The sequence below is a fragment of the Setaria viridis genome, chromosome 2 (assembly GCF_005286985.2).
Source record: "Setaria viridis chromosome 2, Setaria_viridis_v4.0, whole genome shotgun sequence".
NCBI classification, from domain to species: domain Eukaryota; kingdom Viridiplantae; phylum Streptophyta; class Magnoliopsida; order Poales; family Poaceae; genus Setaria; species Setaria viridis.
The window spans coordinates 35,141,138-35,200,071 of NC_048264.2; the positions used below are offsets into that span (position 1 = coordinate 35,141,138).

A 58,934-nucleotide genomic window follows, 5' to 3' on the forward strand; every position below is an offset into this window, starting at 1 on the left:
CCAAGCACGGGACACTAGGCTGGAGTCCGTGATGGTGTCCAAGGCGCCGCCCGATCACTGGCACCACAGCGTCAAGCACTGCAATCATCATCCACCTCGAGGAGATTCAAGACTACACCCTCTCGTTGGTCAACCTCGATGACAGGACGTCGTGCACGCCCGCAATCCGCCGGCATCCTCCCTGGCACCTTGGCTGCGTCGACGGGGAGATGCCGCCACGCAAAGCGGCGGAACGCAAAGCAAGGCCGCGCTCGCCCACGCGCCCGGACCAATCACGGCTTGGCCGGAGCAGTGCAGCGGGGGATGAGGAACGGTACGAAGACAGAGAGGAGCGTGACCGCCACCGGAGAAGCTACAACAATGACCACAACGCCAAGTGGAACGTCTGGCGCTAGAAGAAAGATGACGATGATGACCGCGATCACCACGGGCGCGGTGACCGCGCTCACTGCGGCCATGGCACGTGCAAGCACACGGGCGCGGAGTCCTACCATGAGTGGGAGCACTCACCCAGTAGCAGGACATGGGTGGTGGAAGCAGACACGGGGGGCGCCAGCACTAGGAGTTCGTCAACACGGATGGCGCCGCCACGGCCATCAACACCACGCCTCCGTAGCCCTTGTGCTTTGGCCCCCTACGCGACAAGAGAGCCATTGAGCTACAGTTTCTGTTCTCTAACCGCGCCTCCATGATGAAGGAGGCTGCCAGAAACTTTTTGTGTAGGCAGGAGGGGGTGGAGGATAGGAACCACCTCAGCTGAGCACCCTCTTCTACAACTACAGCAGCAAAGCGGTGGCCCTAGCAAACAAGATCATCCTACCCCATAAGGGAGTTGAAGCCTGGTCCGAGGAGCGTGGACAAGGAAGCCAACAATGACATGCCGATGATCAAGGTGGCTGATGTGTTCGCACGCATTTTGGAGGACATACAGGATGCTGGCAACAAGCAGGCCAATGACGCATACTGTTCAAGAGGTGGACGCCGCCTTGCAGAACCTTCAGGTGCAAGCAGAATTGCATGCCCAGGAACAAGATTCCTTGCCGGACTCACCATTTTTGGCCAATGGCCGTAACTTACCGCTTCACCACACTTGCTCTGACTGTCTTGATGCTGCACAGATGCTGACCAACCTCACCAATGCCTCCGACACCGACAACATAGAGGGACTTGTCAACGGCATCAACACCCAGCCTACCGCGAGCCAGGGAAGTCTCGAGCACAACAGTCCCAGTGGCAACAACATCATCAAGGCTTTCTTCAATGCTCCAGAGCAAATCCTCAGAGAGGCCCCAATGGAGGAACACAAGGCGGAGCAGAACCAGCAGCTACAAGAGGAGAGGACCAAAAGCCGCCACCCATGACTCATCTTCGACATGTCCATGGTACACCGTAATGCGAGGCTAGCCACCCGCAAACCTATCCCCGTGATTCAACGGGCGCAGCAAAATCTGTGTCGAAAGCTTGGTCTTTTAACTGATGAAATGCAACCCATCGAGGCTACACTGCAGGAGTTTTTGGCCATGTTTCAGGAACCCCTACCCCAAGACGTGATCATGGTGCTGACCGTCGCGTTCAACTTTGATGACCCAGTTGCTGAGGAGTTTGATGAAGCCATGGCCGCGGTGGTTGGCGAAGCCATCACAGACATTCAGACGGAAGCCCTCCAGGAAAGAGGTCCCCATGAGGCAGAAGCTCTCCAAGCAGCAGCTATCCAGGCTGAACCCCTCCAGGAGACCAACTAATTTGTGCTCAACGCTTCATCCAGAGTCCCCCAATCCTTTATGTTATCTGCAATGTCTCAGCTACCTAGCAGTGCAAGAACCCACTGTAATTTCCAGTTGTTTAGTGACTTTTTTCAATTGGGTTGTAATCCTAAAGCTAGAACTCTTCGATGGTCACTCACCTACGTTTGCATCGATGCTTTGTCACTTCTAGACTGCGTTTTTGTTGCTGCTGCGCCTGGGCTGTCTGCGCTACTGTTATTGATTTGTCCATGTGTTTCCCTTTTGCGGCAACATCAACTACAACTCCTGAACCGCCTTGCCTGTTCTGCGTTGCTAGAGACTCACCAAGCCACAAATGAATCTTGAGATTCTATGCTAGAATGTGAGAGGGCTAAACCAGAGAGGAGAGACACGGTCGTGAGACAATTTCCGCCACACTATGCCACATTGCGTGTCTACAAGAAACGAAGCTAAGCAAGATAGATCAATTTACGGCTGCGTATCTAGGAGGGCATAGGCTTGACAGTTACACCTACAAACCAGCAGGGAGCCTCAGTGGCACGAGAGGCGGCATTCTCCTACTGTGGAATAGTAACCATGTCGTAGGAGAGTACCATATAACAGCAAGGGTAATAACGTAAGAAATGACGAACGACTTCACACTCTGAGTCGTTTATGGCCCAACTGGATCCAACAGGAAAGCGGATTTCCTATCAGAACTGCGAACACAAAAGCCTCAAGCCAGTGCTCAATGGCTAGTCCTAGGCGACTTCAATCTCATATAAAAAGTGAGTGACAAAAATAACAAGCTGAACCTGATGTTTGAACTTGTTCAAGAAGGCTTTAGATGACTGTGACCTACGTGAGATCTACCTCCAAAATAAAATATTCACTTGGAGCAATGAAAGACGCAACCCTACCCTTGCTACGCTCGATAAGGTCTTCGCCAATGAGGAATGGGAGCATGCCTTTAGTAATCACATCCTGCACGCACTTTCAACTTCATTATCCGACCATTGCCCTTTCTTGCTCTCTAACCAAGGTGGACCAAGACGCCCAAAATCCTTCAAGTTTGAAAACTTTTGGATAATGCTCCCTGGATTCAAGGACACAGTAACCTGGGCATGGAACATGCAATCACCACACATTGAGCCTTTTCACAAACTATACCACAAGCTCCATCACACAGCTATTGCATTAAGGGAGTGGAGTAGTCGTCTCATACCGGATGCGAAGATGCAAACGCATATGGCCCTAGAAGTTATACTACGGTTGGACATCGTGCAAGAACACCGACCACTCAAAGAGGCCAAGCACCTCCTGCGTAGCCGGCTCAAATTAAGGGCCATGGGACTCACTGTTGTTGAACAGCTGTGTAAGAACTAGGCGAGCAGAATAACAAACCTCAAGCTAGGAGACGCCAATACACGATTTTTTCACCGACGGGTCAACTCTAGGCGCCAAAAAAATCACATCCAGAAGCCAAGAAAAGGGAATGGATGGGCATGCACACATGAGGAAAGATCAACTGAAATCCAGAATTTTTTTAAAGCGACAATGCAGCAACCTCAACATCGTCGTGCGGACTTTAATTGGAATCTCCTAGGGTTGAACCAGCATGATCTATCCTCGCTAGACTCAACTTTCTCTGAAGCGGAAATCAAACAAGCCATCCATAACATGCCTAAAGACTGTCAACTTCCAACCTCTAGTGGACAAGGCTATTGGCAAACTTACCAGTTGGAGTGGAAGGAACATGACAGCAGCTGAAAGACTCACACTTATGAAGTTCGTACTGACCTCACAACCCATTTATATACTGACAGCCCTAAAGGCATCTAAAGAAATCATGAAGCTCATTGACGCTAAGAGGAAATAGTTCCTATGGGTAGGAACCAAACATATCACAAGCAGAAAGTGCAAAGTGAACTGGGTGCGGTCGACAAGGCCTAGGAAAGGGGGCAGACTAGGAGTTCTACACCTCGGCAAGTTCGCCCGAGCATTACGTCTTCGCTGGCTTTGGTAGGAATGGATGAATGAGGGTTCACTTTGGGAGGGAGGTGATATCCCATGCTCACAAGCTGTCCACAAACTATTTGCCGTGGCCACCACGATTACAATTGGAGACGGCAAGAAAACATCTTTCTGGCACAGGTGTCTAGCGACCAAGGATAGCAAGAGCCTATCATCTTCTAGTTGTAGTTCTAGCCAACGAGCAAACACATCATGCATCTCATCCAAAGCAATCTTTAAACTAATACGTCTGGTCAACCTCCCGAAAACCCCCACCCTACATGGAAGCAGACCCCGTCATGATCCCCCCTATCGGCGTAGGCAGTTTACGGGCACGAACATAGGTGAACGTGTTTAGATATCATGAAGGGTCGACATCTAGATCTAATCACCATGATTACATAAAGCATGTTATGAAGTCTAACCATGCATTAGACTAGGGAACAATCATATTCATGATAGAAAGAAAGCATAAAAGGAGGCATTGAGTCGCCTAACAGATCGGATGACAAGAAGAATATTGCTCATATAATAGATGTATTAGATCATCACCTCCGAGTACATACCATCGATGATCACAACTAGCTCTTGAACTCCATCATGGCACAACAACGCAGGGAGGCCATGGCGGCTAGGGTTTGGCCTAAGCTATATCTCCTAGACAACTCCGAAGACTTGCGACGGCCGTCAGCTCTCTCTGATGAATGCCCTAGGTTTCGTCGAGTTCTGATGGATGGATCCACATGTCGATGGAGATTTTACATATTTATAGTCCATGGTGTTGTGGGGGTGAAGCGCACATTGATCGGGGCTAGAAACGGGCCAGGCCGATTGGCCCAGCGGGCCTAGGCCAATCGGCCTAGGCCATTTCACTACCTTGCCATCCTCAAATGCTAAAAATCTCTATATGAAAGTTGTAGATCTTTTCGAGCCTTGCAATTTAGATACCAATTCGCTCTAATCGAAGTCCGGATGAGGGAGATATGACTTGTGCAAGATCTGCTGCTTCTGCGGGGCTTCTGATATTCCAATCTTGAGTTTCCCTTAGCTTGACCACAAAATTGACTTGCTAAATCACCACATACTTCACCTCTAAGTCATCTGGAATGATGGTTCATCGAATGTGGACACATTTGGATGATGAATTGGGCCAAGCCGATCGACCTATGGGTCTTGGGCCGATCAGCCTACCCTGTAAGGCTTCGCTGGTTCTCGTCTTTCTCGTGTAGACTCTTTGCGTTGTCCCAAGTTCAGGTTCAAATCAAGCCCGTACAAAAGTCACATGTTTACGTCGTATTTCCTACCATTTAGAAAAACAAAAGGACTACCCTCACGAAGTTCCTTTCTAGAGTTCCAGTGCTTACATGGCATCAATTTTTTGGCCGAAGTCAGCAAGAAAAGCTCATACCTATTTTTTTATATTTTTTATTCCAGACCCGTTTAATTCGCTCCCATGGGGAGTCAAACTTGGCCCTGCTGGGTGCTACTGAGGTGTTCTAACCACTAAGCTAGAGGCCCTTTCGCTACATGCCATCTTATAGATGGCGCATTTATTGATTTTGTACATACCCTAAGTAATTGCGCAAAGATGTTAGGACAAGTGGACAGTGCATGTCATCCCCGAGCGACTGAAATAGCCTCTCCATCGTAACAAATTAGTAAATAGCAAGTGTCGGGGAGTTTGAACTCTGAGGTCCCCCTCACCGTGCACGGCTCACCGCGGGTCTGCTTGTGGATCGCGCACTCTTCGTAGGTCAACTCGCATGGGTCCCAAACAAACATTATGTATTCATGGAATATATTGATCTTGCATCACCATCCTTGAATGTATAGCATCCAAAAAAAGGGTTGGATTTATCTAGTTTAGCATTTCCAGGTAATAATTCTGCCGTCTGTATTCTCTTCCCAAACAAACGTTAATGATTTTTTAATATTTTGATTGAATTTTCTGAATGTACTTTATGATATATGACAACTTCTATATAATTTTCATGCATATTATACTACTAGTAATTTATGGCCAAGGAATATATTGGTGGCACGCCACGCCCTTTTGTGACTGAAGAGAGTAGATTAATATAGAGTCAAAGCTCTCTGGTTCAAGTCCTTATCGATTTGGGGTACATTATATCAAATAGTTACTTTGAGGAACGAGGATTCACGATTATAGAATTCTTGTTTTACTTGACGACGAGTCGACGACGACACATGTAAAGGTTATTCATGCACTCCAGGTGAGAAGGCCTGCAAAATTGGAATTTTTTAGTCAATGCCACTCCAAGTTCAAACCGCGCCCAACATCACCATATATGCATGCTACAGCATACAAGTATGGGATAAACTTGTGCTTTCGCAACACACGTTGACACTCATAATCAACAAAGCAATTCAAGACGCATTATGTGTATGACCGTACGTTCTCAAGTTACCACTTCCGCGTGCTTATTCTTTTTTCAAAAACATTTCCGCATGCTGCTAACTTACATTTAATCTTTTGGGCCTGCTTTATTTCCCGAGTCGTAAATATAATTAAGTCGTTTCTTGATTTTTGAAAAAAAAATTTCAATTTTAACCATCGAGAAATGAAGAATTAGATAGATTATTGGCCATATCATTCATGACATATAATCCTTTTTATTTAGAGTAGAAGTGCCACTTTATAAATCATGTCAAAATATCCTTAAACGACTTAAAATTGTGATCTAAGATAGCGCTAATAAAAATGAAATGTGCCAAACGATGATGCAACCAAAGAGAAGCAAAATTCTTGCCGTTAAGCCTGTGCATGGACGTATGATTCTCATATATAGTAAACCAACTCGTCAATTATGAACGTTTAGATTACAAAGTCAACTTCCAAAACGGTCATAAAAATCTCCCATTATGCAGCCAAATCATCATACATTGCATTTGCAGCCTCACATTTGGCCATCCCCAACTCGCTATATAAACCCACACCTCTCCTCGCACTCCCCGGTTTCCGAGAACCAAACATCTAGAGCTAAGCCTCCATCACGCGCTCTCCCTGGCCTCACTCACACCGCATGAGAGATGACGCAGCACCGCGGCGCCACCCTCCTCCTGGCCTCCGTCCTCCTCTTGATCTCGTCGCTGGCAACAACAACGCGCGCCGCGATGACGGCCGCCGGCAGCTACACTGACGACAAGCTCCCCGCGAACAGGAGCTACGCCCACTGCGCCGCCCTGGGGAAGCTCGGCACCACGCTGCACTGGACCTACGACGCCAAGACCGCGCTGCTGTCCCTGGCGTTCGTGGCCCCGCCGGCGCCGGGCGCCAACGGCACCGGGTGGGTGTCGTGGGCGCTCAACCCCACGGGCGACGGCATGAAGGGCGCGCAGGCGCTCGTCGCCTTCAGGCGCGGCAAGCCGCCGACGTACGTCGTCAACACACCTACAACCTCACCGGCGCCGCGCTCGGCGGGGACTCCACGCCCATCGCGTACGAGGCCACCGACCTCACCGCCGACGAGAGCGGCGGGAAGGTGCGGCTCTACGGCAAGCTGCGGCTGCACCAGGGAATGGAGGTGGTGAACCACATCTGGAACGTGGGGTCCACCGTGACCGACGGCGCGCCGGCCAAGAACGCGCTGGACCAGGAGAACCTGAACGCCAAGGGCAGGCTCGTGCTCTCCGGCAGCGTGCTCGGGCCGGCGCTGGAGCCGGTGCTCGGCGGCTAAGAACAGCAGCGGAGGGGCTGCCCCGCCGTCTGGTGCAAAGCCGACGGGGGAGGCGGCGAGCACCTACGTGTCTGCTCCTGTGCTTATGCTTCTGGCGTTCGCGGGCTTCTTGGCAATTGCATGAGCCCTCGAAGTTGGTGTGGCAGTTCTTGTGACAGTCGGGACGACGAGTGGCAATGGTGACAACGTGCAAGTGTGTGTGCATTGCTGATGTCTTTTTTTTTTCGAAATAGACATTGCTGATGTCTTCATCAGCGGTCATGGTGTCGTATTGTCGTTCTTGTTTATTTCTGTCGCCGTCCTTGAGCTGGCCGGGTAGGAGTCGCTACATTCTTTGCCATTGTGGGCATGATGGGATTCCTCCTCAATCACCTGCTTGATTTTCGTTGCTGGGTGAGTTTTGTTTCTATGTACTTTAATTTCCTTGTTTATCCCATGTGGATTTTGGCTTTCGCTATATCTACACCATCTATATAACTTTATATCATACTCCCTCCGTTTCATAATGTAAGTCGTTTTAACTTTTCTAGGTACATAGATTTTGTTATGTATCTAGACATAACTCTATATATATAGATGCATAGTAAAAACTATGTATCTAGAAAAACCAAAACGACCTACATTTTGGAACGGAGGGAGTATCGATCTATCTATATCTATATATCTTTATATATCTATCTATATCTATATCTACCTAGATCTGTATATATGGTGGCCTATCTAGCCCCCATATACAGTCATAAATGAGCTGCTAAACGATCGTGGCACGTGCACAATATAATTATAATATAGTTATGACTGTATTGATCATCGAGGCACAATACAATTAGTAAGTTTTTTTAGCACAATTCTACTAGGGGTCCGGTACTATTCATGTCTCCCACGCTTAACTATTCACGAGACCCACTAACAGGTGGACCCCATGAAACCAACTTAGAATCATCAATCATCTCTCTTTTAAAAAAAAACATCATCAATCATGTCGTCTTACTCGTTCAAGGAATGCCGTACCTATTCCACGAACGATCCACTCCATATTTTGGCATCACGGCCTTTTGCAAGAAGCATATCATGCTTCTCCATCCTTTTTATTAGACATCAACCCATCATCGATTCGGATACTTGGTGACTATAGTCTATAGTACAAAACAAGCACGCCAATCAGGCGCTGTATCACCGATCCCTATAATCATATTCATATGCCACTAACGACATCTTATTAAGCCGGCGCAATAAGGGTAAAGGTAACATGACAAGCCCGTAAAGACCACCTTAATTACCCCCAAATAGCCCGTCATAGAAAGTCAACCTTCTGTGACGCTGTGACTAATAACCGTTGCAGGAAGTCAAACAATAATGCGGCGTCTTAATCGTCAAGGAAGCTATTTTGGTGATGATTCGTGTCCAACCGTCACTAATGCTGAATTCCGTCATGGAAAAAAATATTTGATGTTAGTGGCCAAAATTTTGCCCTCAGCAGACTCTACGCACATACTACTATACTTATCAATTACGAAGACATTATATGCGACGTCCAGCCCATTTTTGCATCTCCTGCCCACTTGCAACTGAACAATTCTCTCGGAGATTCCAGCAAACATATTTCTCCACTTCAAGTCTTATATATCTAGTCATATTCTCATCCCAGACTTAAACTTTGAATTGGCATAATTCTGTGTCTTAGTATTACTGATAATTTGTTTGAAGTAAATGGCACGTTAAGCTAATGACTGGGAGGTGATATGACAAATAATGCACCTAGAATTCTCTTTGTTGCGAGAACTTGGCTAAGCAAGTATTTTGTTAAGAAGGAGAGGAGTTCAAAACAAACCCGAGAGCGTTTGCTCTGGTGTGCAACCGGTTGCCGCCAAGGCGCAATAATTAGAACCCGGATCAAGCGTAACGTTGGGCTGGGCCTTGAATCTTCAGTCCAACAACAAAGCCCACAAAAACCCGGATCAAGCACGGCCCACAACACTCGCGCGCTATTTCGTTGCGCGCGTCGCGTCACCTAACCGTCACGCCCTGCGTAAGCCATGAACGACGGTGCAGTGCCTGCCGGCGACCTTGCAGGGCTCGCCGTGGTTTAGGGGTCAACTCCTCCATCGACAGGCCCGAAGCCCTACCGCTCTTCTAACTCCTACGCCTGACGATGCTAGTCGAATCCTGTGCGCGTGGGGTGCACGAACGTGTTTCGGAGAAGCTTGGCTCCCTAATATTTCCGTCAGGTGTCCTGCCATTCTTCCACTCTCCCGGCATGATTGGACCTCACGTTCCACCACGTGACATTTGCTGCATCGGTCGACGACGGGGAGAACCGGAGAAGAGAGATATTCTTGACGCTGCAAGGCGTGTTCTTTGAATGACCTGATAAAAATCTAAAATGAGTAAAATCGCCAGTTCGTTGTGGACGTTGAGACCACATGCGAGCCGATCAACTTGTTAATTTGAAATGGTCGTCCCGATTAAGGAGCCACATACACTGCACTGTGCGCTTGCACCCTCACATGGCCATGGCGCCGCGCGCCCTAACCATCTCGAGCTAGAGTCCTCTCCCCTCGATCGCAGCTATATATAAACCCTAGCGCACACGCTCTTCCTCCACCACCCATCACGGCCGGCTCCAGATAATCTTCTCCTAGACCCTCACCACTCACGCTTTCACGCCGCCGTCCAAGAAGCAGATGGCCTCCGCGACGCAGCATCATCGGCGCGCCATGGCCGTCCTTGCCGTCCTCCTCACAACCATGGCCTCGCCCACGGCAACGCGCGCCGCCGCCGCGGCGGCGGGCGGCTGCGACGGCGACAAGTTCCCGGCGGGCCGGAGCTACGCGCACTGCGCGGCGCTCCCGTACCTGGGCGCCAGGCTGCACTGGACCCACGACGCCAAGACCGGGTCCCTGTCCGTGGCGTTCGTGGCGAAGCCGGCGGGCGCGGGCGGCGCCGGGTGGGTGTCGTGGGCGATCAACCCGACGGGCGAGGGCATGAAGGGCGCGCAGGCGCTGGTGGCGCTCCGGCCCTCCCCGGCGGGGCCCTACGCCGTCAACACCTACAACATCACGGGGTACAAGCCGTTCGGGGCCAACTCGACGGCCATCTCGTTCAAGACCGCGGAACTCGCCGCCGACGAGAGCGCCGGGGAGGTGCGGCTCTACGGGAAGCTGCAGCTGGCACCCGGGACCGAGGTGGTGAACCACATCTGGCAGGTGGGATCCGCGGTCACCGGCGGCGCGCCGACCAAGCACGCCTTCGACAAGGACAACCTCCAGTCCAAGGGCAGGCTCGCGCTCTCCGGCGCCGCGCTCGCGCCAGCGCCAGCGCCGACCGCCGCCGCCGGTGTCTCGTCGCCAGCGAAGGGCGGCAGCGGGGCAGCCTCCCCGTCCGGTGGGAAGCCGTCGGCGGCGACGGCCGCCGCGTCTGCTCCGGTGCTCATGCTTCTGGCGTTGGCGGCGGGTTTCATGGCGATCGTATGACCGATCTCGTGGAGTTAACATAGTATCGTGTTAGAGCGAGCAGTGCGTTGAGGTTTCGATCATCCTTAGCTAGCCGCGCGAGAGTTCAAATTAATTGTTGCTAGGCGATGCCTTTTCTTTTTTTTCCTGTTATCTTTTTTAACACGCTGGCGTTCATGTTCACTGTATTGGATTGTTATCGTTGAATGACTCCAACTCTCTCCAAGAGCTCCTGCCCAGATTAATTAGAAGGATTCTTTTTCTTCATTTATAATCCGAAAGAAAAAAAAAAGAATGCTGTGTTCTTGAATCTTGAGTGTGCCAACTGTGATGCCAGCCGTTACTTTTGCTGCAAAAAGTAAGTGTAGTCAACTGGTCGTCGATTCCATTGATTGATTGATGATCTAATGAGCCAGTGATTTGATTGAGAGGCGGCAGCTAGCTTACTGGATGATGCACTGGTCAACGGTTGACTTTCCATTGATGCTACGCGATCGAGGTGAATCTGGACCATCTCGGTTGATCCGAGACGTCGCAGCTTATAAAAGCAGTAATTTAGCCTTTCCATTACCGATTCCGTCCGGGTGAGGCATTGTGTGGCTACTGGCTACATAGTACACCGTTCGTTCGCTGGTAAAACAAGTATGCAACGCACGTGACCGGTGCCCGGGTGTCAGGTCAGATCCCTATGATTGCGGCGCAGTTCTTGAGTTCGTGGCTAGTACTAAACAGTGGCTTAACTGTAGTGTATACTCCAAGTGGCCGCTTCAAGACCTGTGCCTGGCACGCTGTGGGAGGCAAAACCACCTGCCCACGATCTGATTGGTTCTTCCCTCCCTCTCCTCCTGCGACGCTATTCCGGCCCACGGATATTATCTACAAGCAGATGACGGCCCCTCAACCGAACTGTGGTTATTGTCCTGCGGCCCAACTTACAACAGTCGCGGATCACCGCGAAGCCCACCACACAGCTAGGGTTCTCTCGGCGCCATAAGAGCATCTATCTCTCCTTTCCTCTCACACCCGCCGCCGCCGCCGCCGCTCTCGCTCGCACCGTCGCATCTCCGCAGGGTTCGCAAAGGTACCTCCTCCAACCTCGTCTCGTCGTGGCACCGACCACGGCGCTCTCGAATCCTTCGCTCTCGTGCCGGATTCGTGGCTGCAGTTACCCAGCTGGTGTCTAATTGCCCGTGTGACCTCGTGCTCCTGCAGATGGCGGTGCCGCTGCTGACGCAGAAGATCGTGAAGAAGCGGGTCAAGCAGTTCAAGAGGCCCCACCTCGACCGCTACAAGTGCCTCAAGGTACATGCTGGGCCCATTCTCATCTTGCGCGCGTTCACTGCTGCCTTCTTCGTTGATTCATTTGGCGGCCTGCTAGCTAGCTATCTTGCTTAAAGGTTCGCTAACGGAATAGTGGTCTTGTAGTTGACGTTATTTAGACGTGCATCAACTAGTTTGAATTGCTTGGCGCGATTTTAGTATGGAAGTTGCTAGGAGCAGTTCTTTAGCTCGTGTTAGATTTACAACCTTTCGCTAGCAACCTGAAAAGTAACATTTTTTAAGCAGTGTGTTGTCGTAGAAGCTGTCTTCATTTTAGGAATCCTCCTTTTGTTAATGCAATCATGTAATGTAGAAATTTTTGTTTCGTGAAAGCTGATTGTGGTTACCAGGGAGGAAAATACAAGTTCTCCTCATTTTAGGAAGCCTCCTTTGGTTAATGCAACCATGCAACCTAGAAATCGTTAGAAGAGACCAAATCCCTCTTGTTTGTGAAAGCTGATTACGGTTACTGGGGGAGGAAAATAGACTTTTAAAAGGACAGAAATGCTCTCCACGCTATCTATGTGCTTCATGAAGAGGGCTGCCCTGGTGCCTGCACTGATGTAGTGCCATATTTCTGTAGATTAGGATAACTTAAAAACTATACCGTACCAGTGTAGCAAATGCTGATGACTTCAGGCCACGTTCGCCACTTGGTGATTTAAAAATGTGATATACTGTGGACACCTGCCAAAAAAAGTTTTTGGGCTGTGGATTGAGTCTTGTATATGACCTCTAGCACCAAGCATAAGTAGATATCCAGTAAAAATGATGCGCACAGATTTCTGGTTCATTAGATCTCTATATTTGAGTCATCTAGCATAGCCATTGCTGTTGATGAAAGTGCTAATCTTGCCAATACTGTTTTCTGTAGCCAAGCTGGCGCAGGCCCAAGGGTATCGACTCCCGTGTCAGGCGGAAGTTCAAGGGATGCACCTTGATGCCCAACATTGGATATGGCTCTGACAAGAAGACCAGGCACTACCTGCCCAACAAGTTCAAGAAGTTTGTGGTGCACAATGTCTCTGAGCTAGAGCTGCTTATGATGCACAACAGGTATGCAATTTTTTTCAGTCTTCAGCAAACGTGTCGAGAGTACAGCAGTTTCCCAGTTTCAGTGCACCCTTTTTATCACGATCATCAATTATTTGCTAATATTTGTTTCGCTACACGAACAGGACATACTGTGCTGAAATCGCACACAACGTGTCCACAAAGAAGCGCAAGGAGATTGTGGAGCGGGCTGCTCAGCTTGACATTGTCGTCACCAACAAGCTTGCCCGTCTTCGCAGTCAGGAGGATGAGTAAACTGTTTCGGGTAGTAGTTTTGGAGTGGCTCGGCTGTAGGAGACTTTCTGTGCATCATGAATCAGTTATCCTTTCTGTTTGCTTCGTGTTTTGAGTATCGTGAACCCACTTGCTATCAGTGGCGACTTAACTGTGGCAATGTTATGATTATCACCTACCATATGAATACAGCAGTTTTGATATCAATTATTGTTGGATTGTTCATGTCTATTTATTCTGTTGGCGCCCAGCTGCCAGGGACCGCAGCCTGTTTTTGCGTCTGCTAAATTTTGCTGCCAATGATGCTCAGGTTCCTACTGCATCTTGCATCGTGCAAACTGGAAATCGGTGTCTGAGAAATCTAGTTGATTCTGGACATATGTTTGTGTTTTGGCAAGTAGAATATGAACCTGTATGCTACTTGATCTGAGACTGAGCTTTGCTGCTGAAATATTAGAACCGACGCCTATGTTGCTGTACGTGGACCGGAGAAGCCCACGTCAGAGCAACACAACAAAAGCCGATGGCGAGCCGACGACGGCCTGCAATCCCCTCCTCACTCAACGGAGGATCGCAATATCTTACGGCCCACCTTAGAATCAGTCGCGGATCACGCGAAGGAAGGGCCGCCTAGGGTGGAAGCGGCCCAGAAGGTCCGAGCCCACCACACCTAGGGTTCTCTCGGAGCAATAAGACCCTCTCCTCTCCTCACACCCGCCGCCCGCCGCCGCTCTCGCTCGCACCGTCGCATCTCCGCAGGGTTCGCAAAGGTACCTCCTCCAACCTCGTCTCGTCGTGGCACCGACCACGGCGCTCTCGAATCCTTCGCTCTCGTGCCGGATTCGTGGCTGCAGTTACCCAGCTGGTGTCTAATTGCCCGTGTGACCTCGTGCTCCTGCAGATGGCGGTGCCGCTGCTGACGCAGAAGATCGTGAAGAAGCGGGTCAAGCAATTCAAGAGGCCCCACCTCGACCGCTACAAGTGCCTCAAGGTACACGCTGCGCCCATTCCCTTGTTGCGCGAAGCGCTTGATCACCGAGCATCTGCTGCACCCTTCGTTAATCCACTGGCCGCCTTCGAACTAGCTTGCTTTAGGTTCACCACTGGAAGAGTGGTCATGTTGTTCACGTTGTTTAGAAGTGTATATTCTAATTTGAATTGCTTGGCCAGATTTTTGTATGGAAGTTGCTAGTACCAGACTACCAGTTCGTTAGCTTGCGTTACAGTTACAATCTTTCACTAGCAATCTAAATTGTAAACTTGGTTTTTGAAGCAGTGTATTACCATGGAAGCTTTCCTCATTTTAGGAGCCCTCCTTTGGTTAATGCAATCTAGAAGTTGTTAACAGAGACCAGGTCCCTTTGTTTGTGTAAGTTTATTAGCTTACACTGATGTAATGCCATGTTTCTGTACCTTAGCATAACTTAAAACTATACTGTACCAGTGTAGCAAATGCCCATTACTTCAGACAACGTTTACCACTTGGTGAACCCAAAATATGCTATACTGTGCCTGAAACCTGCTAGTTTTATTTTCATTTTTCTGAGCAGTAACGGCTCTAGCGCCAAGCATGGGTAAGATATCCTGTAAAAAGATGTACAAATTTCCGGTTCATTGAGTCTCTACATTTGCGTCACCTAGCATAGCCATTGCTTTTGGTTTAGTTGAAAGAGCTAATTTTTCCCATACTGTTTTCTGTAGCCAAGCTGGCGCAGGCCCAAGGGTATTGACTCCCGCGTCAGGCGGAAGTTCAAGGGATGCACCTTGATGCCCAACATCGGATACGGCTCGGACAAGAAGACCAGGCACTACCTCCCCAACAAGTTCAAGAAGTTTGTTGTTCACAATGTCTCTGAGCTGGAGCTGCTTATGATGCACAACAGGTAATCTTTTTTCTGTGTACCTATTGAAAGTTCTTTGATGGTGCCACACATCCTGCGATTTTACTTCATAATCATACCAGAAAGCTAAGCTACAACATAGCTTACCTCCGGAACAGAATGGCAGTGTTCCCTCCTAGTAGGGTGGGTAGTCTAGCAGATATGGCACAGTTCCCGTCATAATAGCAATGTGCCAGTGAGAATGCCATTCCAGTTACCCTAATATATATGTCTCCGACTTTATGTGACCCATGAATATTACTCCTCAAATCTTCTGTTCATATGCTTTACTTCTGTTTGATCTTTCAAATGCTCTCTTTGCTTACATCCTTTTCTCCCTGCAAAACAGGACCTACTGCGCTGAGATTGCACACAACGTCTCCACCCGCAAGCGTAAGGAGATTGTTGAGCGCGCCGCGCAGCTGGACATTGTGGTCACCAACAGGCTGGCCAGGATCCGCAGCCAGGAGGATGAGTGAAATGTTCAGTAGCTGCAGTTGCGTTGTTCGTAGAACAGTACTGAGATTGGAGATACTTTTCCACCATTTTTATGCTCGTGTTAGACTTGTTCCGTGGACGTAATATTTGCTATGAGTGAACTTGTGATGGCAAATCACATCTAGTTTTGACTGGACATCCATGAAGTGTGGCAAATGACTTTCTCATTCTTCAGGTTTGTGAGTATAAATTTTGTTCGTGAGCGTCCATGATGAGCCTTTGATCGAGCTGTGCTGCAATCATTTTCTTTATCAAATGCAAATGTTTTTTGATCGGAGATGTTATGCAAATGTTATTTTTTATCGGAGATGTTATGCAAATATTGTCAAAGAATCTGTCGAGCTATTACGTTTCAAAAAAAAAAATCTGTCGAGCTACTTGTGCCAGGCAAATGCCGCGCTGTGAGGAGTCAGTCCAGGTATTCATTTGACGGGCCTAACGGCGGATCTCATCTAAGGCCCAGATACGGCTCAGATCGTAGCGCGGGCAAGGCCCGTTTCCGAGCATCCTACTAACGCGGGCCCGTGCGACGCGCGGTGGTTCGCGTCGCGTCTCGCCGTCCGTGGTGCGCCCTGTGCCGGCCGCCGTACTGCCCGTAGTACGACCGTCCGTCGAATCGTAGTACGCGGTCACCTCGCCGGCCGCCGCCGCGTACGCGCACGGCTCGGCGATGGCGTCGCAGTGAGTATCTGCCGCCCGAGAGTAACCGGCCGCGGGCAGCCGACAGCCACAGGGCCGCGGGACCACGCGAGGAAGCGACGACCGAGCCAGACGTTAGCTTCGCGCGGATAAGATAAGCCCGGGCCGGTCCTGGCGGCGCTGCGCCGCGGTCAATCGCCCGCCCGTCCCCAATCGCCTCCGCCGCGGGCCGCATCCTTGCCGGGGCGGCGAGTTCCTGTCACGGAGACCCGGCGATCGGGCCGATCGGGACGGCCGGCCAATCTGGCGAGCCCGTCGCCAACAATCATTCGATTTGCCATCATTGCGGGGCTCTTATCCTCTTATCATCAGCTCGGTCGGCCTGAGGGAGTCCTCTTCTTCTCCGTCCCCTCGTCCCATCGATCTGTTCGTCCGTTCCGTTCTCTCCTACCGTTGGCGAGGACCATACGATCGACGACGGCGCAACAAATAAAATGGTGATCCCCATCACGCATTCACTCGTGTCGCGGGCGCCATCATGTCATGATGAACCGGGGATTCAACAGGATCGATCGGATCGGGACGAGGGCCACCCGTTGGTCCGGTCCGGTTCGTGGCCTGGCCGCCCATCAACCCGCTACAGTCCGCCGCCTTGCATGGATCATTTCGATCCTATTGGCGTCGCACGCCAGCCGGGAGCCGATCGATCGCTAGCTCCAACTCTCGTCCATGGAACGTGGGGACGGGACGCCACCATCTGCAGCGGCAAGACGCATGGGTGACCAGACGAGATGATCGCGACCGGATCCGGACGAGCGGCGACGACGGAGGGACAGAGAAAAACCGAGAGCTCCGATCACACCGTTGCCGGTTAGTTTGCCGTGACTGGTGGACGATGACGGGCGGCCTCTCCGCCTCACGCACGGCAACATGGCGCCAATTAGCAACGAGCCGCGGGGAACGCGCCGTTGGCATCATGACCGGATCGGCCGCCGACGGCGACGCCCATGGCAGCCTGCCTGCCTCTCGCCCCCCCGCGAGGCCGTGCCGCCGGTTACTGCGGGGACGGCGCTGTCACTACCGTGACCACCCGAATGCGACGGAGGGCGAAGGAGAGCAGCATTACCGGCACGAACAGTTACGCAGCGTGCGCTGCAAACCCTACGACAGCTGGGCAGGTCGAGGTCGCCGAATAGGGCGGGATGCAGACAGGTAGATGGCAAATGGTGTAAGCCTTGCTGTATCCAGGCCTGGGGAACAGGGATGACAACGTCGATTAGAGAAACGACAAGAGCTCCAACAGTGCCCAAGTTTAATTTGGACTAATCATGTGACCACGATAGCTACAATAGTAGTACTACTAATTTCACATTTCTAGATATTTGGAAATGATGTCAAATTACAGAAACGACAAGAACTCGACTTCAGTATATAGTGCGTTGTAGTACTAATTTAGTGAGCTTCATTTTATTGGAGGAACAAAACTGACCCAATTTGAAACAAGATTGCAGTTATGCAAGTATCAGTTTACTCTGTTTGCACAATAATTTTGTTTTCATACGATAGGGTATACTCCACTGTTGGGCTGATTATGTGACCACACGATATCTTCAGCAGTATACATGATTATACATTTTTTTTTAGAAATTTAGATAATGCCAATTACAGAAACAACGAGAACACCACTTCAGTGGTGTATACATTGGACTAAAATTCAGTGTCCTTTGAAGAAGAAATTTGGCCGGATAAACAACAAACCTTTAGTAAACTATGTTTAACGCAACTTTTCTCCTTTTTTTTTTGACGAAATGCTTATGCAAAAATTCAGTTTACTTAACTGCTGCAAGTTGTCGTTGTTTTCCTATTCAATTTACAGGTAGCGTCCAAGTACGATACGTGGCGCGCCGAAGCATCAAGGCAAGTCATTCTTGCAAGAAAGGGGCATCACCTGCTTTTCCAAAGTCTTCGAAACACTGTTCGCCAGTACTAATCCGTTTCACGTATACGATCTTCTCGTGAGCTGTACTCCTTTTCAGCCGTCAGTTCTCTTTCCACAGGCAGAGGCAGTCTGTCGTCGTCCACTGGCTCTCTGGTGGTGTGGGAGAGGAGAGGACAAAGCCTGCGCGATCTCTGTACGCTCGGAGACGGCTATTCGCCAGGGAGCAAGAACCGGGGCCGAGCGCTACACGGAACCTACTTGCGGAGAATACGTCGTGTTTCTTAAGATACCCCGTAGAGAAATCTGGCACGAGAATAGGGAGGCAGCGGCGGCCCCCGGATCCTGATGCCGACAGTACAAGACTTTGGTGTGGCATTTGCATTACTATACTGGAGAAATGCTTCGTGTTTGATCTCGGTATTACTTCAGAGGTCTTCACTAACCAAATGACATGTGTTTTGTTCTCCAAAATCATCTCCGCGGGCTCTTCCATCTGCCACTATCAGCTCAGGCTTTACTTGCGTTCGGTTTCAGAGCTTAGGAGCCATTGTCAGCAATATCCCAGTGGTGGAAGGAAATGATCAGTGGAGTTATATTTCATATTAGGAGCAATGGCTACTACTACTATTCATCAAGCGCCTTGTAATGTTGCTAGTGACTGTTGGAACTTGCTTCACCTCCACAGTCAGATTATTATGGAACCTCTCCAAATTTTAGGGACCTTCGAATTAAACCTGCAGGTTCCTTCTTTATAGATATCATCATCTTGATGAGCTAGAGAAATTGGATTTTTACTTCAGACAACTATATATTCAAGTCAAGGGCACTAACTTTGCAAGTTTGTAAAGAAACCTTCATGCACGGGTTTGCAATGATTATTCATTATTTGTGCCGCAAATGACTGAGTGGGGAGTGGCTAGAGTGCTAGACAGGTTTACTGAGATATGACTTTCTTTCTCTAATTTTAAGCCTTTAAAGTTTTCATTTAACAAATATACAATCATATATGGTCAGTAGTTGTTTGCGCCTCCTGTTTCATTAAAAAAAAACAAGCACATTTATGTTCCTCATTTTGAAGGATTTTTTCCCTCTGGGTAATGACATAGAAATATCTTAGCCTCTGCATCTAGAAACGCACGCGGTGGTTTGTTTCGCAGGCCTGAGTGACTGATTGTGAAGCTTCCTGAATTGCCTCTTCTGGTATGAGCTGTGCAGAGCAGTGAGTGTTGCTAAAATTTCTGCTGTGCGCCTGAACCAAGATGGACGACGGAGCAGCGGCGCTTTGTCAAAAGCGGGCAGGATTCGGTTGCGGCGTGGATGGATGGGACTTGGGAGCACAGCCGAATACCACGAAATGAGATCCAGCAGGAGCCGAGAAAAAAAAAAGCGATGGCTAACCTACCGAAATTGGGGGACAACGACGCCCGCTTGTTCCTTCGTAAACGACGGGTTGGCAACAGGCAGGAGCCACTCGCGATTTTTACCCTAGTAGACGACGAGCTGCGATCGCGAGCTGTTTGAGAGGGAAATGCGTCGGCCAGGTAAAAAACGTCAACTTGGTCTGGTCCTCATTGCCTGCTCATTTCTGATTTCTCCAACAACTTTTGTACTATCGGTTTCTTGTTTTCCTTTTTAACAGCTGCAGGCTTACAGGATATACGCCTCATAAGTTGAACGGATTGGATCAGTCTGATGAGTTAGAAGAGCAGTTTCACAATGAAGAACTCTGGATACACATATAGCAAACTCGGTTGCAAGTTGCAGCAACAAGATGATGGAGGTATGGAGCATAATAAACTTTGTAAAATGCCGAGGAGAAACATCTCATAGGTTGATTTTTCATCTTAAATAAAACGCGACAGTACAAGGTATTCTTCTAATACCAGCCAGAGTTCTTACATATTAGTAGAGGCTTTAGAAGATGGCGCATGTAATATTTGCACCATATCTATTACATAATCTACTTTAATCTTGCGAGATCATATGATCCCTATGAGAAGAATCAAGTTGCCGTACATCCAGCATACCATGGAATGAATCAGTTCACAGGCCTAAACTATAATGACGGTCAGCTTAGGAGAGCTTCATTTGCCACAGGTCTTGATACTCCCTATATACAAAAACATCAGCCTTGGGGATCACCAGGGACTAGAACTCAATCTTTGTCTGATCAGCTTGTAACTGACCTGCATCAGCATATCCAGTTATTAGTCAAAGGATTATCGCCAAAGTATGCAATTCAATTGATCACCAATCATTTATGCACAATTTGCATACCATCAAAATCCGGTGCTGAAACCCCATTCTCCTGGCTTTGCTCACTCACGATAGGCAAAGTGTTCGGTAGGCCATCCTCCCAGAAGTCCCTTTGCTGGAAAATAAAATCAGGGACAACAGTATTATGATAAGATTCATATTAATTGCCAGTAGTCATGTAGATTGCTGATTCCTCAGGCAACAATCACCTGCTTTTGAAAAGCAAACGTTTGGTTCGTTGTGTGGGGTAGAGCCGTGTCTAACAGACTTAGAGAGCACTGATCCTCCATAGCACCCGAGCCAAAGGACTGGAAAAGATCTGCTTGCTCGCAAAATGGAAAAGCTGCACCAGCACTTTCCAATGGAAAGACCGAATTCACGGAAGGGCCACATGATTGGTACATCTGAATTAACCGAGGAAATAACATGTTAGGCCAGATTGTTTCATAGATCCGGAGCATCAGAAATGAGATAATTTAGAGGCTCACGTCTTTGTGCAGGAGTGTAGACAGGTTGCTGAAGTCAAGTTGCGGATTAACAGTAGCGAGTTTCATGGACAGGAACTGAAATTGTAAGCAGCGAAAAAGGATTAGAATTTCGAGCTCCAACTGCGTGCCGCAATCAAATATAACTATGTGAGTGGCATCCTCACCTCAACTTGCTGCTGAAGTGATTGCACATAGTTTATGATCTCATCAAGCATCAGTGCCTTGCCAACCACCTAAAATAGGGAATTCCCTCAGATTAGCCCAATTATGGGTACCAACTGACACTGGTGGGGAACAGTTTACTGTCCTAGAAACCTATGATCATACCTTGTTGCATCCTGGCACGAGGTCCTGAAGAAATTTCATCCTCTGGCTAATCTTCTCTCTTCTAACCTATCAAGACACCAAGAACAGTGAGCTATTGTGAATTCGGCCCAAACACAAGAATTCCCCTTTGCAATCCCACTCAGACGGTAGGAACCAAGTGGAACTGCAGTGTCTTACCCTCTCTGCGAGGCTGTGGCTGTCGGTCGCCTGCCCTCGCCGCGCCCGGACATGGACGTAGTCCTTGGGCGGCTCGACCGGCGGCTTGGAGCTCTTCCCCTTGCCCTTTTTCTGACCTTTGTCTTCGACCGAGCCGTCGCTCGCCGTCGCCTCCTCCACCTTCGGCTTCACCGGGCTCCCGCCGGCGCCCACCCTGCACTTCTTCCCGTCCGGCCCCTTGGCCTCCCCAGCCTGCAAACCAAAATTCAGAATGAGACCAACGCATCCGACAAACTAGAAAGCTAAAACCAAACAAGTCCGTGGCAGAAGAATCCACTCAGCGCTGGTCGTTTCCCGCACCTTGCCCAAGCAGGCCTCCTTCCCGCTGGTGGCACCGGCTGGCGGCGTCTTCCGCTTCCTGGCATTGCCGCCGTCCCTGGCGCGCGCCCACGCCGGGTCCGACACCGAGGACCCCTCCGGGGACCCGCCGCCGCCGGCCCCCGCCGCGACCCCGGGCAGCCCGAACAGGCCAGCGCCGCCGCCGCCGCCGCAGAGCGCGTCGAGGAACCCGCCGTCCAGCGCGGCGGTGAAGTCGAGCCCCGGGGCGGCGGAGTGGCCCATGAGCAGGCTGGCAACGTAGTCGCTGTCCATTGGAAAGAAAGAAAAGGAAGAAAGGCGCGGCACGCCGCCAAGAATTGCGCAGGAAGCAAAGCGGGGGTGGCGCGAGGTAGTCCCGGGTCGTCTCTTCTCCTCGCTCTCGAGTCCGCGGCGGATTTGGGGGAAAGCGAAGCAGAGGCTGAGGGCCTTGGAACCGGTAGGTGCGGGGATGGATTTAATAGAGCGGTGGTTGCTGGCTGGCTGGCTGCTGCCGCTGCGGTTGGGTTGGGCTGGGACGCCACGTCCGTCGCGTCGCGCGGCGCGGTGGGATGCTTGCGGCGGTGGGTTACCGCCGGGTTCTACTGCGGCTGCGGTCGCCGGAGGTACGCCTCCTACCTTTAGCATTTTTAAGACACTTTGACAATCTGACTCATTTACTTAGCACACAAAATAGCAAACAATAGTGACATTGTATGAGAAAATTATGACATAAAACAAAGCTTGCATTTTGAATCACTAAAAGTGACATTTATAGTACAACACCAATACATGGCACTTTGAGTCTCTCAAATTGATATTATAGTACTTACAAGGTCACAAAATGCTATAGTTACTCCATAAAATACTATAGTAAGTCCTATCTAGTCCAAAATACTACCTAACCAACTTGCACATACTAGCATCATCATAAATTGGAGCTGTCACGAGTTGGGTGAAATTGCCAATAACATTGTACTCTTCAATGTCCATGATTGCTCCTTTGTTGCTGCCATCATTCTCCACTTCCTTTGGAGGTTGTACACCATCATCTTGCTTTCGTTTCTGCTAACAAAAGTATCACTAATTAGCTATGAATGGCAACAACACATAGAAGAACATATCTTTGGTTCAGATTTAGTTGGCTTACTACGTTTACCAAGCTGTTCTTGTTTCAGCTTAAAATACTTGGTCACATTATTTGTTTTCCCTTTTCTTCGATGACCCTCATTGAAACAAACAAATCTATATGAAGTTACCTTGCATCATAGCTACTTATATTTGCATACCTTTTCCTCACATCAAAGCCTCTACAACCCCGTATGCAACCTAAAACTTCCAAGCATCATCTGGATTTCTGAATCTTAAATCAACCTGAGGTGTTCCCTTCTCAAATTCTGCTATTGTCTTCCACAACACTGACAGTTCCATAAATATGACCCAAAAATCAACTAGAGCATATGATTTTCCTACCATGAAATTGAGCAAATTAACCTTTCATAGTCACGGGATCTCAGATTGATACAGATGTGAAGTGAATTAGTTGTCTTGTGCACATGCTTAGGTGCACCTGACAATGACGTCCTGTCGGTGACCGCATTCCTCTCCTCCATGACAACCTGACAGGAACCTCCTCTCTAACGGCGACGAGGTGTAGAGAGTGGCACACGCCCTCTCCTTGGAGGCGCAGAGGACGCCGCAGCGCGTGAGTCCGCGGGAGAGCAGCGTGGCGCGTGGAGGGGTGCAACGTGCGGGAGAGCGATGGATATGATTTTAGGCTGCAGTTCATTTTAGCCTTTGAATATGTGATTCCTAATAGATTACGGCGCGCATTCGAGAAGCGACAGCACTGAATCCGCGTAGGGGCGGTCAAAACGGAACGGAACGGGGCAGGCACCCCGAGGAAATAACGGCTTCTGCTCGCCCACCATTGGGGGGCAGCGCTCCGGGATTTCTGGCCGTGGAGAAGACGTTTGTGCCCCTGTGCCCTCCAGCGTGTTGACAGCCTGCACCCGGACCGTGAAAGAATTTTAAAGAATTGCCACTCTCTAGGGTGTAGTTTGTGACCTCAAGCTAGTCAAGCTTAATACGAGTGCATTTGATCTAAAAATATGAAGCAAGTCGCTTAGGATATCTAGTAGACTAGTATGCTATGGTGTCGTTTTGACTAAAGTTTGTATGAAAATCTGATATTCCAAATATAATAAAATGTGTATTGTTATGATAGATTATGATCAAAGTTTAGAAATTTTAGTCGGTGTGCCTGTTCTCTTGCTCGTAATATATTGATTGATGCGCACATGCTGTACGAGTTCTGAAAACATACTGCATTATTTGAAGGCAAATAAAGGGAACCTTATCTTATCTTATGATTGCAATTGTGCTCTTCCCCGTTTATGGAACTCTCTCCCGGCCCGATAATCCGGATCCATGACGCTGACGGAGCTATTAACCTTGCTAGCCCCTCCAATCAGAAATACGAACTTACTCCCTCCATCCCCGTCCTGTAAAGAGTATCCTCTTAGGTTTATTCTAAAATCTTATAAGATTGATCAAGTTTACAATGACACTGATTAAGTATGTTATAAAAATATATTTCATAATAATGAATATCAACACGGTTTTAGACGCCGCGGCCACGTGCTCCTTCCGCGAGCAGGAGCCTTGGAAGCCATCGGCACACGCACGATCGATCGATGGTGCCCGTGGAACTGATGCCCGATCGCCTCACCTCCCGCAGAACAGAGCCAATAAAGGCGCGGGGGGGCAAACAGATTAAAGGGCGCTTGCTATTTGGAGCAGGGAAGTAAAGGCATATTGATTTTAGGCAGCTGGATTCCGTAGCGCTTTTGCACCCGGCCTGCTAAACTGAGCGAAGCAATTAGGCGAGGCGTGGTCAGATCCATCCCTTTTCTGCTTCTGAATTCCGATGCGAGAGCAGCCTACCGCAGCAACCGGGAAACTCCTGCTCAACACCCCATAAAAATCTGTTTCGGATAAGGTTAGCGCACCCTTATAGGTGTCCGCAGCAACCGGTGCATTTTCTTCAGAGAAAGGTTAGAGGATGAAGCGTCCACCGGCCTCTGCGCTTAGCCACAAGTGCGTATAGCCAAGCCCGCGGTGCATTTGTCATTTTGTAAAATTTGGATTTGGAGGCATCATATGCAAGAACTTTAATTGAACTCTAGTGCCCCAAAGTGGGTACCAGTTCTATCCAAATCTGACCGAGAGCAGCAGGGGAATACATGAGTTGAATAACAAGAAGGCGAAGCCGGAGTTGGCGATTGCCACCTTGGGACTTGGGCGGATGCGTGCGGTGTGTGCGTACGCACAAGCCATGAACACAAGAAAAACAAATGAGGCCGCGATCGTCAATAAGCCTTGTTTATTCGGGTTTCGCGTGATTTGTATGGCCTAGGGCCACCGGGTGCATATATATGTTATACTTGTATATGTTTGCAAAGCATGGAATTCTCCGGACCGGAATGGCTCCCCATACTCCTCTGTAGGTGACTCCCTCTCACTCTCACCCTCCGATCCATGCCGTGAAGAGACCTCGGGCGTCCAAGTGAACGGACAGGGGAGAAGAGTGGGCTAACAGAGATGCGGCTAACCTTGTTCTGTTGCAACCTGCAAGGGGAAGAGGGTTTTGTGGCAGCATGTCCGCTTAATTGCATCTCTCTTTCGCATTTCATTATGAGATAAAATTTGCATCCACCTTACTCTACCCAGATACGAACCTCGGTTACGCTGCGATGCAACAACCACATGCACCGTATCTTGACACAACTGCTATAACAAACAATTAGTGACAGGCTGATGCTCTATGATTGCTCGCCGGGGAAATAGTTTATCGTTACTGGATGGCACATCACAGCCGCACAGGTGCTGGCTTTTTGCACCGTGAACCTGCTGCTACCAAAGAACAGGTCGCTCAGCTAGGGAATAGGGAAACAGGAATATAGTACCCTGAGTTAACCTAGCCGGTTAGGTGTCCTTTTGTGGGATCTTTTTCGTACAAGATCAAATCATGTACTTGTTTAATCGAAATCTTTGTAAAAGCTTCACAAATTGCTCTCAGTGTTGCATCAGCTGCACGGTAAACTGGTACTAGGCTATTACCCGACCAGCAATCATTGGTGACTTTTCTTTAATTTGTACGAAGATTGTTTTGAACATCTAGGCCCTGTTTAGTTCCCAAACTTCCAACTTTGACACTATGCAAAAAAGATTCTCCATCACATCAAACTTGCGGTACATGTATGGAGTACTAAATGTAGACAAAATCAAAAACTAATTACACAGTTTTGTTGTACTTTGCGAGATGAATCTTTTGAGCCTAATTAGTCAATATTTGGACAATAATTCACAAATACAAACGAAACGCTACAGTGTGCTACAGTGCTACAACAGTGATTTTGCATCTTCAAATTTTGGGCAACTAAACAAGAAGACTAGGCCGCGTCCTTCTGTTTTTCCTTTCATATCTGGTCAGATTGAGCTTTACCATTGTCGTTGGCTCGGTGGTTGTTGGATCTGAGCTAACAGCACTGAGGTCTGTTCGGTTTGGTGGAGCTCACGCGAGATGACTACCTCACATTTCCAATTGCAAACAGTTCTATGTACTGCATGGAACAGTCACCAGTCATGTCCCTCTCTGAAATCATGCAGCCGTCTCTGACAAGCAAGGAGTTGGCAACTGACGCTAGAAGCTTGCAAATATTGACCTCTTCGGTTATTGCACTCACGCTAGTACGTCAAGGTGTTGGCGAGATCGAGGTTAAGCTAAAGCCTGCAAGCAATTCACGGGTTTGGGCTGCTGCTGAAGCAGAGTGCAACTTCGCCAACACGTGATTCGAGGGGAGGTTACTGTTCTTTGCAGACTACTCCATGGCCTAGTCTAGCGTTTTATACGATACAACACTTTTCTCTGTTGAAAATGATCCGTATTTTCTTGGCCGCAAAGCGTGAAGGCACCACCAGTCCACCACAACTCCCAGCATATTCAGCATCATATCATGGACCTTGTAATACGAGGATCAGACAGCTACATAATTGAAAGACTACTGGGTTCAGCATTTGAGCACCAATTCTAGTTCATCATAGCAAGTAGCATAGGCTCATTCTACATGCTAGTAAACACACAGACATTTGTCCAGGATCGGAGTAGAGGTGACGGCAGTTCAGAAACCACGATCTCCTTGCGCCTCTCTGTGGACACATTGTGTGCGATATCAGCACAGTATGTCCTGTTTGTTCAAAGTATGGTTTTTTAATGATTAACTTCGATTATATTAAGCTCTGCTTTGACCTTGGCATGGATCGCAAAAAATCTCCACTTCTCGAGCAGTGGAAAATGGATTTCTATATCAATTCGTTCAAATTGTAATGAATCGTTCGTAATAGTTCACGTCTGAATCTTTCGATCAAAATGAAGCCTGAAACATAAACCCAGATGATTGTAAAGAAAAAGAGGATCCTTTTCGATTTTCCAAACAGGTCATAACAGATAAGGAGTTTGCTCCAGGACGACTAGATTGTTCTTATGGGATAGCAAGCGAAATTAAGTCACAGGGAACAAATGTTTCGTCTGTCTAAGGGATCTCGGTATGCATTACATTTTGCCGAGCTCTGGGTAAAATGGTTTATGCATTCATCTATTCGATTTGATAATCACTTGTTCTGGAAGCCGATCCTACTCTCCTGGCTATCTAAAGCTCACTGTCATCAGATTTGCTGGCTGGCTCCCCGTTGACAGCAACAAGCTCCGTGTCAAATATGAGAGTTGCTCCACCTGCGTGGAGATAGATAAATAGCTCAGATCACACATCTGCAGTAAACCTGGGCCTGACTACAATGCAAGAAAATTGAAGGTATCCATTCAGATGATTGTGTTGATAATGTAATGGGGATGTTAACAGACACATCCAGTCACCATGCTGAACAATGTGCTAATCACCATTCAGAATTCCTCTTAGAAGTTACTAATATGATTCTAAGGCAGCTGTGGACTCAAAAGACAAGCAGAAAGTAGCATACCAGGAATAGTTGGCGGTGATCCTTGAGGCCCATAGCCAAGCTTTGAAGGGATCTTCAGCTTCCGCTTCTCACCAACGCACATTCCCAGGAGACCCTGATCCCATCCTACAGAGTAGTACAGGAATTCAGACGTAGGACATTAGAACTAGAGCACAAGCCAAACAGACAGTAAACAATTGGTCCAGTGCCAATTTAATTACCTTTGATCACTTGACCAGAGCCCAACTCAAATTCAATTGGGTCACCCCTTTCATAGCTAGAATCAAAAACTGTCCCATCAGTAAGTTTTCCCTGGTAGAACAATGATACAAAACAAGTGAGCATGACTCAAGAGGTAATTAAGATAATTGTTGTACGCAATAAGTGCTGTCCAGTACTGCCTTAAAACTTCTTTAAGCAAAATGGGTCGGTTGAGTAAACAGTTCGGCTTAAAGGTTATAATAAATAAATGGTAATGCCATTCTTAAATAGATTATAATGCTCTATTGTGTACGCCCTATTTTCTCTACCCAAACAAAAAAGCAAATAATTATAAGCTGGAACTGGGAAAAAGAATACTGGTGGCCTGGTGGCAGATGCTAAAGGTTAAGACAGTTTTTTTTTCAAGATGAGGCTCTACCCCGTTTCCATTAACAGATAATGGGAATACATCAAGTTTGCAACAGTGAAAGGCAAAAATTAAGGAAGGCACTGCGAGGCTGAACTAGTCAGGTAGTCACCTAACTTAACCACTGCAACAGTGAGCCAAATCACAAAAATCCGAGAGTTACCAGCACAAAAGGAGCGAGGAAGGTTAACACATGCAGCTTAATGCAGGGTGGGAATATAGGTGCCACAATTATTCAATGAAAGCATTAAGCTAGTGATATGTAGGACAACTGTCATTGATGGTCTATTGTAAGTTGTAACAAAAGCAAACAGATGAGAAGATAGAACACTAGACTTACACGGTAGTGAACTTTAACCCTGTCACCTTTGTGAGCTTGAATGCTGCAGGTCTCTGGCTTGAACTGCAATTTTTAATACAGGCATAACACAAATATAAGAATATGAGGAAATTAACAGGTGCAATGAAGGTAGCCTATGCTATTATTTACACTCCATGGCTATTCTTTACAACATGGTTTATGGTTTTAATAAGAACTGATAAATCCACTTCTGCATGTCCAACAAGATATTCTGTTTCTGAGAGGGAAAGGCAGAAGTGATTTCTCACAGCATAACAATTTGGAGTAATCAGTTGTATGAAAACTTGATACGTTGGCTGCTACAAAATTGAAAAGGAGTTTTTAAAACAGTTCATGTTGATTTGTTGCGAAATCCAGTTGGTTAAGTTCCAACTCAGTTTATGATTTCCATCGAATAGATTACCAAAATGCAAAACAAAAGGAAACTTGAACTATGCATTAGTAAATCGATTTGTTGAATGATGAACCAGAATAGTACCGTAACTTGTTGCTCTGTAAAAACAACAAAATTTCAAGTTCCCTTAGAGAACTCTCTGTGTTTCTCCAAATCACAATGTTTATGCATCCTCAGAAAAACACATGATATTTACACCGACCAAACCATGGTATCTTCTGCTCAATGGCCCAGTCAATCCCACCACAATGACTCAATTCCCCTGCACAGCTTGCTTTTGCCAATAATATCTCAGGACATCCCTCCCATGAGAACTCGTTTCCACAATTGTCAATCTGTTCCAAACACTAAGCCAGGGATCAAACCTATTCCCCCTAAGTTGGATCTCCAATCTGATAAAAACAACATATCCATACTACCTAACTACTCCGACAATCTGACAAGAAGGGCGAGAAACGAAACATCACAATTCATGCACGCAGCGGGCATCCGCAAAATAGTCCTAGTCGGGAAAATAAGAGCGGGTACCTTGACGCCGATCTGGAGCTCCGTCACGTCCCCGGATTTCTTGGCCACGGCTGCGAGACACAAGAGTCAGATCGGATCGGGTCAGAGGTCGCTGCGTGGGGGCGCGTCCCCCGCAAATTCGAGGCCGGGGCGGGGGTCTACTCACCGACGAGTAGCAGCGCGGCGGCGGCGACTAGAAGGCAGAGAAGGAGCTGCGGCTTCGCCATGGCTTGTGCGAGGGGGGAGAGAGGAATTCGCCGATCTCGGGGAGCAGACGGCCAGATGGGTGCTGTGCGTTATATCAGGGGCTCAGTGCGGCAGTACCGCAAGTCGCAGGATCGCAGGAGTGAGTGTCTGTTCGGCCGTTTGGGTTCGCTTGGGTTTATTGGAAGTTTGTTCAGTTTAGACATGACCCATGATAACGCGGCGGCCATAAGCCTCGCTTGGTGGCACAATAAAAAACAGTGTTCTTTGTAGAACTGTAAGCCTGTAATTGCAAAGTTAGGGAACTCAGAAACTAGATTTTACGACCAAGCACAGCGAATCAACCGCAGGCCAGCACTAGAAATGTCGGAAAACATGAATCCATTACTTGCACGATTCATATGTATAGAAATGCATTCATATATTTGATCAAATGTTTCACCACTATATGTTCCACTAGTGTAAGTTTATCCACTAATCTTGTAGACCTTTGGAATATGAACAAAACATCCTATGTTTGGAAAAGAGCGGAAAAAAAACCATCGTCAGCATAATGCACTTGAAGTTTTTACGCGCTTCGCAAAATTTGCACATGAAACGTATCCATTTTTGTTGTTTTGCACCCACATCATACAATAAGGGCGTGTTTGGCAGCCTGCATCACCTTTGGGCCAGGTCCAGATAGTGCAGGTAGCCATGATTGGTAGGCTGGACGGGGTCCGTCACGTGCATGGCGGTGGTGACCTCTCAGCCTGCATCACGTGGAACGCAAAAATTGGTCATTCCACGCGATGAAGGCGCGTGCGGCCCAATCGAAGTGATTACAGTGACTTCTGGTGCTTCCTTTTCCTACTCCACCTGTGCATGGCGGTGGTGACGACAAGCCCTGACGGTGGTGGCGTAGTCTTCAACCTGCGCACAGCCTCCAAACCAGCACCCCAAGCTGAGAGCACGCCGCTCGCCCACCTATACCACGGTCGCCGCCCGGCGGGGAGAGCTTTCACGTGACGCTCCGCTGTTGACGCTCGTTATTGACACACTTTTAGTGTCATTTAAGTGGTGTTTTCATACATATTCTTATACTAATCCGTCACTTGGCATCTGAAATAATCTCGTTTTTGCATATGCATTGTATTTTGGAGGACATTCTATTTTTCAGGAAATTGGACCTAAAATTATAGTTTTGGATAAAGCTTCGAACGAGCAACGAACCTGTCAAAGATGAAGGCCAGCAGCCTCAGAAAGAGCCCAAGCCGATCGACTAGGGGTCTTCTGACCTCCTCCGACGCTCATTTTTGCAAGCACTCCTCCAAAATTACTTAAGGGCTAAGTTTGTGAAGATATGATATGGATCACTTCGGGATTAAAGAGGAATCAAAGAGGATCAAGCGGAGATTTGGAAAGTTATTGAAGATCAATCTCATCCCGAAGCTACCGACGTGATAGGCCCACATGCAAGTGAAAATAAGACTCCTGAGCATCTAAGAAGACTTGGAAATGAAGCATGACGTGAGAGGGCAAAAGGAAGGCCCAAGCCGATCAGCCTGGACTCTTCCAGTGTTTTCCTTCACCCCTCGCCTTTCAATTTTTGTCACACGCTCTCTAGACTATAAATACCCCGAAAATTCACCGAGCCCCAGGAGAAATCCACCAGAAGTCGACGAATAGAGGGACACGCACCAGAGGGAGTTGGGGGCCGCTGCAAGTCTTCGAGGTTGTTTAGGAGATGGCTTAGGATAGACCCTAGCTGCCATGGTCATCCTTGCACGGCGAAGCCATGGTGGAGTTCTGGAGCCGAGCCTTGTGATCTTCAAGCTTATGTACACGAGATAGTGACATCAATCTAATCTTGTGCTTATTTTAATCTACTATAATGCATGCTTATTCTCGTATGTTTAACCAGTATATGTTCTTAGTAGGAATAGATGCAATCATGGTGGTTAGTCTATGTCTTGCGGATACATCTTAGTAGTGCATAGAAAATCGGTGTGATTACCTTTGCACGGTGACAACATGTGGAAGGTAAAAGGCCGAACGATTGCGTAATGTTGATAAGATTGAAGGCGAGTATTGTGGGAGTCATTTGAGATAAATTTTTGGGAAACTGAAGGCGTTAACACGCACCTCGCATTGGTGACCATAAGGAAGTAGGTGGCTTGCGAGCCGTCTTTTTTTAGAGATGACTCTTTATCAAGATACTACATAAATTGGTTACCATTTTGGCTGGAATTACAACAAGAAGATAGTAGGCACCTTTGGTTGTGTTACCTTGTACATATGGATGTGATCTGTTTACCATATCTATAATACTTATTTCACAATTAGATTTACCTTTATATATGGATGTGATCTGTTTACCATATCTATAATAATTATTTCACAATTAGATTTACCTTTATATGTAATTCATGCTTCATAATAAGATTAGATCCGTTTAGCTAGGTAGAGAACCCTAGTTAGTTCACTGTCGATCCATGAATTGATAAACCTTGGATGGAATACTCTAAAGGAAAAGCTACGATGATCCGTGCACACGCTAACTGCCGTCAAACACCCGCCCCTAGATCCAGTAGAAGCGGCAGTGCTAATGGTTCCATGGGGAAGATGAAGGCCTCGACGGTGGAGGCAGAGCGGCAGCCGGGGACGGCGGCGGCGAATGGGTCGCACAGAAGCTTTGTCGCTACGGGCACGTTTGGGTTGGGCATCCTTGTCCTCCTCCTCATTGATGGGGCTCTCTCGCGCTCGCGGCAGCCATGAACACGACTCCGTCAGCTTCTTGCATTGCCGCGCCCACCACTCCCACACCTTTGATGACGCCGAGTGTTCTTCGTCCCAGATCGAGCCTGTATCACATGTGCTACTTTGATTTGGCTTCAATCGGCAGTGTAACGCGCGAGTGGCGGCCGGCCGGCGGGCCACGAGCGGCACTGCGGACGCGGGGAGTGCAACGAGCGGCCGGCAGAAAACAAGTATTCTTCATACCCATCAAAGTACGAGCACTTACGCCATAGATTTCCTGGTTGAGTTGTTCCTGCTTGAGCATCCAGACCGGACTATGAGCCAAGCTTGCACTGATTCATACACCAAAACACTTAAGAAATTTCATGGCTGGCTTGCTAGTTCTAGTTTTACGATAGAATCATCCATACAATCAATAGAATTCTATCCAAATAGGCAATCTGTAACTTATTGTCTATTGCTTAAGAAATTAGAATCAAGATATGGATGGATCGTGGAAATGTGAGGCTTAGTTTTCACATGGATTGACAACCTGCTTAGCGCCAGCGGGTGGCGGGTGAGCGAGCGGCCAGCAGGGCGGCGAGCGGCGCGGTGGTCGCGGCGCATTGCGCGAGCAAGCGGCGCGGTCGGTGGCGTGAGCGAGCAGAGGGGACGCGAGCGGCCGGCGGGGGCGGTGGGGCAGCGAGCGCGGCGAGCTCTTGCAGGCGAGTGGTGGTAAGTCCACCGTAGACAGGATCAAGGTAAGCCCACCAATTTGCAAAGGCTAACAAACATAATCTCAAATAAGCCAGATCCACCGGATACAAATTTGCCAAATGTAATCTCTGCACCCCGCGGGTTGGTTGGGCTGGCTCGAGCCTGGCTAAGGCAGACCGGGCTGCCAAACGCCCCCTAAGGTTTCCTCTTATCTCATATATCACCAAGTCACATTGATGATATCTTTTGCCACGTAACATAAGTACGTCAAGGGCTTATCATATTTATGGACCGAATGCTTTTTCCTCAGGAATATCCAACTGCAAAATGCTGGCTGTACCTACTGTTCAGCACCAGCCTGCGCGGCTGCGCCGGACCTGCCGGCGCCCCCAACGCCGACTGCCGCCGGTGTGTGCAGGGGCGGATCTGGCGATCTGCGGGGGGTGCTGCAGCACCCCTGAGCCCATGTATTTCTCAAGTAAAATTAGCGTTTTAACTTCAAAGTTCACATGTAAACTATGAAGTTAGATTCATTACAAGAGGTTCAGCACCCCTTCTGGTTGATTCTGTCTCCATCCCTGGATGTGTGCAAGTGCAAGCTGGCAAGGCGCGGAGCCCAAGCCGCGCCAAGGACTCCTCCGATTTCTCTCCTGCCTACAGCCAACTCCAGCGAGGCGACGACACATGAGGGAAACAACACACCAACACCAGCATTCGATGGTGGCAATGGCGTCAGTCGGTGAGCGCCACGCTGCTTGGCACCAATTTCCTTCCAGCGAAAGGCCGTTATGCGCTCAATCCGGTACTAGATTCAGTTGCACGATTTTTTTTAGGTACAGTTGCACGAAAAATTAAGAACGCAGATGTTCAGTTGTTTCACCTTGCATCGCTCGTTGGCGCAAAATTTCCAACAGGCTAGCCCAACCCGGTACTAGATTCGAGGGTTGTTCAGTCCGCACAAACACTGTCTGAATCTGAACATCAAGACAGATTCATGAGCCAATGGCTAGGCGACCTGTAAAGTCAGGTGGCGATACATCAAAATCGCACCGATTCAAAATATCTGACACTACGACAGTGTATCAAACCCATATTTTGGTTGCAGACTATCTACACAAGGATGGATAGCGTTAGTTACAGTGGCACATGTAGAGTTGTCGACAAAGGCATATAACTCAAAGTCGCGAACCGCACGCCGTTCCACAGGAAAGCAGGCGGCATCAGCGCACGGAGTGGCAGCAGATGAACGGCATCCACGGCTGCTTCCTTCCTTTGGAACTCTTGTCAACATCCTTGCGTGGCAATTTGACAGGGGAGCTCCAGTGGTGGTCGTCGGAGCCCGATTTAGGAGACCCCGACGAGTTGCCATCCTTGGACACCCGGCGCCGGAACGACAGCACCCGCTCCTTGGTGCTGGGCTTCTTCACTTGGTTCTCCGCGCTTGCCTCGGCCAGGAGGACCTTCAGAGGGACGTGGACTCTTCCAGAGTTCAGCCGGGCGCCTGGGGCGGCAATCTCTTCGTTCTGCTTGGTGCTGTTCCCCTCTTGACCAACTATGCCATTTGGCTGCTGCTGCAGCTGCTGCTTCTCTTCAACAGTATCTGTGCTTTGTTCAGCAGTCACCTCCTTTGCAGTTGTGCCTTGGGCAAGCATCTTTACTTCAGAATCATCTGTGCCTCCTGCATTCATCTTCTCTGCACTGGTGCCATCGGTCTTCTGCATTTTGTCTTCAACATCATCCCCATTGAACCGTGCATTCATCTCCTTTGCATCTGTGTCATCAGTCTGCTTATTTTCTTCAAGATTTCCCATGCTCTGCACTGAACTCAACTCTGTACCGCCAGCCTGCTTCTCTTCATCAGCATGATCCGAGTGTTGTACCTCATTCATCTCTGCAGCACTGCCTTCAGTCGGCTTCTTTTCTTCAACATTAGCAGCATATCCATTCTTTGCAGTGGTGCTAGTAGCCTGTTCCATACCATCTATGCTTCGTACTGCAATCATCTCCTTTGCACTAGCATCTTTGGCTTGCATATTTTCTTCAACTTCTGCACTGACTGCACTGATAACCTGCATAGATACTGTACTGAACTCCATGGAGGTTGTCTGAGATGGCACAAAGATGACACCATTTTTATGTCCATCTTCCTGCAGGCTATGGTCAGTTGAGCAAGTCTTGCTCACAAGTTCAGAACTTGTGCTGATAGGCATGTCTTCCGGACCGATTACTTCACCATTTTCTACAGCACTTGACGTGGATAATATGCATTCATCTGCAGAAATATTAAACAACTTTCAGCATACAACCTTGTGTAATTCAAAGCTAAAGGTTTGACTTTAAAAAAATATATATAGTAACAGTGTGCCTCAAGACTCGAATATTTTAGCATGTGCAAATGCTAAAAACAAGATTATGATACAAAGCTCAGAGTACATTGAATTTTTGAGTTGCATGGTCAACTTGCAAGGCAGTGGATTAATTACGCTACTCCATACTGCAGTACCCAATCAACCAGATTAGAAAAATAAAAGCTTAAACATTCATCTCCAGCTTAGCATTGGCTGATGCTTTACAAAAACCCATCAATTAAATAGGAACAGAATGCAAACAAAAAAAATTTGGCCAATGCAAAGTTAATGTTGAATGCATTCACTACATGATAAGATTTTGAACTCACAGAAAGTAAAATAAATATGGAGTATAGAACATAGTTCACAAGTGCAAACTTATATCAAACACTGTACAATTAAATTGTCAGAAATTCTTACTTGAGTTATGGCATTGTTGTGCTTCAGCCATCCTAGTTAGGTTAGAGACTGTTGGTTGATCCACCATCAGGGATGTAGAGTCAACTTGTGGTCTCAATTCAACAGAATTTGGTACCTCCAAGTAGCAGCTGTCAGTGGGAAGTTCAAACAAATCATCATTCCTGTCATCATCTGGATTAAATGGATTCTTGACAGAAGATGCTTGATCCTTTAGTAAAGTGGCATGTTTCTGAGTCAGAGAAAGTTGATCTTCAGCACAAATCTCAGGGTCAATCTGTTTGTTGTGGACATCCTCTTTAGTGAATCCATTAGTCTTCTCTATGGAAGGATTTTCTTCAATGATATTTGGTAGTGGCCTCTCCTCAAAGGTGAATTCCAGATCATTCACATTAGTGGTAGGAATATCATCCACATTAGTAACAGGAAGATCGTACTGAAAACTAGCTGTGGGGCATTCTAAACTTTTCTTGCAAGAATTCTCAACAGGCTCATGATCATCTGATATGTCCTCAACAGTCGAGTTCTGTGTGGGGAGCTCTGTGGAGCAATCTATGGGAGCATTATCAGTGCATACGACCTTCAGGTCGCTTCCAATTGGCATGGTGTTAGTGCTAGGATTGGTTATTGTTTCCAACTGAACAGTATCTGGTATTGGTGATGCTTCAGACATGGTATGCGAAACATGCAATCCATCTTCCATAAAATCTTCCACCTTTCGTGAGTTTGTAGACTCTGATTCTGGTTCCAAAATAAGTGGATGGGCTTCCTGAAGGGATGAAGCATTCAAATGACCAATCATCTCACTATGACCAGTTTTATCAGGTTTACTGTTAACCATATCAGTATAAGTGTTGTCAACATTCACAGAGTGTTCATATGGACTCCCAAGCTTCACGTGAGGTTCAGCCAATCTAAGAGCTCCATCCTCCAAATTATATCCAACATTGGAGTCAGAAGATAAATCTCTCATATTTGGTTCTCCAGGAAATTGAGCTTTGCATAATCCATTTGTTTCAACAGAAATTTCATTTGCAGCTACACTTGATTCTGATGAAACAGTATTCAAATTATTGATTTCTGTAGAAAATACAGAACCTGGTGCTGCACCATCTTCAGAATCTGGTTGATGAAGAAACGGAGATGCATCCTGGTAGTCATCAAAACTGTCTTCTCGCTCAGCTGGACGTTCCACTTTAGTTTGGCTTCCATTAGTGCAAGCAATCTGTGATTCAGTTCCATTGCCTTCATTTACATTTTCAATAGATTTGCTGCTGCGATTGAGAAGGCCATTTTGACTTAATCCACTGGTGATAGTTTGAGTTCCAGTATCTTCAGCAGCAGCACTTTCATTGTTGCTGTAATTAATCAGGCAGTTGTTTTCACTTAGTTCAGTTTGAGTTCCAGTACCAGGAGAAGCATGTTCTATCAAAACAATAGATAAATAAATCAACACACACTCTGTGATTTTGAATGAAAAGGTAAAATGATTCATATTATTTGAAACAAATGCTGGTGGCACATAGGAATATCCAGAAACAAGTTAAATGTTGGCAAATTAATAACTTTACAGCTATAGCTTCACCGGAAACTTTAGCGAATATTAAGAGGAATCTGAAGATATGCAAGGAACGAGTATAAAAGACCAGAGGGATTCTGAGGCAAGAAAAATGAATTAAGCGAATCACTAGATAAGTTCACATGAAAGGTTATAACAGTAAAGTTGTAACAAGTGCAACCGTGAAAATCATAACGACACTGAACAACGAGAGACACGAGAACCGGTCCATACAGTAAAATAGGTGAGGACCAACAAATCGTACAAGTGAGCAACAGGCTAACAGTTGGTACAGGACTGATACCCTTCAACAAGCGCATATCATGCCATTAGTTAATATAATAGTCTCAAGTAGCCATTGCAAAAGCCTGCCAAAGAATGAAGTTGTAATACACAGGACTAAACCCAAAAGCAACACAGATAGTAGCCTGCTGCTAAATTTGAATTGCAGCAGTACTATATTCTGAACTTTAAAGACTTAGCAATGGAGCAACTTTACAATTAACCGACAAAGCGCAGACAACATGGCTGTAAGTCATAACATTAGGAAATAAAATTATGACAAAACATGTCAACACCCCAAGCAACGGGATCTGTTCAAGTAGATGACAAGACAACAATATATGCTAAAAAAATATTAAAAAATTAGGATGAGATACATGCAGACACAACGAAAGTATTAACCGTTTTCTATTTGGGTCTGTCTCCACGTCAGTCGTCAGTCGGTTGAGATATAGATTATCCATCAGTCACATTTTACAGCCGTTGATTAATTATCCAATGGTCCGGATCTTCCTTCCTTTCAACATTATCTTCAGCCCCACCTGCTCCCCCGAACTGCACACGACCATCGTCATCCTCGCACCCGACGAGCGAAGCGTGATGCCAGGCGCAAAACGCCCCCGTTCCCACCACCACCCGCAGGCATCCGCCACCTCCGCCACCCGATGCTAACCTGTTGGGGCCGGACGCCCCTGCCGCTTCCGCTGCCCACCAGGATCCCCCACCACCCGGCTCCGGTGGTGCCCTCGCCACCTCCGCTCCGCCACCGTCTCTCCCGCCTCTACCGCCGGCCGACGAGCCACCCCGCAGCTCCCTCTACAGCAGGGCACAACGGTAAGCCCCCAAACCCCCAAACAATAACATCAAATTCTTATCCCCATTCAATTTCTAGTATAGTTTTGGGTGACCGATGGAGAAGTAAGATTCCAGTCGATTGACGAGGAGTAAATCTCTTTCTATTTTGCAAATAAAATAGAATGCCCATGTGACTAGAACATGTGGTGGAGGACCACGACAAGATAGCAGACCTAAGAAAACAAGTGTTAAACGACAAGCTCAAAGAAATCCTACCAACCTATGCGAATAACGATGGATAGGTCGGATTTTTAGGAAGACGGTTCACCAAGAAACCAGCAAGTTCATTCTGGCTGACTAGAGAACGAATCCAATGTATGTACAGGTTGACAAAGACAAGCAACAAATTCTTACTCCTGACCAGTATCAAGCAGGCAACTTGCCACAAGACCCGGAGGGATATACAACTAAAGGTAAGAATTGGTGGAATCACACATGGATCTCAGTGTCTGAAGTCTGAATTTACTACTGACACATTAGTAGAAATAAATTATCTACGTACAGTTCAGAAGCTACAAATACAAGGCACTCCAACTGTTCTACATCGTTATCACAAAAGTATCTCCCCAACTCCAAGGGAAACGAGAAAGTACCCACGCTTTCAGCTTTAATGCTAACCGAGAACCACGCAGACTTTTATTCCAGGCCCCCACGGGGGTACCATCTCACTACGCCCATGTGAGTTTTGCACCCCTCTTCAAACCGGGGACAGGGCAAAAGGCAACCAAACCTTTTGCCTTTTCAATCTCTAGCAAAAATGCAGTACGGGCAAAAAAACAAAAAGCACAAGACGCCTAAGCAGATTAGTTCGCGTAAAATCATGTTAACCAAACTCCGACTTCGATATCTAACATCCAGAACGCAGGACGCAAGTCAAGAGAGTAACAGCAAAGCTGAATTTTCACCCGGAAATAAGATTGGACGTTGGACGAGCAGAGAAAAATCAGCGATTACCTGCAGTCACCTTGTCCTCCACCGAACGGTCAACTCCTCCCGCAAATCCACGCACCGCAGCGCCTCCTCCATTCGCCTCCCGCGCACCAATCCCCTCTCGCTGTCCTCCTCCTCCCCCACCTACAGCCGCACGCGCAGAAACCGCCATCAGAATCAACGAACCGAAACAGCGGGAACCATCGAATCCAAACAAAACCAAGCGACCAAAGCCTCCGCACGTACCGAGCGGCGTCCTCTCCGCCGCATTGCGCGCCGCGGCGCCGCCCTCTTTCCGCTCGCCCATGGCAACGGCCACCCCCGCGACGGCTTCCTCAACGACCTCCGCAACCGCTTCTCCGGCCTCCGCCGCCGGCGGCGGCAGCGGCGCCTTGCAGTGCTTGCGGTGGGAGCGGCGGAGCTTGGCGCTGGGGTGAGGGTTGGGGTACTGGTACCCGCAGACGTGGCAGAGGTGGCCCCCGTTCAGCGCCGCCGGGTCCTTCCCCCGCCGGCTCTCGTCGGCCTCCATGCCCGCGTGCCACTCCACTCCGGAAATAGCAGCCAAGCCGCGGCGGCGATGATGGATGGGAGGGGACGGCGATGGAAAGGGCTGCCGCTACTCCGTTTTGGACGGGGACAACAACGGCGGGGGTTTGGGTTTGAGAGCCAGGTGCGGGTTGCGGCGTGGGGGGAGGAGGGGGCTTTGGCTTTAACTAGCCACGTGCGCGGGAGGATGACGCGTGGGGCCGAAAGATGGTGGGGCCCGAACGTCGGTGAGGGGTGGGGCGCCCGAGTGTCGCCATCAATGCGGGCCATGTGCGCGGCGGGCCGTGGGGGAGGGAAGGAAAATTTGATCGGTTTTTCTAGTAGGGCACTGGTGAGCCGCGGAGGGGGGAAAGGTTTGTTGGAGGGGAGCGTGGCCCACCTGTAAGAGGCATAGTTCCGGGCCGGTTGGCGTGGCGCTGGATCTGGCCGTTGGGTGCGCGATGGACGGTCGAGGTGTGCCTGTGATAAGGCCGAGAGCCCGTGCTCCGTAGCCTCCGTGGGAATGGTTGGCACGTGACAGTGACAAGTCTGAGGAGGTCCCACTGGAACTGTTCCTTTTCGTCCCCTGGCCGAACGCTTCCGTTCCGCTTCGTCCTGTTCCGGCCGAAAACTTCATCCTGCCTGCGCTTGTCAAATTCATTCGGCTGTAACCTACGGAGATCTACTGTGGCCAATTCACATTTACCGTGGTTTTCCTTCCAGTTTACCTGAAGCTGTATTTACCACCGTTTGAAACATCAAATCCGAGCGCCCAGACCGGGACCAAAACGAGTTTGCTGTTTTTCACTGAATGTGTGCAGTTGCAGCCGTACAGGGCTATAGGCATACTCAGGGACACTCCGCTGAAAACGGTTAACTGCGTCCTACTCCGTCTGAGATGAAAACGTCTGAACAAACAGTCAGCCAGACTTTTAACGCGTCGTTTGACGAATGACGGTTTACATGCTGGTACTGGCTGGGCCCAGCCAAGGCCAGGCCACCATCTGCTTGCCGTTGCCATGATCTCCCGGCCTGACCCCGCTGGTGAACAGTCGAAGATAACTGGAACCATCATGAGGCGGCGGTGCAGGGCGCTCGAGTTTCTTTTCCAATCCCCCGCATCTTTTCAGAATGAAAACTGGCTCGTGTATCAGTGTACTATGTGTTCTCTGCCACCGGGTGAGTGCTGGAGTTCTCTAGGCGGGTGGTGATTGCTGCTTCGTGATTGATCTCCATCTCCTCGTTGTCTGCACGGCTGTTCTTGCTGGAAAAGCGCCGATTGCCGCCTGATTCGACCATCATTCAGATCAGATCGGGAAATGGGGTCGCCAGGCATGGTTTCTCGTTTCTCTGGAGCGCAATCAGTGTGCCCACCATGTGTGTGGAAAAAAAGAACCACAAGAGATGGAAAGTTCTGCACTTTCAGCTATACATGCATACTTTCACTGCCATGGAAGAAGAAGAAGAAGATACTTGTAACAACACGGCAGATGTGACATCCTGCGAAAGTGCCGAAAGGAGCTCGCCACCGGGCATGGCACCACACTAATCGTCGCACTAAGTGTTAGCATTGGCGTCTAGCTGCTGCTGGCGGCTGACGTGCGGTCGATCGATTTACTTGGATTGGAAGTGATTTCTCGGCGGGGATAAGCGAGCGATCGAGGTGGTTAAAGATGGCAATTGGCAAAGCAGTTGGAAGTGGGGGTGGTTACTTGGCTAGCTGCGCGGAACGGGAAATGAAATAAACCGATCACGCACTCGTCAGTCGTCGGCTCATCGCCGCCTCCGTGTGATAGACGTTGGAGATGATATGATATATGGGCAGGTTATTAATGGTAATGGTACTAGGTGGTGGTGGTGGTGATGGTGAAGAGGAGAACGTGAAGTGGGTAACCGTGCTCGATCGATCGGGGCCATGATGCCGACCACTTGGCCGGAGCCGGAGGGGAATCTTATCGACGATCGAGCCCTCCGTAGCGCCCACGCCAAGCAAAGCCACCCCCACACCCCCGCCTTTCCGCAAAAAGAGCTTTCTCCGACCCCCGGCCGTCGCCGCCGTTCGTTGTTTACCGCTAGATATCACTCCCTCACCGTGCAACGAACAGTAGCTGTTGGCTACTTGTTGGCTTGTTGCTCCGGCTCGACTCCACGGGCTACGAGCTACGACTACGAGCATTTATCCGAGAGCGACGAGCACACTGTCAGGTAACCCGTAATAACCAGCACGGGGGCACGGGGCTCTGTACCTGCACGCGGACGTGCGTGCGTCGTGCGAGCGAGACGACGGCGCCGTCCGGCGGGACAAGTCTTTGGGCGGCGACGGATTTGTGCTGTGCTTTGGCTGCTTGTGCGGCAGCCCCTGCGGCCGAGCGGCGCATGGACGGAGACCGTGCGCACGGGCGTTTATTTGTTTCCTCTGCCCATCACCCGGTGTTGCCAGGGATAATGGTAGGGACATAGTAGGAGGTAGTACTAGTACGCGCCAATGTGCCATTGCCTCCCGGCGACGGCGAGGCGTCTTGTCGTGAGGGAGTGGCCCCTTGTTTACTTCACCCCCAACTCCCAACTTTAGCACTATGCAAAAAGAAGATTCCCCATCACATCAAACTTGCGATACATGCATGGAGTACTAAGTGTAGATGAAATTAAAAACTAATTGCACAATTTTGTTGTACTTTGCGAGACGAATCTTTTAAGCCTAATTAGTCAATGTTTGGACAATAATTCACAAATACAAACGAAACGCTACAGTGGGCTACAGTGCCAGCATAGTAATTTGGCACCTCCCAATTTAACCAACTAAACAAGGCCTGAGACTGCTGGGGCCGATTAGCCGATACCTCCTCTTGTCCTCCTCAGCAGAGTAGCAGACAACCGCGGCGGCGACCAAGCAGGAACGACAAGTTCGGGGCTCTTTTCACGGATGTTTCGGGCCCTCTGAAACGCTCTAGCTCACTCATGCAGTCATGCGAAAACTGAAAATGATCAGATTTTAACCAAGCTACAGCAACAACACACGCATGGAAATTGGCAAGCGAATTCCCACCTCCCATCCAATAATTTCTGATTCTGAGCTCTGAAGTGTGCACGAGCATCGAGCAACCGAGCAAGGCTCCACTGTTACAGCAAAAGTCTGAGCGAGAACGACAGAGAATATATACGGTTTCAAAGGCACGTTCCCCACTGAAAATTTAAAGAAAAAAATAAAGTCATCAGCGAGCCGTGTTAATTAACAACTAATGCTATCATCATCGTGTCAAAAAGATAAGACAGTTACTTGAGGAAGCAGAAAGAAAAAGGGAATGTAATTAAGGCGCCCTTCAGGTACCATCATTATCTCGTCAATATCGTACACTTGAGAGGTAGTGGTGTAAGCGCACTGGCATGAGCACAACACAGATACTATATGCGATTGCAGCAATCTCTCCAAGAAGCAATGACAGAAAGAATTTGCTTTGGAGACCAAAGCAACATCGGCCGAAACCTTCTTTTACCAAATCAAGCAACAAAGCTAGTTGAGGGACCAAACAACTGAAGAAGAGATGACCAGGCAAGCAAGCAAGGTATGCGAGGATGTGTCTTGCATCTGACAGGAAACGTTGCACAGACCTCTCGCTTAATGCTGACTATGCAGAGATTGCTGATGCAAATACAAGACTACAAGAGTCTCAACAATTTCAGTTTAATAAATGGCTATTACAGGTATGCACAGCTAGAAAGCACGTCGCCATCAGTATAAAGCATAAACACTGCTCGACTAAAGTATTTCTTTTTTCTTTTCAAAGAAAGCATATTATCGTTCCCAGAAGATTTCTTTTTAAGAAAGACGCTGTACTCAATTACACTGAACCTAGCTAACAGAGACGCAGAAGTTGACAAGTTGTCTCTCTGCATTCGTCCTACTACTAACTGTTCAGATGCACCAATTACCAGATAGGTAAGAAACTGGTTGCAGGTTGCACTTGCAGGCTTGCAGTTGCAGCTGCAGCTAGTGACCTCACCACAGCAGTCCAAGGTCATGTGAAATGTGCAGTTGGGCTTTCGTCCAATCATAAATGGGCCACAATGGATTAGTCATCTGCTGCCCGGGGAAAAGTAGGCCGGGATGGCCCCGTGGGAGGTTTCCAAACTCTCTCTGTCTCTCGCAACCTCTGGCCCCCCGCTCCCTCCCCTCCTCTTTCAACCTTCCCCTCTCGGCCAGCGACGGCCGGCCAATCCTACCCTGCCGTGCGCTTTTCTGGAAGCCTCCGTTTGTTTGAGCTTCCTGACAGCTTCTCAACGTGAAAAGTTAGAAACTTAAATAAATAGCAAACTTCCCATACAACTTCCGAAAAAGCTAAAAGCTCAAAAAAGTTGAATTTATATAGGAAACTGAAAAGCTAAGATTTTCGAGCTTTTCATAGCTTTTTAAGTTTAGAAAGTTAAACACATCTTCTAAAACCTAGTGTTGGCTTTTCAGAACCAAAAAGTCAGCAACAGCTTTTCAGGGAAGCTCAAAAGCTGCAGGTCGGACACCAGGTACATGCATCACCCTCATGCCCTCCCTCCCTCTTATGTGACTTCAGGCACCTTAAACCCAGATATGGCTTAAAAATTATCGCGGTGCTCCACCTCTTGTGGTACACCACTACTGCAGTGGTATTTTTTCTTGGTACATCCAGCCAATTACATGCGTCCATCTAATTTGAATTTTACCCCAACGGGGTCGACTTCTTTCAACGAGATTGCTTGATTGGGTGGTACAATTTTTGTGTTATAATTCTACGGAGTAGAAAATATTGGTCTTCAAGTATACAATGTTTCTTTAGAAACCCGGTTAAAAAAATCTAGTCTGATTTCTAACCACGCTACCAGAGTAACAGTGGCACATGAAATTCTAAAAAATATCACTAACGTATTCTTCAAGTATACAATGTTTCTAACCAACATGGAATATTGTGCAGTTTCAGATTAGTTCCATAGTGTTCTTTTTTAAAATTAGCAAGAGCTATAGTTGATACTCTCTCCGTCCCAAATTACTATTCGTTTTATCTTTTCTAGATACATAGCTCTTGCTATGCATCAAGATATATATTATGTCTTGATACGTAGCAAAAGCTATGTATCTAAAAAAGTTAAAACAAATAGTAATTTTGGACTGAGGGAATAGAAAAGAGCTCACAAAAAGGAACAGTGGTGGATAGTGTTCCTGATTAGTTGATAGGTAATAGCTTTATATTGCTGCTTCAACGCTTATGACCCCACATTTTGCCCCTTTGTTTTATTTCTAAATGAAAATTCTGCTCTAAAAGTGTCGCCTCTATTGCTTTGTTCGACGGTGATTATATATGCTTAGTCTTCTCAGTTTTCTAACAAATATATATTGAAACGACACCAGTTATAAATGAATTAATTTGCAATCTTCTGTAGGAGATGAAATCTTATTTTCATGCTCATGCATAGCTACAGAACACTAGGGGCACCGCTTTAGAAGGTTTTTGACTACTGCAGGTTTGGTTAGAGCTCTTGATGCTATAACCAAACACCATGATGACTTAAAAAGGTTGGTGTTGACAGTCATCCTTTACTAAATTTGTTTACTTCTGATCATTGTGTGCTCATTTCTTGCCTTGTCATTTTGTAGATTCGAGTGCGCCATGAAGGCACTAAAGTGTATAAGGGGTTTGTGGCTAAATGTGATTTGGATGATAACTTTGCTGTTGTCAATGTCTATACCTTCCTTGATATTCAGGTTGGACCTTTCCAATGTGCACCAGAAAGTCTGCCACATGGTGAGGTATTAGCTGTAGCGCGTGGCGTCTCTGGCGAAACAATGGCTAAGAGTGTGGAATTGAATGGTGATTCAAGGGTATCTGAGGATAATGAAGATCTTGATTGTAGAATCTCAGAGGTAACACTTGCATGACGATTCGAGCATTTCATTCTATTTCTGTTATGCATGGAGGCAATAAAAATAATTTTTTATTTATATTTAACTCTCATTCTATACAATTTCATTTTGTTCAATTGTGTTATTAGCCTTGGGAAGGCGGGCCACTTCTTCCTTTTGATGGGAATATGGTTGGCGTGAACCTTTTCTTGACTACGAGCATAGCCGTTTTCCTACCACGGGGTACAATTCTCAAGCATTACTTGACATCCCAGCAAAAGGAGACTGGTCTTGCACAGTCAAAAAAATTAAAGGTTCACAGATATGTCTAATCAATGCATGCCCTTGATGAGTTCACCTACTCTATTCTACCTTAGCTCTTCTCCTAAAAGAGCTTATAAGGTCAGCATTTTTGAGTGCTAGATAACATATGTAGGCAATAATCTAGATCTTAGCTGCTATTCCTTAGCCTATTTGGCATCTGCGCTGCGTAGTTCTTAATGTTTACCAATCAAAAATATTTGCCGACCTTTGGCATGTATCACAAATTCACAGTTGTCCTGTACTAGGTTAGTCATATTTCTTGTTCCAATGTTGAAAACTGTATGTTAGTCTTGTTGTTATGTGCATTATGATCATGTTTTCATGAAACATTTTCCACACGACTTCTCCTCATTTCTCTATCTTGTTCCCTGCCTATGATTCTACCCATGTAGTTTTTGGCACCATTTTGCGTATTAATGCACTGGTTTGATCCATTTTACTCTTGGGTAGTCATTTTTATGTTTTGCAGGCTTGGAGCAAGACCCATAGGTGAGAAATCTAAGTATCTAACAGCCATCCAGAAGGTGAGCGCACATGCACTCCTCAAAACTGGCTAATATTGTGGTATCATGCAAACTATTGCAGTTCGTAATGGTACCTATTTAGAAGCTGTGCAAGTTTACCATTTACATTTGTACATCAATTATTCTGGCCCTTTCACTTGTACTCTTATACTGTTAGATCTTATCAGTTAACATATGTATACTACAGGTATGTTCATGCACTCTGACTTTTAATTATAATTGTTGTTCATGCTGTTATCATGATATAACTAATGTTATATGCTGATTGTTATGCTGATTGTCACTATGTCAGTGCTTAACTGCTGATCACTTGACCTTGTTGCACCAGTACATGGAGATTTTCTCAACCAGGAACAGTTAGATCTAGACTCCATGGGTTACCCTAAGTTACCATCAACCATGTTTGGATGTGAGTCCGTGCTTCTAAAATTTGCTGACCTCTTACAGCTCTCATGGGTTACTAACAACTATTCTACAATGTATTTCTCCAGCTGGCATGATCTTGGTTAATTCTTTTGAAGACACTTTTGGTTACATACGTGGTAAAGGTGTCTGGAAAAAATTCAGCAAAAGAGCTAACATAAATCGCAATGTTGTCGCACTGGCTTCATTCAATGGTGATTTTACATACATTTACTATTTCATCTCTGTTTTGATTACAACCAGCTGGTAACCAGAATCATGGCATGCAGAAGAAAAAAGGTTTTTTGCATGCACAAGTTTTTTTATTGAATGGAATGGATGTACGATAATTTTGACATCAGCGAGCTTGGTTAGAAATTCTGGTGATGAGAACAAGATTGATGAAAACTTGAGGGTTGGTGTTCATTGTTCTGGGACTGCTGTTCTTTTAAGGTGCTGTTTAAGTCTTACCACTGTATTATTTGCAGATTGAAGTGTTGCTTAACAACCAATGCAAAGAAGGGAAGTTACGGCATTGCAATCTACATTACAACGTTGCTCTAGTTAGTGTCAAGGATTACTGTGCTCTTCGTCCATCAAATACTCTGCTTGATTGGGAGTCAAGTTTTGAAGTAGCGGCTGTAGGGTGTTGCTTCAAATCAGACGCGTTAATGGCTACTAGTGGGAATCTGGTTTCCTGGACAGGCACGCTTGACTGTGAGTTCCTCTCACGTTCCACGTGTAAAATCACTAAGGTAATCCTATATTTTTATTGCCTTTTTTTGTGATAGTAAATACTCCCTTTGTTTTTTTTTCTATCAGGCGTAATTTCAAAAGAGAGCTTTAACCGCAAATTTCCCTGACATTATTTTGCTTGCAGTTAAAACATATTCTTGAGAAAGTACTTTGGAATATGAATCCAACGATATCATTTGATAAAACTTAGATAATATTGGATTAATCAATGGTCAAAGCTTGAAATTGGATAGACGCCTTGTATTTCTGAACAAAGGAAGTAGCATATAGTTGCATTGGATTGAGTTGGCTAGCAATACCTATTTGGAACAGAAATCAAAACTTGTTCATGTCAACTTGCTAGGCTGGGATTGGAGGCCCTCTTGTTAATCTTGATGGGGATGTTATTGGCATGAACTTGTATGACACGAGAATAGGAAGAACTCCTTTCCTGTTATGGGAAGACATTTGCAAAATTCTGGCATCGTTTGAGACAACAAGGTATCCATTTGCATATATATCACATATGTTCTCTTTTGGAACATTTTTAAGAAGCTTGCTGAAGCAGGCTGAGTGAAGCATATTCTTTTTTTACTGGCATGTCTGACAGTGAACCTGGTGATGTTGGCAATGCCTCTAGTGCACGTTTCTGGAAAATGCCTATGGATGACAAAAATAAGTTTAACAGGTTGCTATTCTGATCCATGTCGCTGTATATTAAGCTGGGGTTAAGTTTTCGATATATAAATTTATTTCACCGAACTGAACTGCAGGTTTCCTGTGCCCATGCCACGCTGGTGCCATCCTGAAGAGGTTGAATCTGACGATGATGATGAGTTGAGTTTTGACCCTGAATCTGGCCAGCTGAAATACGGTTACACTAGGGGACGGAAAGTCAAGCTCATGCAGACGCACTCATGCCCTAGATTGGTCTCACAATCCCCATATCATTGCTGGTTTGAGATGGCAGAAGTAATCTGTGGCTTGCCCAAGTCTTGTGATATGTGCAGCATTTTAATCCTGGAATTGTTTGGTGTCTTGTCGTGAGCGGGGCGAGTGTTTTTCGGACTTTCTGGCCGTCCCCCGTCTGAAACGCTCTAGCCCACCCATGCATTCACGCGTACTGAAACTCAAATCAACTAGGCCTAGGCTACAGCGACGACAACACACCACGCACGCATATGGCAATTGGCAAGCGAGCTTCCATTTCTGAATTCCAAGTGTGAGCACGAGCAACAGAGCAAGTCTCCACTGTTACAGCCAAAGTCTGAGTGAGAAGTGAGGACGACATCTACGGTGCCAAAAGCACGTCCCCGCCCTATATAGCTCTCAAGTACGCTAGTCGTCTAGCCGGGTTTACACAAAATCAAGAATCGCATGAATGTGCTTTCTCCCCCTCCGTTCGCCCAGGCAGAGCCAGTTAGGAGTCTAACGAGCTGCGGAACTTGCAGGAGCCATGGCCTGAAAAAAAAACAGAGAGGGAAAAAGCAGTCATCAGCGACGCGTGTTAACAACTGAAGCTACATGTCAAAAGATAGACGGATGCTTGAGCAAGCAGGAGAAAAATATAAAGGAATGTAATTAAGGTAAGCTTCTGGTACTATCATCTTGTCAATATGTACTATTCAGGGATGGTGATGTAAGCGCGCCGGCATAACTGATACAGTGATACTACATGTGATTGCAGCATTTTCTCCAAGAAGTAATGTCAGAAACAATTCGATCGGCCCGAACCCTTTTACCAAATCAAGAAACCAAGCTAGGGGAGGAACCAAAAAACTGAAGAAGAAATGCACAAGCAAACAAGCAAATGTGTCTATGCAGAGAATGCTGCTGCAAATGCAAGAGTCTCGGCAACAATTTCGGCGTAATAAATGACTATGCACAGCTAGCGAGCGCAATCAGTATAAACACTGCTCCACTGCAAGATTTTTTTTCCTTTTTATTTTTCAAAGCAAGCATATTGTTCCTAAGAAGTTTTTTTAAGACAATATACTCAGTTATACTGAACCTGCAGAAGCTAACAGACATGCAGAAGCTGTCTCTCTGCATTGGTCCTACTACCAACTGTTCAAACGCATCAATTACCTGATAGCAAAGAAACTCATATAGGATGTTGCAGGCTGCACTTGCAGTCTTGCAGCTAGCAGCTACTGGCCTTACTACAGGGGTGTTTGGGAGATAGGATTAAATTTAGCCCTGTCACATCGGATGTTCGGATGCTAATTAGGAGGACTAAATATGAGCTAATTACAAAACTAATAGCAGAACTCCTAGGCTAAATCGCGAGACGAATCTATTAAGCCTAATTAATCCATCATTAACGAATGGTTACTGTAGCACCACATTGTCAAATCATGGACTAATTAGGCTTAATAGATTTGTCCCGCGATTTAGCCTAGGGGTTGTGCAATTAATTTTGTAATTAGTCTATGTTTAATACTCCTAATTAGTATCCAAACATCTGATGTGACAGGAGCTAGCCCCTGTCTCCTAAACACCCCCCGCAGCAATCCAAGATCATGTGACCTGTGCAGCTGGGCTTTGGTCCAGTCATAAATGGGCCACAATGGACTAGTCAAAACAAGTGCAAGCCTGCAACCTGATCATTTCGGGGCATCTTTTGGCAGCGAGCCCAGCCACAGACTGATCAAAACGTAGTCAGTGCCATTGCAGGAATCTCTATGTAGATGAAAGAAGCCTTCTATTGTATATTAAAATTATATCTTATTCATTTCAGGGTAGGCTAACGGCGACATCACCTTCAGTTTTACTTCAGACAACAATCAGCATTTTTCAAACTTCATAATTTGGTCCACTGAGCCTTCCTATTATGTTAAACAGATTTCAGGTACCACATACTCCTAATTAAATAGCTGAGTAGTTCTCACATAGGGAACCTGGTGTTCAAAATCCTACAATGAAAACTGTTTTCACATACTTTTCATCCCATTTCAATTTTGGTGCAACTATTTAGTCAACCACATTGCTGCTATTTGATGCATGACCTCATCATCCACATGTTATGAAAATTGATATATGTTTTGTTATGATTCGATTCCTCAAATCCCAAAGTGGTGGGAGTCAACTCACTTGACAGATGGAAAGCACATCTTAATGACTATACATTTCCCGTTATAATCCTACTATACTAATATTAATAGAATCGCTTGGAACCTTCCATGCTGCTACTTGTTGGGATCGGTAAGCACCATCAAAGATCTCCACAAGAACTATTTTAGATTGATCTAAACAAGTTTACTTCACTGGATGGACCACAAATCACACATAAAAAAGCAGTTCTTAATAATTTTCGCATCTCCTAGTTGACAGATGCCAATGGCTCCAGAGTTGATCATTTGGATATCCCCCGATATAATCCCTGAGGAGACCAAGACTATCTGATCTGATGACTCTAATAATCATAGAGTTGACCTGGTACTGTACTGTTTCCAAAAGGGCGAGATGCTTTCACAATATTCATCACTCCTCTACCCATATTTGGTGAAATGTACCTTTTTTTTTTACTTTTTAGGTCAGCCTAGTTAATTGAATTACAGATTGAAACTGCATGACCAATCAAGAATTAATCATCATCCAAAACAAGTACTAAATGGACTAGCAAGTTCAGAATGTAGGGTATGTGTGAACACTTACTTGGATTTTTGATAGTCTGCTCGGCAAGGTTGTTGAAGTAGCACGTCGCTCCAGTCTTCCTGAACTGCTGCCAGTACGAGTTGAACGCGTAGCTGGCGTGAGCCACCGTCGTGTTCGGCAGGTAGCATTTCTCCCCGGGCTGGATGGCGGCGCAGGTCCCGTTTCCCTGCCCGCACGCGTACGCCAGCGCGTTCCCCACCGCTGTCTCGTTCAGCTTCTTGCTGGCGGCGGCTGAGAGCACGCACCAAATCGGCCCCTTGTACGGGGTATTGTTCTCCAGCGCTGGCAGCGGCGGGTAGGACCACAGCGGCCGCTGGCCGGTGAGGTCGATCGGGTAGACTGCCGTGCCGTTGGCGTAGTACAGGCCCCAATGCCGCTCGGTGCCCGGCCCGCCCTTGAGGTCCTCGTTGTAGAGTGAGAACACGAACACCGGCATCTTGGCTCCCGGCCGCAGCGGCGTGCCCGGGTTCTTGGCCATCCGTGCCGCGAGGTTCCTGTTGTAGATGGCGGCGTTGTGGACGTTGCCGCCAATCTGGTCGTAGTCGCAGCCGTTGGGCCACCCGGTCTCCGCGACGGCAAGCTTGACGCGGCCGTACCCGAGCTTCGCCATCGCAATGGTCACCGCGTCAAGCATTTCGTCGAGCAGGTTGGTGTATGTCAGCCCGGTGACCGGGTCGACGTAGCGGGTGTGTCCGCCCTGGAAGAGCGCGTAGTCGAGCGGGACGGTGAGGTTGTGGCCCGCCCAGACGAAGTAGGGGTAGGCGTCGACGAAGTAGTAGGAGTTGGTCCCGTTCAGGAAGTGCAGCAGCGGGCGCACGACGGACGCGGCGATGTCGGGGCGGAAGGCCGCGGCGGACGGCGGGCGCGGGAAGTCGCCGTCGGCGAGCGCGTCCATGGCGAGCGTGGTGCCGATCTTGACGCTGCTGATGCCCCGCTTGCGTAGGCTCAGGTGGATGTTCTCCATCGCCGGGACCAGGCGCAGCCAGGTGGAGTTGGCGATGGAGTAGTCGGAGAGGATCTCGTTCCCCACGAGGAGGAACTTGACCCGCGTCGCCGGGTAGTAGGGGACCAGGTTCTCGGCGACCCAGCGGTCCGCGGCGGCGGCCGAGGCGGCGATGTCCGGGATGATCTGGTTCGGCACCATGATGGAGACGGGCCAGCGCGTGCCCGCCAGCGCGCGGAGTACGCCCGGGTTGGCGTCGTAGATCTTGACGGACCCGGCCCCCGCCGCGCGGAGCAGCTCCACGGACCGCCGCGGCGAGGGGATGTCGTCCGCCACCCGGCCGTAGTTGACGCCGAGCCCGTGGCCGCCGCCGCCGCTCACCCCGTGCGCCGCTGCAAGGAGAAACAAAAACAAGAAAAACACGAGCTTTCAGCTCAGCTCGGTTCGCCGTAGCTCCAGCCTTCCGCCGTCAAGACGACGCGGCGGAGGACAGAGGAGGGTGACTCGCGCGCGCTTACCGTGGAAGGAGAAGGCGGCGCAGAGCAGCAGGAGGAGGGGGAGAGCCCGGACCCGGAGCGGCGGGGCGGCGGCCATGGATGATGCTGCCACGGCCCCCTGTAGCCTCTGCTCCGTTGGAGACTGCCTGGCCTGGGGGTTAGCGCCTTCTCGGAGCTCGGGTCCGACCGTTGCTGTGTTGCGTCCTCTTGTAGGAGAGCGGTTTGTGTTAAACTAGGCTCTCTCTTTTTTTAAAAAAAAATAAAGGTTGGCAACGGTATGGTAGCTTTCAGCATGCACTGGCCAGCAGCTGTGCTTTCGTTTCTTATTAGTTGTAGATAGATTGCAAAAGATTAGTAACGTATAAAAGCTGTGGTAAAACAAACATGCTTTGGAGAAAGACGCGGTGAAAATCACCAGGAAAGCAAGGACGTGCTGTACTGTAACGTTGCAACTTGCAAGAGACGAGCGTGCATTGCAGGTTGCAGCACTGGGTTCTGTCAGTGCCCATTCCTCGCTCCCCCTTGCTGCTCTCGTCTTGCGCATTGGATGCTCTCTGCTCGTGCTCGGGGACGGAGGAAGCTAGCTTTGGGTGAAGTTGCCAAATCGCAACCATCCCTTTTTGCTCTTCGTCATGTTTTTTTCCAGGTGTTGGGGGGTTTGTTAACTGTGATCGTTGATCAGTGAGGTACTGAGGTGAAAGGCCGATGTGCTTCACATGCTGCTACATTCTTTTGAAAAATACCGCACATGCTACATTCACCGACCGTTGTGAAAAATGAGGGGCACTTTTTTTCCCTTCGTTGGTGTGCCCAAAGGCACGGGTAAATTGCCACGGAACCTGCGCGCGTCTCTTCCAGGATGATGATTTTGCAAGTCGACTGGCAAGAAGTCAATCTGGTACGTGACCAACCGACTGACCGTGACAGAAGCTTGTTCTTCAAAATTCGTGTAAGGAAGAAGCCAAGGCCTTGTTTAGTTGCCTAACTTTGCCCAACCAAAATTACTGTAGCAACACTGTAGCATTTCGTTTGTATTTGTGAATTATTATCTAAATATTGACTAATTAGGCTCAAAAGATTCGTCTCGCAAAGTACAACAAAACTGTGCAATTAGTTTTTTATTTCGTCTACATTCAGTACTCCATGCATATACCGCAAGTTTGATGTGATGAGGAATCTTCTTTACATAGTGTTAAAGTTGGGATTTTGAAGTGCGTGGCCCAAATTCCCCCGGTCGCCTGGCAGGCTAGCGCACAAAGCTTCGCGGAAATTCGTGTCAGGAAGAAGCCAAATTCCCCCGGTCGCCTGGCAGGCTAGCAAACAAAGGCCCTGATTGTATTCGCGGTGACGCGGGGCTCTATGCGAATATGCGATTGACTTGGCTGCTGACTCCTCAGCCCCCACGGCCTTGCTGTCCTTTTAACGGAGAAAACAGGGCGATGGCCGTCGGTGGTGGTTCGGTGTACGTACCTACTCTGCTTGGCTGTGAAGTTTTTTTTTTATACTACCACCCTGAAGCATTTTGTCAGTATGCTTGAAAACTGGTGGAGTATCATGTAAAGAGTAGGTTCTCAACTGGAAGCGCACCAAGGTTCATGCACTTCTTTGTATGCCCTTATTTTGTCAGCATACATATCTGGTGCTAAGATTGATGTATAAATTATTGATAATACAGATGTAGGAACGGTGTAGAACTGTCCTCACGGGGTATGTTCGGTACCATGATAAGCCGGTGGCAAGACATGAAGACAGAAACAATCTCTTGCTTCTATTTCCTTCACTGTTCTCACTGATCCTTGTTAATTATGTACCACAATTATCAATTTAGCAATCTGTATAGGAAAATAAGTAGGTGTTATAAATATAACAATTCGGTGATATAAACATGGTCTCAGAAATCTATCAAACATGATCAAATATTGTCAGGTGAAACCATCAATATACGTATTGGAAAGAAGAGATTAGAACCATAATTGCTAACCTGTTTTGGTAGAACATTTGTAGCAAAATGAAAAACTAAAAGGGATGGTGTTTAAAGAAGATAAACTGATGAAGGCCACATATCTTTTATTAGAAGCTGCATCAATGAAATATATATCTTGGAACCTAATCTAAACCCTGCTCTTTTTTTCTACTCTTATCTCAACTCTCAAGTTATAGTAACTTGTAACAGCAGTGCGTTGTTAGATTCTTAAGTTTTAGGAACCACCGTGTCTAGAAATATACACTGATTTGTAATTCAAATGTGACCAGCCAAATGTGTCAAAAAGTTCAGGTTCCAATAATAACATGCTAATAAGTAATGGAACTGGTAATTTGAGGCCACCAAGCATGATTCATTCAGGCATGCAGTCTGAACAGGCTGTGTGCATGCATGTGATGGACTGATGGCACTGAGCATCAGAGATCAATGGTAGGGACATGCAATGCGCTCACCTCGACAATATGCAAAATGCATGATCTGGGTGATGGTCTAGACTTATTTCTGTACTGCAGCCCCCCTTCACTGTCTCCATTCTCCATTCATCGCGCTAGCCTCTCTGCTAAGGTGACATTTAACTCTTTACTGTAGACTGTAGTATTAACATATTTTATTCAAATATAGAAACAAATTAACAATAATGAACCACCAGGGAGACAAGCAACTTCCTGCTTAAATCTAATTTTGTAATATATATCTTCGTGCAGCATCCTATATCCAAAAAGGAAAAATTCTCAAACAAACACATTCCTTGAATCTACCTAAAATGAGTATGGATGTGAATAAATTGGATAGATATGAAGCCCATAATCACGAACAGCAGCAATTTGTCAATGAAAAAAAGAGCTGAGCTTACTGCAAACTGAGCAACATATTTGGTGCTTAAATTACAAAATGAGATTTAAGCAGGAGTACTGCACCTGCTTTGTTTCTGCTTTAATTTTATTTAAAAATGGGGGGAACAGAAAGTGAGGAGTTTACCTGCCAATGCATTTCTAAAATGATAATCAGAGAACCTCGTGCTTGCAACTTTGATTTTTGGCGTGAACTGAACAAATATCTGAGAATCTGAATAGCAACGGGCAAAACTGAGTGAGGTTAGTGACAAAATACAATGAACAGGTGATAGTAAATCAACAATCTTATAGCTATAGGAAACCCTGACCGATTTTTTCTCTTTCTTTTAATTAGATTTAGGAATAACAAAACAGCTAGATACTATGTAAATATGGTTGAAACTCTAGCATTCATTTGAGTAAACTTTCAATTCTCTAATACCTTCACTCCTTGTCAGTTATCCAAAATTTCTAGGGATCCCAACTTTGTCATGTAGCCTTCTCATTCTTTTTTCTTTGAAGCTTCTTGAAAGGGCAATGTCAGACCATGGATGGTTTACTGCTGATGAAACTGAAGAGTCCTGCACATCCTAACTTAATTCATAGTAAAAACACATGTTTGTGGTGACTGGACTGAAGTCATGGGTTCAGATGTCGACATCCCCTGTTCCAGGGTTCCCTACTTCAAATCAAGATGAATGGGTCCCCATGTACTCGCATTTTTACTGTTACAGGCACAGTTGAAGCTGCCCAAACTGGAGCTGACACCCAATTTAATGACAACTTTTGTGCTGTCCATCGCCCAAATTGAAACCACATTACAGTTTTTGCTTAGGTGATCAAGATTTGATGGGTTCAAGTGAACACTAATTGAATAGTGGTGCATTTTAAGTCCAATATTCTATCTTGGAGTACAGGAAAATGGTAGACTCCACACTACTTGAACAAAGAACGCTAAAAAAATTTACGAAGCTTGAATCCCATTTCCTACTTCTTTTAAGCTTCATATGCAGCTCAAGTGGTCAGTGCTATGTAGGTCAAGGTAATGCTTAGCCATGTCTCAAAATGAATAAATCAAATACTGTGACATATGTTACAGCCCAAATTGTTAAAATGGAACATATACGCACCTCTCTGGTTTAAGGAAAAACATAGAGGAAATCTTTATAGTAACTGATGCGGTACAAATGTAGTACTGAATATTGAACTTTGAATGCAATAAACATACCTCCAAGGTAACCCCAATTTGACATCGACGTTTTGGTAGGGTTCCTTGGCATACTGTCAGGATTCATCAATGAATTTAGAAATTTGAGCAACAATAGAACACATTTTCAGAACAGTCAATTGATGTCAATTTGGCAGTGAACACCCTTTTCTGTTCTACACCCTAAGACCGACAATTTTATTTTTTTAATAAAAAACAAAACTGAACTAATTTAGGCAACGTTCATACAACTTATGTTTGATTGTTCCTTTTTATACCCATTGAAAGTGCTAATGGTATTAGTTTATATAAATATTAACTGTAACTCAATAAAACCTATTTGATGCTCACCTGAAGTATATCCACCTCATGGGACATTGTTTGGTCCTTATGTTTCCATTAGTGCTTGATTCTGCTTGTCCAATGTGAGTTATAATTATCACTCCAGGGATAATTAAGTGATTCACAAGAAAATAAACTCTTAACAAAGTAAGGTTGTGCTTAAAATAGCATATCATATATGGTTGGCATAAAAAGTCAGGGAAAATTGGAAGGCATCCTAAAGAGTGATATATGGATTGATCATTGACTTCGAAACTTCTATTACGTATGCCCTAGTTGGTGAAACCAAACATGTCGTCATCCTTCACATGTCACCTGGGCTGCTGGGCAGTGGCACACCAGACTACCTTGCTGATGCAAACCACATTTGTGATGCATTGATAGATGGAAAGTTCTGCAGCTCAGGTGAGGATGAATGCTGGTGATAGCCAAGCACAGCCCCAAGGGAGGTCCCTGATGAGAGGAGAATAGCGTTACAACAATTTTAATTGCAAGCAAAAGAAAATGCCTTCTCGCATCATTTAGTAAGGCTAAATAAAAGGATATATACAGCATGCAAATAACCAGCCGTCAGAAGCCTCTCAAGTACTTTTCTCTGTCCCAAACCAAAAAAAAGCACCCAATATACTAATAGAGATAGCAAAGAGACATTGTGGAGATATTTGGGAAAATAGGTGCACTTCCACTGTATTATTTCATCAGACCTATAAGAGCTCTAAACATATATGACTATTCTGGTCAATTTTCTGGTCTTCTTTCACCTCCTCCAGCTGCTATGCATTTGGCAAATACCGCTGATAGGAAAGCAGCAGTTGTTCTATCTCATCTGAAAAGTGGGAATAAGAACATGTACAGTTATTCAAAAGATAGTTCCTCTATTAAAGCATGTTACTTCTGATTGATCTCTTTAACATTTAGTATCTTTGCTTATGTTCTTTTTTTCTCAACTATGACTTTCTCTCATAGTTATGCTTCAAAATTGTAGTAGGAAATATGCTACACTTATTGTGGAAGCCTGTATAGCCAGGAACTTATTTTTCTCTGGTTCATATATCACTTTCACCTTGTCATAGCTGGAAACAACTTTGTTTTTGTCTCAAGTATTATTGGTGCTATTTAGTGGA

The 58,934-nt window shown here is 47.0% G+C and overlaps 8 protein-coding genes, 1 long non-coding RNA gene and 1 pseudogene across 9 annotated transcripts; 6 read left to right on the forward strand and 4 right to left on the reverse strand.

Annotated features, from left to right (window-relative positions):
• Positions 1-6,601: 6,601 nt before the first annotated feature.
• Positions 6,602-7,605, forward strand: LOC117844324 (auxin-induced in root cultures protein 12-like; annotated as a pseudogene).
• A 2,221-nt stretch (positions 7,606-9,826) lies between these two features.
• Positions 9,827-11,154, forward strand: LOC117845706 (auxin-induced in root cultures protein 12). Its single transcript, XM_034726768.2, has one exon. It carries the CDS (start codon positions 10,120-10,122, stop codon positions 10,906-10,908), a length of 789 nt encoding a protein of 262 aa, XP_034582659.1. The 5' UTR covers positions 9,827-10,119; the 3' UTR covers positions 10,909-11,154.
• Positions 11,155-11,813: 659 nt separating this feature from the next.
• On the forward strand, positions 11,814-13,701 carry LOC117845451 (large ribosomal subunit protein eL32z). The gene is made up of 4 exons (XM_034726500.2): positions 11,814-11,968; positions 12,100-12,189; positions 13,082-13,263; positions 13,386-13,701. The coding sequence occupies exons 2-4, from the start codon at positions 12,100-12,102 to the stop codon at positions 13,513-13,515; spliced, it is 402 nt and encodes a 133-aa protein (XP_034582391.1). The 5' UTR covers positions 11,814-11,968; the 3' UTR covers positions 13,516-13,701.
• Positions 13,702-14,114: 413 nt separating this feature from the next.
• LOC117845450 (large ribosomal subunit protein eL32z) lies at positions 14,115-16,079 on the forward strand. The gene is made up of 4 exons (XM_034726498.2): positions 14,115-14,264; positions 14,396-14,485; positions 15,196-15,377; positions 15,724-16,079. The coding sequence occupies exons 2-4, from the start codon at positions 14,396-14,398 to the stop codon at positions 15,851-15,853; spliced, it is 402 nt and encodes a 133-aa protein (XP_034582389.1). The 5' UTR covers positions 14,115-14,264; the 3' UTR covers positions 15,854-16,079.
• A 4,178-nt stretch (positions 16,080-20,257) lies between these two features.
• LOC117846529 (transcription factor bHLH77) lies at positions 20,258-22,499 on the reverse strand. The gene is made up of 8 exons (XM_034727734.2): positions 22,038-22,499; positions 21,699-21,929; positions 21,522-21,587; positions 21,359-21,427; positions 21,195-21,269; positions 20,916-21,110; positions 20,728-20,821; positions 20,258-20,636 (listed from the first exon to the last, which is right to left on the reverse strand). Exons 1-8 carry the CDS (start codon positions 22,326-22,328, stop codon positions 20,599-20,601), a joined length of 1,059 nt encoding a protein of 352 aa, XP_034583625.1. The 5' UTR covers positions 22,329-22,499; the 3' UTR covers positions 20,258-20,598.
• Positions 22,500-27,490: 4,991 nt separating this feature from the next.
• On the reverse strand, positions 27,491-30,310 carry LOC117846215 (peptidyl-prolyl cis-trans isomerase FKBP15-1). The gene is made up of 6 exons (XM_034727340.2): positions 30,106-30,310; positions 29,961-30,010; positions 29,018-29,080; positions 28,271-28,361; positions 28,071-28,175; positions 27,491-27,825 (listed from the first exon to the last, which is right to left on the reverse strand). Exons 1-6 carry the CDS (start codon positions 30,164-30,166, stop codon positions 27,743-27,745), a joined length of 453 nt encoding a protein of 150 aa, XP_034583231.1. The 5' UTR covers positions 30,167-30,310; the 3' UTR covers positions 27,491-27,742.
• A 4,237-nt stretch (positions 30,311-34,547) lies between these two features.
• LOC117843384 (uncharacterized) lies at positions 34,548-40,660 on the reverse strand. Its single transcript, XM_034723965.2, has 4 exons — positions 40,215-40,660; positions 39,993-40,112; positions 36,347-37,768; positions 34,548-35,850 (listed from the first exon to the last, which is right to left on the reverse strand). Exons 1-4 carry the CDS (start codon positions 40,495-40,497, stop codon positions 34,799-34,801), a joined length of 2,877 nt encoding a protein of 958 aa, XP_034579856.1. The 5' UTR covers positions 40,498-40,660; the 3' UTR covers positions 34,548-34,798.
• Positions 38,441-39,649, forward strand: LOC140221712 (uncharacterized). The gene is made up of 2 exons (XR_011897375.1): positions 38,441-39,017; positions 39,364-39,649. It is a non-coding gene; the product is annotated as an uncharacterized lncRNA (long non-coding RNA).
• A 3,406-nt stretch (positions 40,661-44,066) lies between the features above and the next one.
• Positions 44,067-49,394, forward strand: LOC117843387 (uncharacterized). Its single transcript, XM_072291881.1, has 11 exons — positions 44,067-44,195; positions 46,117-46,383; positions 46,512-46,691; positions 47,368-47,397; positions 47,517-47,619; positions 47,702-47,827; positions 47,903-48,027; positions 48,101-48,367; positions 48,712-48,848; positions 48,958-49,035; positions 49,121-49,394. The coding sequence occupies exons 1-11, from the start codon at positions 44,067-44,069 to the stop codon at positions 49,392-49,394; spliced, it is 1,716 nt and encodes a 571-aa protein (XP_072147982.1).
• A 135-nt stretch (positions 49,395-49,529) lies between these two features.
• LOC117843386 (probable glucan endo-1,3-beta-glucosidase A6) lies at positions 49,530-53,651 on the reverse strand. The gene is made up of 3 exons (XM_034723967.2): positions 53,466-53,651; positions 52,005-53,339; positions 49,530-49,808 (listed from the first exon to the last, which is right to left on the reverse strand). Exons 1-3 carry the CDS (start codon positions 53,539-53,541, stop codon positions 49,768-49,770), a joined length of 1,452 nt encoding a protein of 483 aa, XP_034579858.1. The 5' UTR covers positions 53,542-53,651; the 3' UTR covers positions 49,530-49,767.
• Between the last annotated feature and the right edge of the window lie 5,283 nt (positions 53,652-58,934).

Coding starts and splice junctions, on each gene's coding strand:
- LOC117846529 (XM_034727734.2), bottom strand. CDS start 22,328: ATGGACAGCGACTACGTTGCCAGCCTGCTCATGGGCCACTCCGCCGCC. Junction 21,588..21,698: donor GCCACAGCCTCGCAGAGAGG/GTAAGACACTGC, acceptor GTGTCTTGATAG/GTTAGAAGAGAGAAGATTAG. Junction 21,428..21,521: donor TCGTGCCAGGATGCAACAAG/GTATGATCATAG, acceptor TCCCTATTTTAG/GTGGTTGGCAAGGCACTGAT.
- LOC117843384 (XM_034723965.2), bottom strand. CDS start 40,497: ATGGAGGCCGACGAGAGCCGGCGGGGGAAGGACCCGGCGGCGCTGAAC. Junction 40,113..40,214: donor GGCGGAGAGGACGCCGCTCG/GTACGTGCGGAG, acceptor GTGCGGCTGTAG/GTGGGGGAGGAGGAGGACAG. Junction 37,769..39,992: donor GGAGGACAAGGTGACTGCAG/GTAATCGCTGAT, acceptor TTGTTTTGATAG/AACATGCTTCTCCTGGTACT.
- LOC117846215 (XM_034727340.2), bottom strand. CDS start 30,166: ATGGCGAAGCCGCAGCTCCTTCTCTGCCTTCTAGTCGCCGCCGCCGCG. Junction 29,081..29,960: donor AGCTCCAGATCGGCGTCAAG/GTACCCGCTCTT, acceptor TAAAAATTGCAG/TTCAAGCCAGAGACCTGCAG. Junction 28,176..28,270: donor CTCTGGTCAAGTGATCAAAG/GTAATTAAATTG, acceptor ACTACTCTGTAG/GATGGGATCAGGGTCTCCTG.
- LOC117845451 (XM_034726500.2), top strand. CDS start 12,100: ATGGCGGTGCCGCTGCTGACGCAGAAGATCGTGAAGAAGCGGGTCAAG. Junction 12,190..13,081: donor ACCGCTACAAGTGCCTCAAG/GTACATGCTGGG, acceptor TGTTTTCTGTAG/CCAAGCTGGCGCAGGCCCAA. Junction 13,264..13,385: donor CTGCTTATGATGCACAACAG/GTATGCAATTTT, acceptor CTACACGAACAG/GACATACTGTGCTGAAATCG.
- LOC117843387 (XM_072291881.1), top strand. CDS start 44,067: ATGTGTCTTGCATCTGACAGGAAACGTTGCACAGACCTCTCGCTTAAT. Junction 48,028..48,100: donor AGATTGATGAAAACTTGAGG/GTTGGTGTTCAT, acceptor TATTATTTGCAG/ATTGAAGTGTTGCTTAACAA. Junction 49,036..49,120: donor GACAAAAATAAGTTTAACAG/GTTGCTATTCTG, acceptor ACTGAACTGCAG/GTTTCCTGTGCCCATGCCAC.
- LOC117845706 (XM_034726768.2), top strand. CDS start 10,120: ATGGCCTCCGCGACGCAGCATCATCGGCGCGCCATGGCCGTCCTTGCC.
- LOC117845450 (XM_034726498.2), top strand. CDS start 14,396: ATGGCGGTGCCGCTGCTGACGCAGAAGATCGTGAAGAAGCGGGTCAAG. Junction 14,486..15,195: donor ACCGCTACAAGTGCCTCAAG/GTACACGCTGCG, acceptor TGTTTTCTGTAG/CCAAGCTGGCGCAGGCCCAA. Junction 15,378..15,723: donor CTGCTTATGATGCACAACAG/GTAATCTTTTTT, acceptor CCTGCAAAACAG/GACCTACTGCGCTGAGATTG.
- LOC117843386 (XM_034723967.2), bottom strand. CDS start 53,541: ATGGCCGCCGCCCCGCCGCTCCGGGTCCGGGCTCTCCCCCTCCTCCTG. Junction 53,340..53,465: donor CGCCGCCTTCTCCTTCCACG/GTAAGCGCGCGC, acceptor TTCTCCTTGCAG/CGGCGCACGGGGTGAGCGGC. Junction 49,809..52,004: donor GCAGACTATCAAAAATCCAA/GTAAGTGTTCAC, acceptor TTTTTTTTTCAG/GCCATGGCTCCTGCAAGTTC.